Here is a 59,970-nt window from a genome sequence, read left to right on the forward strand (position 1 = left end):
CATTGATCCATGTTTATGTGTGTTTGTGTATATATGTGTGCCTTGGCAGACAGCCTATACACATTAGATGTTGCATCCAATTCCAGTCAATCAACAGCAGATATCATATACTCAGAGCTGGAAGACACCAATTCAAAGGCCAAGTAACATAATCTTTCAAGGTTTGGGCACAAATTATTCAGATGATAACATTTAGTTATTTAAAAAAACAAATTCAGAAAAGGATATTGATTATTACTGTTTTGACTTCTGGTTAAAGATGGTAAGAAAATTCCAAATTTACACCCCTTTTCTTATCTCTTTCAGAACTGTTTTGTGTATATATCCTGTTTTTTAAATAGATATCTTTTCCACATTCATGCTTGATACTTCACATCACTAGGCAAAATCATACTTCAAAAACAAAAACAAAATTTTTAGAGATATCTGGTTCTGTAATGTAGTAGAGAGAAAGATAATAAAGGTCCGTTATTGCTATAAATATCAGACTTTTTAGATAAAAAGCAATTTTAATTGTTAATTATTTAGTTGTGTTTTTAGAATAAGAAAGCTTTACATACTAGATGAAAGAAGAAACCAAAAGCCCAGTGTGGGTAGAGGTAGGGAAAGTACAACCAAAACCAGCAAAAGTCTTGAATTTGACACCTTGGCTGCCAGACACATAGTCATAGTTCTATGCAAGGCAGAGAATTAGAAATAACACTGTTCACGAGAGTGACATGGAGCAGAGTTGTCACCCTGGGGGTGTATAGGATGCTAAGAGAACATTGATAGTCCAGTTGGGAACAACAATGATAGCAGTAGAAGCACGGGAGAGAACGATCCCCTGCTAAGAGAAGATGAGAAGTGCAAAATCACTAAGAGAGTCATGGAGAGCAGAGCCGTGAACAAACAGCAGAGTTGTAAGTAAATTCCAGGCAGTGAACACTGGCCACTTCAAAGGAGAACATACGGGCCATCAAGCAGAACCCAGAAGCCACAGCAGGACCCAGCAGGAGGCAAGAGAGACTTGTGGGCTGTGAGTTTGAAAGTAGAATGTCTGTGGTTCAGAGACAAATTGTTCAATAACTTTCACCCACATACTTTTTATTATGTTTCCACAATTAACTGTGCAACCTGGAGCAGTAGTTTAAAAAACAAGGGTAATAAAGTTTTTAAAATGAAAACCGGAGATTCAGAGATCAAAAGCTTGAAACCACTGCCCAGTAGAATGCCAGGGAAGTATTATGAACAAAACAGCCTTAGATAGCAGCATGAAGGTTGTCTTTCTTTTTTCTTTGAGGTTTGTTGGTGAAGTGTTTCAGCTGTAGTTCTGCTCAATAAACCACAGGTTCAGTGGTCTTCTAAAATTGAGTAAACTAAACTCTGAACCACACAGGTGAACTATAAATATAGATATGTCTTTTATCCAAAAGTCTAGAGGGCTTCATACATATATTTTCATTGTTTCTTGCTTTAAAAAATCTTACTAAACATGGGAATTGTTATTTTAATGTTTTCCTTCTTTTGGGCACACGTAACTGCAAATACCACATTTATTGGAATTTTTCCTTGGAAGTTCATTCTTGAAAGTTTTGTCCAGATTACTGTGTATAATCCAAGGAAATAGTAAAGTAATATGGAATAAAAAATCAAGGATCAATTCAGTAGGACATGGCTAAACTTGTGACGAAGAACATTAAGATTGAAAAGAGTTTGGGTTGTGGCTGGGTAGCTCAGTTGGTTAGAGTGTTTTCCCCATAAACCAGCGGTTCTCAACCTGTGGGTCGCGACCCCTTTGGGGATCGAATGACCCTTTCACAGGGGTCGCCTAAAACCATCGGAAAACACATATATCATTACATATTGTTTTTGTGATTAATCACTATGCTTTAATTATGTTCAATTTGTAACAATGAAATTGGGGGTCACCAAAACATGAGGAACTGTATTAAAGGGTTATGGCATTAGGAAGATTGAGAACCACTGCCATACACCAAGGTTGCTGGTTTGATCCCCGGTCAGATTACATACAAGAATCAACCAATGAATGCACAAATAAGTGGAACAACATCTCTCTCTCTCTCTCTCTCTCTCTCTCTCTCCTTTTTTCTCTCTGTATTAAAAAAGAATCGATTTTTAGAGAAGAAAGAACTTGGAAGAAGTTACTGCTAGCCTTCAGATTATGGGCAAAACAGTAATTTGTTTTGTTTTTATATCTTTATTTTACATAGCTGCTTTATTTTTACTGATAATATATATCTCCTCTTAATACATATTCTTTTAAAATATTTTCCTTTGCATATTATAGGGGAAAAAACATTGAAGAGATTTGTATCTTTTCCTAATTGATTTTTTCTCCCCTTCTGAATTGCTACTCACCTCAGAGACTAGGAGAGAATAACTGAAGAATTTCATTTTCCTCACAATTGTGTAACCAAAACCCATGTTTAAATTCCAGCCCTTTATCCCAACTTTCGCCACAACAAAAGCATACATTGGTAATCGGTGAAAGAATAACTGTTATTGCAACGCTGCACCTATACTAGTAATCTATTGTTAGCACCACGTTCTTGGAGATACTCCTCTTCATATGATGACATGGTGAGAGGACCAATTGGACAACACTGATGCAGTAAATGTGATGTACTCCAGGGCCCCGGTCCTCACAGTGGCCCCCAGGTGATTCACATGCCCATCAGAGTTCAAGAAACAATGTTTTAGCAACACATCAGAGCTGCATCCATCTACTAATCAAAGTGGTTCTTTTCCCTCCCTCCCTCTTCCTCTTTTCTTCTCCTCCTTTCCTTTCTCAAACATTTATATTCATCTCTCAACTAACCTGAAATTTCCTCTGTGGGAGTTCCTGCTTTAATTTTTGGGGCATTAGATGGCAACATTATTGGGAGATGTAGAATGTCTCCTAAAGTGCGCATGTCTCATGAGTTAAAAGAAACACTCTGCTGTAAACTCCCATATGGCACAGTAGGCATATTATCTGATTGTTCCTTAAGAAAGCACAGAGAGTCCAACCCAAGGCTGACAGGAAGCAGGGAGGAGAGGACACACATATCAATGAGTCATAACATCAGGAACAGGCTCTCCTCATTTGGGGTCAGACCTGAGACGTAGGAGTTTAGGCTGGTTCAGTGTAAGAACTAGCAAAATCACGGGGAGAGTAAACAACAAGGAGAACAATCGATAGGCAGCTCAGAGAGACACCTGAGCTAAGTTACTGTCTCTCCCCTCAGAGGCCACTGTAGTAGTCTCTGAAATTACTTTCCTCCAGGACTCTGAACCTCCTACTCGCTTCCAAACAGTCCTACCAGGAGCCAGAGGGAATTCATAAACTCTTAAATAGCTTCCACCGAATATATAATAAAATCCACCACTTCACCATGACATATAAAGCCCAAAGAGGTGGAGCCCCTGCCACACCCTGACCTCTCTCTACCACTGCGTCAGCTCACGGGCCTAGTCTTTGTTCCTTACACACAATTTTGTTCAAGACAGCCATTCCAGGTGATTTGGGTATTTAGCAATAATAGTGGTTAAGAATGTGGGCTCTGACAATAGACCACATTCAATTCCAGTTTTACCACTTAGCAGCTAGCTAGTTGACTTCAGGAAAATTACTTCAATTTCTATCTGTCAGTTTCCTTCTAAGTGAAATGGGGCTCAACATTATACTTACCTCCTAGGGTGTTCATGCAGTTTAAATGTGTAAGTTACATAAGAGCCTTTCACATAATAAGTATTAAATAGGTGTTTTTAAGGTGCAACAGATTAGGCATAAGGGAGAGGCTGAGCCTCTCAGACTCATGGTTTCTAAAAATCCTATATAATAAGAAAGGAATATGCTAATTAGCCATTGCTCTCTGAGGCATAACGACCAAGCATGTCATGACCAGATCACGGATCAGCAGGAGGGTGAGCCAGTGAGGTACAGTGGACTGCGGAGAGCTACAGGAGGGGGCAGGGCAGCAAGCTATGAGGCAGGGGAAAGGAAGGGGGGCGAGGGAACTACAGGCGGGCAGCAACGACCTACTGGTGCATGGATTCGTGCACAGGGCTACTAGTATAAATATATATATGAACCATCAGTAACTATTGGAGTTTGCATGAGAGCTTTTCATAACTGAAAGAAGTAAAAATTTTTGAAGATTCAGCCATTGACATCTATGCAATTTTTGTTTTCTCAGTAACTATATCTTCATTAAAATTTTTTTATGATTCTTATCAATTTCAAAATATCCAAAAGTACCAATTAATCTGTCATAGGTAGGTAATGGATTCTTTAAAAATATTTCTTTAATTTTTTAAAATATATTTTCATTGATATCAGAGAGAAGGAGAGGGAGAGAGAAATAGAGACATCAACAATGAGAGAAAAACATTGATTGGCTGCCTCCTGCATGCCCCCCTCCTGGGGATCAAGCCTGCAACCCTGGCATGTGCCCTGACCAAGAACCGAACCTTGAGCTCCTGGTTCTGGTTCATAGGTCGATGCTCAACCACTGAGCCACACCAGGTAGGCTCATAATGGAGCCTTAATCTTTACATTTAAAGCTTTGCAATCATTAGTAATTGAAATATACAATTTTTTTGAGGGGTGGGCATGAAATAATGCCCAGTGTGTGGTAGAAAAGAGCTAAGAATGGAAATGCATCCTGGTTTTTGCAAGGCAAACAGATCATAATATTGTTTTAGGCTCTTCTTTCTGGAATGTGAAAGCTAAGACCCAGTGCCAGAGCAACAAACCAAGATTTTATGCAGAAAAGTGGCTGAAAGAATCAAGTTTTTATTGAAAATTCTTGTAAGAGAACAGCATTACATTTGATATTTTCTTTTGGCCTTCTCTCTCCTTAGAATCTGATATCACTAGTCCCAATTTCACATTTAAGCTAAGAAGGAAAAGCCTTGTAATTAATGAGTTTAGATGATATTCCAACTTGATAGGAGTGGCTTATTTTAATTTCTTTTAACACTTTAAATGTATTTTAATTGATTTTTTAGAGAGAAAGGAAAAAAGAGGGAGAGAGAGATAGAAACATTGATGAAAGAGAAACATCACCAGCTGTTCCCCGTATACTCCCTAGTGCAGTGGTTCTCAACCTTCTGGCCCTTTAAATATAGTTCTTCATGTTGTGACTCAACCATAAAATTATTTTCTTTGCTACTTCATAACTGTAATGTTGCTACTGTTATGAATTGTAATGTAAATATCTGATATGCAGGATGGTCTTAGGCGACCCCTGTGAAAGGGTCATTCTACCGCCAAAGGGGTCGCGACCCACAGGTTGAGAACCGCTGCCCTAGTGGGATCCAGCCTGCAACTTGGGTATGTGCTGTGACTGGGAATTGAACCAGTAACCTCTTGGTGCATGGAACAATGCTCAACCAACTGAGCCACATTGGCTGGGCAGGAGTGGCTTATTTTAAAGTTGAAATGGACACAATTAAATGAAGCAAAAATGGATAATTTTGTCCTACATCACCTTCTGATCCATGACATGACCATAATAGTGCCCAGCCTTTTACTTTTCTATTTTATTTTTCATACTTGCTGTTTAGCTCTGCAAATGTAAATAGGTCTTATTAAATGTCCAGCAGATTTTCCATGGTTTGGCTATAAATATATAGACAACTTTTGGTAAGGAACGAAGCAGAGAAGTAACAAAAAGATAGATTACTGCTTTTAAAACTCAGACTATAGAATATCCTTATAATTTGTTTGTCCCCAATGACAGAGGGAGTTAGAACATAAATTATTAACTTGTAAAGATACATCTTTTTGGATTTTTCACACTCAGCCTAACTGTTTATGTCTATATGTCAATCACATATCAATTATTTTTCACAAATGTCTACTTATTCCTTACCATAAACTGAATCTTGAGACTCAGCTAGTAAATATCTATCCCAAATATATAGCTACTAAACAGAAGAACCATATCTCAAGTTTCGTTTTCTGCATCTAAATGCAGTGTTCTTTCAGGTTTTAGCACACTGCTTTCCCCTAAGAATGAGGTAATTCTATGACTGATTCATTTCATGGTATGTAAGGAATTATACTGATTATTCTTATAGCATAACCATGATAATTTTTAATATAGCAGTACTAGAACTATGGTCTAGAAATAGGCTTTATCTGTAGAAAAAATTAAATTTCAGTAACAATGTCTGGCTCAGGCCATGTGTAGAGAGAATAACATCGCCTGATGAACACCCATTACTCAGTTGTGAGTGAAGAAGGAGGTTTAGCATATGGACTCTGGCATCACATTGCATTAGAGTCCATCCCAGCTCTACCAATCACTACATAGAGGATTTAAGGCAATTATATAATTCCTCTATGCCACAATTACCTCAACTGAAAAATTTAAAAAAATTCCTATGTTATAGAAATTGTCATGAGGATTAAACTAGTTAACATATGTAAAGTGCTTAGGACACTGCCTGGCCCATAATATATGCTTGAAAAAACATGTCAAAAATGTTAACGATGCTGATTGTGCGCTTTTAGTTAAAGAATTTAGAAAGGCTTTCACCCCACTCTGCTTGCAAATTGAAAATGAGTTCACGTTTGGCTCATTGAGGTCAGAACAGAAGCAAATCTTGTAAACTGCCTGTTGCTATTTCACAATAGTTACCTGAGTTCGTGCTCATTCTTGAAAGGTGACATTAATCAGAATAGTAATTACCCCGAGGAGGCTATAAAAACAAGAGTTCATCTTTCTTTTACCAAAGAATAGCACACCTCTCAGATATTTTGAGCTCTGCCTCAACTTCACTGTAGTAACTTTATCAGCAATGAAGATACTTGGTATTTTCCTGACCTTTGTCTTCACTGTGTCTTGTGGTCCATCAGGTAATGATTATTAACATAGAAAAAGAGGGAAGGGCAAAATTTTTGTTATAACTGCTTTGCTCTAAAAAAATAAAACAAATAAATGATTGTTAGGAAACTGCATATACGTTTATAATAAAGTTCACTGTATTTTGCATGGGAGTAGGAAAGAGTGAAACTGATAGCTGATAATATAATCGGGGGGGGGGGGGGCGGTCCTCCCAAGATATATAATTAAACCTGTTTGCTGTGTTCTTTGATGAGACTATGATTCCTGTGTCTTTCCCACTGCCTTCTCTTTTTAAACACAATATAATGAACTGATACTGATTGTAGCTTTCTATAACTATCTAGCCCCGCAATTTGTACTGGGGAGAAGGATGTTGAAGGTAGATGGCTCTTTAGAGCATAAAACATGCAGACTATTTTTTCCACATCCTTTTTTCTCTTGAGGAAGTATGCACTGATTAGATATTTAAGGCTATTCTATTTACAAAAATAAATTGCTAGTGGCAAAAGAAAAATTGTTAGATAATAAGAATTTATACCAATTTACTGGGGATAAAATCACAAATTTTAATACAGTTGCATGGGCATAATTTCAGAAATTAAATTTTTTAACCTATACTTTAAACAACTTTATTTACTTATCTATTTATCATCTGTCTGTCCATCTATCCATTCAAGTAGATCAAACTTGGATTTGTGACCATGGCTACTTTTTCTTAGTTTCACAGAAGAAAACAAGAGAAAAAACAAGAGAAATTACAGAGAGAAAAACAGAATGTTACCTTGTTCGTGGTGCTTGTAAGACTTCATGCAACACCTGGGAATACATATATAATTACTGCAATAATGAGCCCTGCTGTGTTGTACGGGAATATATAAGGCCAGCCACTGAACCCAGCACTACTACAGCTTATACTTCTGATTCTACTACACCACACAACGCTACTTTGTAACAATATTGTTATTAATAAAGAACTTTGTACTCTCTTTAAATCTATTTTCCCATGGGTGTCCTCTGACCTCTTGGATTGCACAATGATAGCATGGCAAATAATTTGGCAGTTCTCCTCCACGCACTTTTCAAATACCCTCCTCCTTAATATGTCCCTTCATATTTGTTTATTTGCCCTGACAGTAGGCTAATTATTTTCATATGATCGTTTAGGTTATCAACCATCAATCATGGTTTATGCCACCTTTCCATATTTTTAGTAAAAATGTGCATGGGTTTTGGACACAAAGTCATATACATCCTAATCACATAACAGGATAATATTGATAATGTGAGAAAGAATTAATTAAACAAAGCTCAACAAGGAGTAAAATGTGATAAGAAAAAAAGGTAGTTAAAACATTTTAAAGGTATTTTTTTATGATAAAAAAGTAAGAAAATTCAGAATAATACAGAAATGTCCAAAAATAAAAAGAAAAGTCATTTCTAATTCTACTATCCAGAACTTTTATCATAATCAATTCTGAATATAGGCAACCAATCTAAGGGTCTTCTCTCCTGGTCCTTAAGAAATTTATTTAACTCCATCTTATAATTCAGTATTTGATGCTTCTGTTCTTGAACCTGTCTTCAATGAACTCATTGTGTTTCCAGCTTTTCACATTCCACATTAATTCTGTTATAATATTGAATTAATGTTAATATAAAATTTCTTATGAAATGAATTATAAAGATTTCCTTCAGTAAATGCTTGATATTCAGAATTTAAAAAATCCAATGAGTGTTTTGTTGTTGTTTTTTTACCTATAGCTATAGCATAGATCTGGATAATATAAAACTTAGGACCAAATTACAATTTAGAGGAAATGAAAAAAAGTTTAGTGGTTTCAGGGAGAGGGGTGTAAGAGGAAAGAATAATTCCCAATTTAGTTTTCTTACTTGAAAAACATTACTGAACAATGTAATCATTTTTAGAAAATATCACAAAAGGTGCAGATTTGAAAGACACAATAAAATAAAATAAAATAAAATAAAATAAAATAAAATAAAATAAAATTCATTAAATATAAAATGAACAAACAAAAAACAATCAACAAAAAAAGCTGGTTCTTTTAAAAGGTTAAAAAAAATGTTTTTTAGAAATCTCCAAACAGATGGCTAAAAAAAATAATCAGAGAAAGCACAAGCGACCAATATCAGGAATGGAATAAGAGAAAGTACAGATGCCACAGATACTGCAAGAACAAGAAGAGAATATAATAAACAATACTTGATCAGTACTTTGGTTAATTGTTATAAAAGGAACAAACTCCACAAATGATGTAAACTACCAAGATTCACTCAGGAAAACAATTTACAACTTGAATAATTTTATATCTTTATTTTAAAATATCATATGTTTACAAATCTTCCCACATAGAAAATACCAGGTATTGATTGCTAAACTATTGAATTCTTTCAAATATCTATATATATATATATATATATATATATATATATATAAAAGGCTAATATGCTAAGTGTCCGACCAATCAGTCAACCATTTGGTCCACCGCTCAACCAGTCATTATGATGCACACTGACCACCAGGGGGCAGACACTCTGACCAGTAGGTTAGCTTGCTGCTGGGGTCAAGGCGATTGGGACTGGGTGAGATTGGCTGGACACACCCTGGAGCCAACCTCCCTTCTGTGGTCCCTCCCCGGCCTCGAAAATATTTCTTCTAATTATTTTCCTTTCAATGTGCACGAATCCATGCACCAGGTCTATAGTTTAAAAATAAAAGCATACACATTATACATAAATACTTCTGTACAATATAATGAGAGACTATTTCCCAAGTCATATCGGTAAAATAAGTCAGATGGAGAAAGCAAAATAGCATGTGACTTCACTGTATATAAAAATCTAAAAAACAAAGTACATTAACAAACAAAACAGAAACAAACTCATAGATATAGAGAACAAACTGATGATTGCCAGGTGGGAGGGGGTTGAAGGACTGGGGGAAAAAGGTGAAGGGATTAAGAAGTAGAAATTGGTAGTTACAAAGTAGGCATGGATATGTAAAATACAGCATAAGGAATATAGTCAATAATATTGTAATAACTATTTATTGTATCGGGGGTACTAGACTTATCATAGGGATCACTTCCTAAGTTATGTAAATTTCTAAGCACAATGCTGTTCAGCTGAAACTAATATTGAATGTCAACTATAATTTAAAAATTTTAAAAATGTTTTAAAAACAACGTTTGAAGGCAACATGATTGACTATATACTGAATCCAAAATATTTAGAAATTAAGATAATACAACTAATAATTGAATTTAGCAAGGTTGTTGATGCAAGACTGTGGCAACCATGCCAAATGAGAGCACAGAGGCCTTGTTATTCATACACCAGGATGTTCAAGGAGGTTTTGGCATGAGCCTAAATGGGATGTTCAAGGACTCTGAGCCTAAGAATCATAATCAGGCCAAGATACCATGAGCAGGTGCAAGAACACATTTGTCTAAAAGAAATCCCAAGAGAGGAAGCAAATATATAAACAAATAAGGGGGAAAAAGTATAAAAAAAGAAAATTTTCCTGATTTGAAGATACAAAGCTCACCTATGCCAGGCATAACTTATAAAAAAGAAATTCAGACCAGAAAATGTATGACTCCTAATATTCAGGATATGAAACATAAAGAGAATATCCTAAAAGTGTCTGAAGAGAAACATATCAAACTCTTTAAAAGGAGCTTGCCTAGCATTAAGTTTCTCATCATGATGCTAGAAGTTAGTGGAGTAATAACTTCAAATGATTTTACACCTAGAACTTACATCCAAACAATCAAATATGTGGGCACAATAAAAATGTTTTCCAGGAAGGAAATGCCACTTTTAAAAAATCTTTTCTGAGAACAAGAAAAAGAAGGGGGGAGGGGGACAGGGGGGAGGAAAAAACAAACAAACAAAAATACCCGAGATCTAGATAACAGTAGATCTTTGCAGGAAGGCAGGTTCAGAAAAATCTTAGAATTAAATAGGAGTGGGAATAGCCTCTGATACTGAGAGAAGCTAAATAATAAGGAATGACTATTATTTATATTGTTGCCCATTATTATAAGAAAACAACAGGGAAAAAATACTTTTCAAAAATATCATTATCAAAAATAAAACAATTAAAACTAAAAGACTTGAAAACATTTGAGGAAAAAAAAGAGAAGGAAACAATATTAAAAAATAATAATAATAATAAAATAATAGAATAATACACTTGACTTTGAAACCAAGAACATTTATTTGTCTTTGACTAGCACAATGTTGTCATATGAGACATTAAAAGGCAATAGAATTTATACTGCTTATTGTATTACAATCTTTAAATATCAAGCATGAATGTTTCAATTCTGGTTATACAGAGAGTGCAAATATCCTAGGCAAGATGAAAGCAAGTATGAAGCAAGAAGTGAATGAGAAGTGGAAAGGGGGGAGGAATTTTGGAGTGAATGGCAAGGGGAATAATATCTTCATTTTAAATAGAGAAGTACTTAAAAGTTTGATGATAACTTAGAGAAATCTTCAAAAATTAGTATAACTTGCATATATTTAAGAACAGCACAGGAGAGAGTGTAAGTGATCTAAATCTGCATTTTTAATATTGAAAACCAAAAGACATACTCTGTGGTTGCCAAGCAAAAACAAAATATAAGCTAAATTCTAATTCGTATGTTAATAGTAACCAGAAACTTGAAAATAGGGAAATTGAGATGGGAAATTATTTCTATTCATTACAAGTATTTTCCCCCCAATAATTATTGTGTGCATATATTACTATGATAAAATTTAAAATAAATGAAGATTAATTGGGCTTTTCTAGGTTAAAAAGCAGAGCTCCATAAATATTCAAGTTCCATCTGAAAAAAAAATAAGGCTTAATATCTAGACTTTGGTCAATGAGTAATTTGGAGAAATTGACTACATAAGTAAGGATTTTTAGATGAATGGACATACTGGTAAATTTACACACCAAATTAGTAACTAAAATATATTTTGAAAAGTAGCTATAAGTTTAACTGACATGGTAATGTTCAGTTGTTTTGCATCTAAAATGGTAAGTAAATATTTTTCTTAAACCCATTTTATGCAAGACCCTTTGTGTTGATGTTTTATTGATCACCATTGAGAGAAAGATGTCATATTTACAGCTGTTTCTACATAGAGATTTCTCCGTAAAGATTGCAAGTTAATTGCAAGTGTTTTCAATTTGGGTAATTCTGCCCACTGGCCTAGTCAGTGGAGCAGAGACAAGTGCACAAAAAATAAAACAATTTCCGGATAAAGAGAAACTTTCTTTCATTCAAAACTATAAATAGTAAATGTCTCTTACCTTTTTGGAAAGAGCTCCGGTATCTAGATTTTGTTACCAAATCTTTCAGGAGCTTCTTTCTTCAGAATGAAGATCTATTATTACCTCCTCCATTTTCTGTGTTTTGTGAGCTTCATTCTACCAGGTAAAAGGGGCTTTGGTGTTTTCATATGTAGCATTCAGATTCTAGCTGGAAATACTAGATTATGAATTGGAAAAATGCAGGTTCTTAACACAATCTTTTCAATGAAAAACATCTTTTGATTATGTTGAATCTTGGTTTTCTCATTTGGAATAGTGTTATATAAATGTACTTTAATTACTTGATTTTGAAAATTAATATGCAGATAAAATGAGATGATCTTTTGCCTTTCAAAGACCTTAATTTTTTTAGATATTCAAATTATTATGAAAATAATAATTTATTAAATTTATTTTTGAGATTCAGAAGTAAAGTCTTCATAATAAATTTGTCACAGGGAAGATGAATAGACTGAGAACAACAGTATATATGTATTGGAATATCAGTAGTAGAGTGTAAGATGATTTAGGATATAGCCTCAGAATATGTTGGACAATAAGGTACAACAGGAATAAAGTAAAGAAATAATTCCTCAAAAAACCTTGTTGAATTAGTTAATGCATATAGTAATATAGCAATGGTTTTGTCAATCAATCAAAAATAAATTATAGAAAAATATATTGTAATGAAGCCTTTGGTGATGATTATATGATAATATGATATTCTCAATAGCTATAGCCTCTAGGCAGCAGTTCTCAACCTTTGGGTCGCGACCCCTTTGGGGGTGGAATGACCCTTTCACAGGGGTCTCCTGAGACCATCAGAAAACACATATATAATTACTTATTGTTTTTCTGATTAATCACTATGCTTTAAGTATGTTCAATTTGTAACAATGAAAATACATCCTGCATATCAGATATTTACATTACGATTCATAACAGTAGCAAAATTACAGTTATGAAGTAGCAACGAAAATAATTTTATGGTTGGGGGTCACCACAACATGAGGTGCTGTATTAAAGGGTCGCGGCATTAGGAAGGTTGAGAACCACTGCTCTAAGGCAATACAAACATAACAATGGAGATGTAAATGTACATCTGGAGGTGTCCTAATTTGGCCCTAGAGTTGAAAATTCAAGAGATACATTATGTATTAGAAAAAGAGCTGAATTCAAACTTAGAAGATCTACTACTAGCTGCCTACTTAATAGCTTGTGAAACCTGCCACTCAGATTTTAAGTTAATTGTCAATGTCCTTAACAAATGAGAGAGAGAGAGAGAGAGAGAGAGAATGCAGAGTATAAGGAGAATCAACAATAACCACAATTTTAAAAATAAAACATCTAATATAAAATACTGTGCATGTTAATTACACTCACCTCAAACTGCAGTTAAGATTTAGTAAAACAATGTATTGGAAAGTAGCCCAACAAACTGCAAATGAGACTATCGACTTAGATAGTATTATTGTTATCACAGTCATTGCTATTATTAATAATGAAAGGGACCTGATTAAGTGAGGAACTCAAATCTGACTAGGGAAGGTGTTGGGGCCCATGTGGTAGTGTGTCAAGCGATCAATAACCCTCTAACATAGAGTGCCTACTGACCTCCTGAGCAAAATGCTAGACACTGAGAAAACAGAAATAAAAGGCAGTAATGCTTTGGGCATACTTATAAGCTCCTTGAAAAAATCAAGTAAATTAATGGATTTGCTTTATTTCAAACGTTTATATAAGTGTCCTTTAAGTAGTAGGAATGGTGAAATTATGACAATTGTGGAGGTTTGGGAAAATGTCCTAAATTTTCTGATGAAAAGCTTTAAAATTGGGAATAAGTCACTTGTATTTAGAACTTGGAAAGTGAAGGAAAAAAATAAAAGAAGTAAATATTAGTGTCCAGTATGTGCCAAACACTATGTTATAACTTTTCATGTAGACATCTCATTGGACCTTCTAGATAATATTCTCAAGTGACTGCTATCGCCTCTTTTTTTAGAAGAGAAAAATGACATCCCAGGGGATAATTTTTCAAGGTCACACCTAGATGACTGTGTGTGATATGTTTAATAAGAATTCAAGCTTTTCAGATCCCAGCATATTTGTTCTTTCTTCTTCATCATACTTTCTATAAAAGGCACTGAGATTAAAGAAAAGACTGACTAAATAATTTGGTCAAAGGCAGCGAGGTCACGTGGGAAGAGAGCTGCACGTCAGAGTCTCAGGTCTGTACCATCAAACTCTTTTTCCTCAGTATTGCAGAAACTTATGAAATAAGAAACTAAAACATGAGCACAAGCTTCCCTTTACCTTTTGATCATTCAAACAGATATAAGTTATAATGCCTACTGGAATGGATAGAATGCTCCTATTTGGTCTAGAGCAAGTTGTTATAGAACAATTTATAACATTCATGACCTTTACATGATGGTACTAATTGATATAAAATTTCTTCAATACTAGAGATCCAGTTACCCAGGCAAAGGATAAGAGACAAGTATAACCTTTGACAAATTCATGATGATGCGTCAGGAATAGAAAAAAAAGGCTTAATTCTAAGATAAGAATAAGAGGTGGATAAAAGATGGGAAACTGAATGTGACATTTAATTCTCAGTTATCATCCAACTTTAAGACATATCCAAGTCAAGAAAATTGACAAATAATTCCAAATAGAGGGAATAGAATTATGTTATTTAAATTTTCCCAAAGTAAATTATTTCTTACATTCAGGTTGCAGCTTGGAACATCATTTATTAAACATATAGAGATTACGTTATCAAAATGGTATTACTAATAATTCTTTATCTATGTAAACATATTCATTTTAATAGAATTCTATCTTAAAAATTGCCACTCAACTTTCAATTTTCACATTACTCTGTAGTCACAAAATAATTAAGGTTCCTAGACACACCTAGATGTACCGTAAGCAGCATCTAATTTGAGCTAATATTCAGATACCTATTGAGTACTTTTCATGTCTCACTGTCCAACTTTTTCATTGTAGAGACCATAGATTAAATATTTAAAGTGTGGATTCTGTACTTGGAAAATGTAAGATTAAATCCTGAATTAAGCATGTATTAGTTTTGCAAACTTGGGCAAATTATTTGGTCAATTAAAGCCTCATATTTTTATTTGAACAACATCTAACTCAAAGTTTTATAATAGTTAAATGAGATTTATGCACAATATTTACAATACTTGACATATAGGTTTGCAACAAATGAAAACTATTTTCATTAGTATTTGTTTTTTAAACTAGACTATCAGGTTCTATTTCTACTCAAGGATGAAACTCATACAACATTTTTTTGCCGGGTTCGTGTTCTTTTTGCATAATTACAATGAATGCAATGAAAAAAATTAAGAAAATGGAGAGAAATTTTATGTCCATGAATAGGAAAACAATATTTTCAAGAGGTTGATTTTTCTTATCTTTATCTATAAATTCAATGCAACCTCTAAAAACAATAGTAATTTCTTTGGTGGGTATTGACAAACTTACTCTACAATTTATATGGAGAGGCAAAAGACACAGAATAGCAAACTCATTATGAATGAAGAACAGCCCTGGCCATGTGGCTCAGGGGATAGAGTGTCAGCCCATGTTGTTCAGTGAATAGAGTATCTTGGTGGTAGGTGACCTCGACCTACCTAGGTTGCAGGTTCAATCCCCAGCCCAGTCAGGGTACGTGTGGGAAGCAACCAATTAATGTGTCTCTCTCACATCAATGTTTCTCTCTCTCTCTCTCTCTCTCTCTCTCTCTCTCTCTCTCTCTCTCTCTCTCTCTCCTTCTCTCCTCACTCCCTTTCACTATCTCTAAAAATAAATATCCTCTGGTAAGGAATAACGAAAAATAAAATAAAATAAAATAAAATAAAATGGTAAGAAAAAAAAAAGAGAGAAGAACAAATTTGGGGTACTGATATTACCTGACTTCTAAACTTATTATAAAGCTACAGTAATCAAGACAGTGTGGTATTGATAAAAGAATAAACAAATAGATCACTGGAACAGGTTAGAGAAATCAGAAATAGACCCTCATAAATATATTCAACTGATCTTTGACAAAAGAGCAAAGGTAATACAGTGTAGGAAAGGCAGTCTCTTCAACAAGTGAAGTTGAAACAAGTAGACATCCACATGCAAAAAAAAAAAAAAAAATCTAGGCACAGACATTGTATTCTTCACCAAAAAATGACTCAAAATCAATTATAGCCCTAAATGTAAAATGTAAAACTCTAAAACTCCTGGATGATAACAGGAGAAACTTAGATGTCCTTGGATATAGCAGTGGCTTTCTAGGTACAACACCAAAGGCATAAGTCATGAAAGAAAAAATTAATAAATTGGACTTCATAAAAATTAAAAACTTCTGCTCTGCAAAAGACAGTGACAAGATGATGAAATGACAATTATAAACTGGGAGAAATAGTTGCAATAGACACATGATAAAGGACTATCATTCAAAATATATAAAAGACTCTTAAAATTCAACAATAAGAAAATGGAAAACCCACTTTTTAAAAAAATGGACCAAAATTCTTGAAAGTCACCTCACAAACAAGTTATACAAATGGTAAGTAGGCATATAAAAGGATGATCCACATATATGTCATCAGGAAAATGCAAATTAAAACCACAGTAAGGCATCATTTCACACATATTAGCATGGCCAAAATCCAGAATACTGATAATACCAAATAATGTTGAGGCTATGGAGCAACAGGAATTCTCATGCACTGCTGGTGGAATGGCAAAATGGTACAGCCAATGCAGTTTGGTAGCTTCTTACAAAAGTAACTGTTACCATATGATCCAGCAATTGTGCTTCTTGGTATTTACCCAAAAGGGTTGAAAACTTATGTCTGGACAAAAACCTACAAATGGGTGTTTACAGAAGCTTTATTTATAGTTTCCAAAACTTAGAAGCATCTAAGATGTCCTTTAGTAGGTGAATGGATAAATAATATTCCATCTAGACAATGGAATATTATTCATTGTCAAAAAGAAAGGAGTTAAGAAGCCATGAAAGACACATGGAAACCTTAAATGCATATAACTAAGTGAGAAAAATTCAATCTGTAAAGGCTATGTACTGTATGATTCCAACTACATGACATTCTAGAGAAGGCAAAACTATGAAGGTAATTTTAAAAAGTCAATGATTGCCAGACTGTTTGGGGAAGAGAAGAAGTAGAGCCCAGAGATTTTTAGAGAAGCACAAGTACTTTGTATTAGATATATAATCAATTTGCCTGAACCCATAGAATGTAAACTATGGACTTTAGATAATTATAATCTGTGAATGTAGGTTCATCCTTGGTACCTGGGTAAAAAAAACAAAAAGTGTGATGTTGGTGAATAATGTTGATAATGGGGAAAGCTATGTATGTGTGGACATAGGGGCTATATAGGGAATCTCTGCATCTTCCTCTCATATTTTTGTAAACCTAAAACTACTCAAAAAAGGAAAATCTTTAAAAAATAAAAAACATACAAGAGCTATTAATTAATGAACAATAAAAACATATACTAATAACATAATAAGCAAACTATGTGAACAATTAAATAGAGAAATAAATGAGAAAAAACTGTTCAAAACAGAAACCAAAGGCATAAAAATTAAAATTGCAATTATTTAGGGGCAAAAGTTACATACATTGTTAGTGATAATATATAAGTAAAAAACTCTGAACTCTCTCTCTTTTACAGCTATCTCAATATGTGTCATGTAAATATTAAAATATGCAATGCCAATTTGTTTATCACAATGCTAAAATGTTAAAACTTTCAGTATGACCCAGTTGAAAGATTGAATAAATTCTCTTGTAATTAATTTCAAGGGAGTGTATTTTGAAGCTCTAAAACATCTTTTTTTTTTAAATATATTTTATTGATTTTTCACAGAGAAGAAGGGAGAGAGAGAGAGAGTCAGAAACATCGATGAGAGAGAAACATCGATCAGCTGCCTCCTGCACATCTCCTACTGGGGATGTGCCCGCAACCCAGGTACATGCCCTTGACCGGAATCGAACCTGGGACCTTTCAGTCCGCAGGCCGACGCTCTATCCACTGAGCCAAACCGGTTTCGGCTCTAAAACATCTTTAATCTTTGTTAAGAAGAGTGATATATGACAAAATTGAATTATGTGTTAATTAAAACAAATTTCAACTTTATGGGGATATGTAATATTTTAATGTCTTCTTATTTTTTGATATTTTCCAAATTTGTTACAATGTACACATAGTATTTTTGGTAATCAGAAATAATATATTTGAAATAAGAGATCAGTAATTTCGGTTATTCTTCTTTTACTATAGCTACATGTACCTTGGTGGATCCTGAGAAGTGTTCAAAATCTTTTGGTTTCTGTAGGAGACGCTGTTTTAAAACAGAAAAGCAAATTGATATATGTTTGTCACCAAGTAAGATTTGCTGCTTTGAGAGGGATTTTGAAGACGATTAATCTGGAAAGGAAGATGTACCTCTAACCAAAGAAATCATGTGTTCACCAATGCAGAGAGAGATAGAAACATAATTAAATAAACACATAAACCAATGTTGATATCTTCCTTTGTAGGCACTATATATGTCTTCAATGAAATGAGATAGCATCTTTTTTATTGTGTCTACACGAGAGGTTTTGGTAGAGGCATATTATGGATAACATGTTTGCTTCAATTTAGGACCACTTTTGACATGTTATGGTTCAACTAAACTTAAACAATTAAACATTTCCCAACTTAACTATGATCTCATTAGAAATTTGATTCATAAAAATTACCAACCATAGGCTTATCAATTATCTAGCTGTCATCAACCTGTTAGTGATGTTAAATGACAGGACACCTAAGTAATGTTATGAATACATAAGTAACAGCAGAGCATAGAGATACCCATTGGTCTTTCCTCTCTTCTCTCAAGTTTCTGCTCATTCAAAAAGGCATGTTAATTGAACACTATCTGATTCTAGTATTATTAATCTGGGTTTAAATACAATCTGAACTTTGGCTAAAGAATTTAGACTCAAAATATTAGCTCAGAATTTTCTTAATTAGTTCTGGATAGCATAGCAAATGCATAAGGTCTGTTATTTCAGCCTCAATATAAGCAATAGACAACCTAAATAGCTCTGTAATGCTGAAGTTAGGGAAGAAACATGAAGACTGAAATTTTTCCAGCTAAAAACAAGGGCTGAAACAGCCCTTTATTAATAGTCTACCAGCTTCCCAAAAATATTTGTTAATTATCATGTCCTTTTAAACGATCTGAACTACTGGTCCAAGATTATTGCTTTTTTTTTTTTTTTTTAAATTAGAAATCTGGTGAAACTAGTGGGAATGTCCAACTTAAACAGTTTGTAACTGGTCAGGCATCATTTTTAGCCACCAGGAATTTAGATGATGTGTATCTTTAAAAAAATGTTTAATTCATGTAGAATGTACAAGTTAGAGGCAAGGAGGATAACCCAAACCTACACAATCACAAATCAGATACTAGGAGGATTAAATTTAAGTGTTTCTGAAGAGAATAAAGAAAAAGCTCTAGGGGCAAGGAACAAGTTAAAAAAGTTAAGTGCAATAACACATAAGGCAAAAATAATTCAAAATTTACATTAAAACTGTGAAGAAAGAGATTTTGGATAGTGGTGATGCCATCATAGTAGTTTAAAATAGAGCAACTAAATGGTGAACTCAAAATTCATGAAAAAAATTTACAACAAACTAGGTGACAAGATATGAGAACTTACATTATCATATAGATAGGAAGAGAAAAAAAAAATCAAGAGCTTAAAGGCCTTTGTGGAATCTATATCTGTGTGGGAGAAGTTCGATGAAGAAAAGCAACCTTTTGATTGTTCTGAGAATGGAAGATCTCCAGAGTGCCAACAACATTCACAGGAAGGATAGCACGCCAATTTGATCCCAGCAGCTGTAACTGGGAGGAATTTTCCAGTCTAATGGTGGGTAAGTGAAGCAATAATAGGCAATGACTGCCAGGGCTGGAGAAATCTATTCCTCTGAACTGAAACTGACAAGACAGGACTTCTATTAGAAAAACAAAACAAACAAATAAACAACAACAACAAAACTCCTGGGAGTGTGTGTGTGGGGGGGGGGGGGGGGAGGGGGGGGGGAGGAAGTGTCCAGGACTAGGAAAATCGCAAAGGGAAACTGAATTTTTGCCCATGCCTACTGTCAGTGGCAGATCCATGTCCAGAATGAGCATTTCTCAATATCCCAATTTAGGGTGTCAATGACGGACAAAGAATGATATAAAAAATACAGTCCTAAAGCTCTAACCGAGGTATGGGCTGCATCATGTACTTGCTCAATATATTATATTTCATTGTGTTGTAACATTTGTAGATGCTCCTTCCACAATTAGCTTTCAAGTAAATTATAAGCTTTTAGGAAATATTAGATCATTTTCCTTTAGCTCTCCTTAAATCTATAATAGGCTATAACCATAATAGATATTAATCAATAAATGTGAGAAATTAATAAAACATGTATTCAAGATATTATGTCTAAAGTAGACAACATTTTTTATTTGAAATTTTATGGTTTTGGATTCATTTTAATGTTGAGCTGTAAAACTCTGAGATTTCTGGAAGAAGGCATTACTGGTATCAATACAAGAGGATTTACTATTGACTTAGCATTTTCTTAACTCCTGGACAAGTCACTACACTAGTTGTCAGTTTGGTCATCTAAAAATAGTAATACAAATATATTATCTACACTAATAAAAGAGAAAAATGGTAATTGGTGTACGACGCTACCCTTTTCATTGGCTAATCAGGGCTATATGCAAATTAACTGCCAACTAAGATTGGCAGTTAACTGCCAACTAAGATTGGCAGTTAACTGCCAACAAGATGGTAGTTAATTTGCATATGTAGGCACAATGCAGGGAGGCGAAAGGGAAAGCAGGAAGAAGCCCCCTGCCACTGACAGTGATCGGAAACCCAGGGGGGAGCTAAGAGCTGGGGGGCAGGGCATGATCGAAGAATCAGGTGCCTTTTCTGCCCTGGCCAGTGATAGCAGGAAGTAGGGGTGGAGCCAGCGATGGGAGCTGGGCACGGTCGAAGCTGGCAGTCCCAGGAGCTAGGGGTCCCTTGCCTGGGCCTAAAGCGGAGCCCACGATCGTGGGGCCGCTGTAGCTGCGGGTCCCCGCTGCCTGGGCTGGACGCCTCAGCCAGAGGCGTCCTGCAGGGGCAGGGGCGGAGCCGGCGCGATCACGGCGCCCCCCGCTGCCACTGCAGGTCCCCGCTGCCCGGGCCGGACGCCTAGGCCAGAGGCGTTAGGCCTGGGCAGGGGCGGAGCCTGCAACCACGGTGAGCTGGGGGTCCCCTGCCCAGGCCTGACACCTCTGCCGGAGGCCTCAGGCCTGGTCCAGGGGCCGATCCAGTGATTGGTGATCGGAGGGTGATGAGGGTCAACTCCTCTGGCTGAGGCATCAGGCCTGGGCAGGGGGCTGGGGGTCCCCTGCCCAGGCCTGATGCCTGGGCCAGAGGCATCAGGCCTGGGTGGGGGGCGGAGCCGGGGATTGGGGGGATATGATGGTCCCCTTGCCCAGGCCTGAAGCCTGGGTCAGAGGCGTCAGGCTTGGGCGGGGGGTGGAGCAAGTGATCAGAGGGAGATGGGGGTCTCCTGCCCAGGCATGATTCCTGGGCCAGAGGCCTCAGGCCTGGGCGGGGGCCAGAGCCAGTGATCGGGGGAATATGGGGGTCCCCTGTCCAAGCCTGACACCTCTGGCGGAGGCATCAGGCCTAGGCAAGGGGCCGATCCTGCGATTGGAGGGTGATGGGGGTCTACGCCTCTGGCTGAGGCATCAGGCCTGGGTAAGGGGCAGAGCCAGCAATCGGAGGGGTCTGGGGGTCCCCTGCCCAGGCCTGATGCCTGGGTCAGAGGCATCATGCCTGGGCTGGGGGCAGAACCAGTGATGGGGGGAAATGAGGGTCCCCTGCATCAGGCCTGGGCAAGGGGCCAATCCTGCGATTGGAGGGTGATGGGGGTCAACGCCTGAGGGCTCCCAGTATGTGAGAGGGGGCAGGCTGGGCTGAGGGACACACTCCCCCCCCCGCCATACACACACACCCAGTGCATGAATTTCGTGCACCGGGCCCCTAGTCATTAAATAAGTACAAAATAAGCTATGTACCTATATTATTTCAGTCCTCCAAATGGGAATTTTATTCTTTATCTATATACCTGCCAAATATTTAAGATGGTCCTTATATGCACATCCTACACAACATTACAATTTTTTTCTTAGTTTCTATCATTCTGATACCCCAAGATGACTCCCCGTCCATTGTAGTAAGAGTGGGTATGATGAAAATTAATTAAATTTTTGATTCATTTTGAAGGTAGAGCCAAAGGAATTGCTGGGGACAGAATGTAAGAATGTGACTTGCAACCTTGCAAGCCAAGGATGATCTTAGTTGTGTGTTGTTTTTTTTGTTCAGGTAATTGTAAAAATAGAGTTGCCATTAAATGAGTAGAGAAACTGTGGGAAGTATAAGTTTAGCAAGAGTGTGCATGTCAGGAGTTCACTTTGGGCATGTTAGGTTAGATATTTAATAGGAAATGTCAAATAGGCAGTTGGATATTTGTCTAAAGTTTAAACGAAAGGCTTCAGGATGGTGATTAAAAGCTTAGAATTGCCAATGTCTAGATGGCATTTAAAGTCATGAGATTGACCTGAGATTTCATGGGAATGAGTACAGATAAAATTTCCGAAATTAAATCCTATATTTTTGGTGTATAAAAATTCAAAGATTGATGGGATGAGAAATCAATATAAAAGACTAATATGAAGTAACCAGAAAATTAGGAGACAACTAAGTAATGTGATATCCTGAAACTCCACTTAAAAGCATGTATCTATTATTGATAATTAGCCAATTAAAAGAAAGACAATAAAATGACCAATAAATTAGTATTTGAAAGTGTTAGAAGACCATTACTAGAACAATTTCAGAGGCGTGAAAGAGGCAAAAACCCTGTTCATGGGAAATTGAGAAGATGGAAATTTAATGAAAACTATAGAAAACTATTTTGGAGAGGTTGGCAATAAATGGAACAAAAGAAATGATGTAGTAGCTTGAGGTCAAAATGATGTCGAGAAAATTTTTTTCAACACTTATAACTGGAAAATTTAAAACATTAAAAGATTTGTGGAGAAGAGAAAATAGACCATTAACTGGGCAAAAATTTGGATCCAAATAAAAAACAAAGATGTCATCCTTTGCTGGACTCATGGGATTTCAGAGAATTCATCCAGAGCATAGAACTGAGGTAAGTCCCATAGAACTGGCAAAACTGGGGAACAGTAATTTTGGAAGTTGATAAAGTTTTCTAATGATTGCCAAAATCTCTCAGCAATGTAGAAAGCCAGGTCTTGAGCTAAAACTTAGAAAATGGGAGAAGGCTCTGGTAGCTTCAGAGGTAAGGAGAGAGTATAAAGTAATTTTCTAAAAGAGAAGTGTGACAGGAACCAGGAAATGTAATATGACTGCCAGAGAGCACTAATTAATTACTGGCAGTAAATTTATTGTGAAAATAGTCAGTGTGTTTTTCTCTCATCATGTGGGAGTACAGACATGGTGTAAACTGAAAAAGGACTTGTTCATTAGATCTGGAAGTTGGTCACTGATTGTTGGATCTCTTGACTCAGCAGAAAAAAAAAAATACTGATACTAGAGGCCCAGTGCATGAAAATTTGTGCCCTCAGGAAGGGGGGTCCCTCAGCCCGGCCTGCGCTTTCTCGCAGTCCAGGACCCCTCAGGGGATGTCCACCTGCCAGCTTAGGCCCACTCCCTGGGGGATTGGGCCTAAGCTGGCAGTCAGACATCCCTCTGACAGCCCCGGGAATCGACAGTCGGACATCCTTAGCACTGCCAAGGAGGTGGGAGAGGCTCTTGCCACTGCTGCTGCACTTGTAGCCATTAGCCTGGCTTGTGGCTGAGTGGAGCGTCCCCTGTGGGAGCGCACTGACCACCAGAGTGAAGCTCCTGCATTGAGTTTTTGCCCCCTGGTGGTCAGTGTGCATCATAGTGACCAGTCGTTCCCAGTTGTTCTGTCCTTAGGGTCAATTTACATATTACCCTTTTATTATATAGGATTGGGATATAAGTATCTGGAAAGGGTTCTCTAATGAAGTACAGCTGTAGATATTCAGCTATAATAACTATAGAAATTAAAAATTAATCATTTAATCTTTTGCTAGTTTATCACTCCATTCATTCAAACATTGTTAAGTACCTAGTATGTACTTTAGTATACAGAATACTGGTGAGTTGCCTCCTTGCTGTATCCTCACAAGGCCTTTTCTCTGTGCATGCACATCTCTGGTGTCCCTTTTTCTTTTATAATAACACAAGTCCTGTTGGGGTAGGGTTCCACATTTTTTTACCTCATTTAAATTTATTTAACTCTTTAAAGGCCCAATGTTCAAATAGAGTCATACTGAGAGTTTGAGCTTGAACAGAAGAAATTTAGAGGACCACAAATCAGTGCATAATAAAAACTGATAAAATATGGAAAGAAAATAAGTTCCATAAAATGAGGATATAATTTTCTAAAGAAATAAAGTTTAAGCTATGCACTAAAGATGGAGCTAGAATACAAAATGTCCCATTCCTGATGCAAAATTAGGGGGCAGTTCCCAACACCATCTTCAATTATGACACCAATTGTAAGTTCAGGCACCCCAAGACCACCTACAGTTTTTATTATTCTCTAGGAGGATTCACTGGACACACTGAAAGCTGTTATATTCATAATTATGATTTATTAGGGTGACAAATATAGCTTAAAATCAGCCAATCGAAGAGGTAAATGAGACAGAGTCCAGGAAAGGTTCCAGTATGGAGATTCCAGTTATTTTTCTCAATGCAGTCAGGAACGTTGTTACTTTCCTTCAATAGCAATGCATGACGATATGTATGGAGTATTGTCAACAAGGAAGGTTTACCTGAGTTCTAGTGACCAGGGATTTTATTGGGGGTTCATCAAATAGGCTTAGTGGCTTTCCACCTGGCTGATCTGTCCTCAGTCCATCTGATGTTTGAGTTTATACTACATAACCCAAAGCCCTCAACTGAAATCACATTCTTAGGCTGTCCTGTGTAACTCAAGATGCCATGTGAAACTAGACACTGCTCTCAGGCATGACATTTTAAAGGGTTAGAAGAGCTAGAATACAGGCAAGGCTTCTCTTAAAGCATTGTTAAGTTCTTTACCACACAACTTCTAAAGCATCGCTGAGTTCCAAATTTCTTATTTTATACTAAGGATACTGAGGAACAGAGAGTTATGAAACAGTACAGCCTGGTTGTGATAAAATTTGGAAAAGAATCAAAGATCTTGAACCATTCTTCTGTACTTTTCTTTTATCACAGCTTTATCTTTCTAAAGTAATAAGAAGGCACATTTAAAAGAAGGAATATACCAAGAAGAACCAGGCCAAGCTAACAAATTATAATGATTATGAACAGATGCATATTTAAAAGAGAGATAAAAAATTACATAGATTCATTATACAGTTCCTTCAAATAGCTTCAAACTGTTAATGAACTGTATTTATTGGGTTCATTGAGGTTTTTAAAAATTATTGATGCATGGAAGGAGGTGAAAATAAGTGCCATTATGTTTCATTGTGAGGTCATGAAAATGAGAACTTAAAATGTCAAGAAAACATGACACTACTAAAGGAATACAATAATTTCTCAGTACCTGACTCCAAAGACACAAAGATTAGTAGTTTACCTGGTAAAAAATTTCAAATTGCTGTTTTAAAAACAATCAGTTGACTACAAAAAACACAGAAAGATGATTCAACAAAATCAGAAAGTAATACGTGAACAGTTTAATAGAGAAGGAATAATCAAAAGAACCAGACAAATTGTGGAGCTGAAAAAATACAATGACTTAAATGAAAATGCAATAGAGAGCATCATAAACAACATAATGAATCAAATATAATTGTTGGGGTCCAGCCCCAGAAGGTCCAGGGGTTCCCAAAGGTGTGGATGGAGTCGGCAATGAAGGAATGTCACGGAGACAGTGTTCAGTTGATCAGCATACCCAGGTTCTCTCTTTATTCTCCTGTTACATTTGGTTTCTTACCATTTTATCCTATAAGCATGCCTCTAAAGTCACATCATGGTATGTTTTGGGTCCTCCCTTAACCTTCTACAGTTCCTTGTTTCATGTCCATAGTTTCTTATCTGACCTTTGCCAAAAATCCTGTCTCTATCTAATTCTGTTGATTTTAATCTTGTCTAGGTTAATCTCTGTGTTCCATTATAAAGGCTATTCCAAAGTCACTATTCTACTGCTCTACTGATAAGCTACAAGGAAGTGACTGAAGGAGGTTATTTTACCCAGTAAAGGTTATGTCCTCCCAGCCCCGCTGGCTGCTTGTCTTCCCTGGGACTGCCCTGTGTCGGTGGGTCTCCAGGGGTATAGGCTTTGGTGCTTTCCTTGGTGGGCAGACCCCCGGGGATGTGGGCCCAACAAGTCCCAAATTTATTGCCAACAGTCTTAGTCCAAGTTCTTCATAAGTCCTTTCTAGGGAAAGTGGCCCTGGCTAGAATACATAGCGCTAAGAAGGGGAGCAAACGTATTAAGAACAGGTCCCTTGAAACATATACTGTGCAGATGTTTCTTCCCTGCAGTGACTGTGTCAAGCAGCAAGGATGGACCGGCCTCTGGCAAGAAATATTCTATGATGTAGAAAACAGGACCTTTAAAATTATCCAGCTTTAAACTGTCCAAGGGACTCAGAAGAATTCTAGGAAGGTACTCAAAAGTACAAAGGTGGTGAGGGAGTACCCTGTATTACTCTTTAAAGAACAACAGCAAAAAAATATGTAAAATAATTATGAAAAAAATCAAAGTTATATTCACTTATATTTTCCTAATTCCTAGTGAATTAAATATTTTGGATAAGTATATTAAACTTTTGCATTTCTTCCCTCATGACTTTCTTTTTCATTACTATCTCAATTTTCTTTAGGACTTTGTATTTTAAAAATAATTTTGTTATATATATATATATATATATATATATATATATATATATATATATATAAAATAAAAGAGAAAGATGCTAATTAACCATACCTTCGCTACACCCAAGCCACGCCCATCAGCCAATCAGAGCGATTATATGCAAATTAAACCAACCAAGATGGCGGCCCACAGCCATGGAGCTGGAGCAATCAGGAGGCTTGGTTGCCATGGAGATGGAGGAAGCCAAGCTTCCCGCCTGCTCTGGCCGGCTTTTGCCTCCGCAAAAGGCAACAAAGTTTCAATTATAAGAGCTAAATAAATCCCAGATACCTGCTTCCAGCCAGCCTCCAATGGGAGCTTGGGTAGCTGGGGGCTGTGGCCAGCCTACAAAGAGCCAGCAGCCCCTCACCCAGACTGGCCAGGGACCCCAGCAGGACCCTTCACCCTGAAGGTGTGTGGCCAGCCTGAAAACGACTCTCAGCCCCTCACCCAGGCTGGCCAGTCACCCCAGTGGGGACATCATTGATGTTTCTATCTCTATATCACTTCCTCTCTCTGAAAGCAATAAAAACATATTTTTTAAAAAATCCCAGTACTAAAAAAAAAAAAAAAAATCCCAGTACTATGGAATTTCTTAGACAACTAGTTATAAAAAATCATAATAACCCACTGGGGATGTCATAAGCCCTTTACATTCTCATGTTAAAGAAAAGCAATGTCCAACACTTTTGCATCAGGCACTGCTAAACAGGATTGTTATCTTTTGATAAACATGAATTACCAAATTCATATCACTGCAAGGAAAGGAATATAAAAAGGTACACTTTCTACCGCCCTCTTACTAAAAGACGCCAGCTGCTGATTTGACTCTCTTCAACCATGAAAATTGTGGTTTCTCTCTTCATTTTATTTTTCTTACTGGTCCCATTGCCACCAGGTAAAAATGGAAATATTATTTGAGTAGGTGAAATATCTTTCTGGAGAGAGAAGTCATGTTTGATGTTAACTGGGGAAAAAGAGTGACTGGATTGCCAAAGGAGTGGTTTGTGATGGTCGCAGGAATGAATTTCAAAGGGACTTGTGATCTTCCTAAAAAGTAAGGCTCCTTGTTAGTTATATCATTGAGTGGGAGACAGTTTAAGGACTTGAGCAAATGCTTTGTTCTCAGTATGGGCTGGCTGGTGAAAAAGATGAGTTAGGTAAAGTATCAAAGTATAATCATTTGAATCCCTGGAAAATAATGGGGCATTGTGTGTAGTACAGCAACAGTGGGTTTTCCACTAACAAGAATGATAGATTTGGCTAAATTCTGTTGCATAATTTACTTTAAGAATTCTCATTTTTAAAAGTTTGGTGTTTTCACTGATTTAGTCTAAAAACATCTTATTTTATTTTGTTTTATTATATATACTAGAGGCCAGGTGCACAAAAATTTGGGCACTCAGGCATCCCTCAGCCCAGTCTGTGAACCCTCAGGGGATGACCACCTGCTGGCTTAGGCCCGCTCCCCGGGGGATTGGGCCTAAGCTGGCAATCAGACATTCCTCTGGCAGCCTGGGAGCCCTCTGGAGATGTCCACTTGCCAGCGGGAAGCAGGCCTAAGCTGCAGTCGGACATCCTAGCACTTCTGAGGAGACGGGAGAGGCTCCCACCACTACCCTGTACTGGCAGCTGGCATCCTGGCTTGTGCCTGAGCACAGCTTCCTCTGTGGGAATGCTCTGACCACCAGGGGGCAGCTCCTGTATTGACTGTCTGCCCCCTGGTGGTCAGTGTGTGTCATAGTGACCAGTCATTCCCAGTTGTTCTGCTGTTAGGGTCAATTTGCATATTACCCTTTTATTATATAGGATAGAGGCCTGGTGCCTGGGTGGGGGCTGGCCTGTTTGCACTGAAGTGTGTCTCGGATCAGGGTGGGGATCCCACTGGGGTGCCTGGCCAGCCTGGGTGAGGGGCTGAGGGCCGTTTTCAGACTGGCCACACCCTCTTTAGGGTGGGGGTCCCCACTGGAGTGCCTGGCCAGCCTGGGTGAGGGGCTGATGGCTGTTTGCAGGCTGGCCACAGCCCCTTCAGTGTGGGGGTCCCCACTGGGGTGCCTGAACAGCCTGGGTGAGGGGCTGAGGGACATTCAGGCTGGCCACCCACCTTCAGGGTGGGGGATCCTGCTGGGGTGCCTGGCCAATCTTGGTGAGTGGCTGATGGCTGTTTGCAGGCTGGCCAAGCCCCTCAGCAGGGACCCTCACCCCATGAGAGTGTGGCCAGCCTGGGTGAGGGGCTGATGGCTGTTTGCAAGCTGGCCACAGCCCCCAGCCACCCAAGCTCCCAGTGGAGGCTGGCTGGAAGCTGGTATCTGGGATTCATTTATCTTCTATAATTGAAACTTTATTGCCTTGAGTGGAGGCCACAGCCAGCCAGGGCAGGCGGGAAGCTTGGCTTCCTCCAATGCTGGGGCAACCAAGCCTCCTGTTTGCTCCAGCTCCGTGGCTGCCGGCCACCATATTGGTTGGGTTAATTTGCATATAGTCACTCTGATTGGCTGGTGGGCATGGCTTGGGGTGTAGTAGAGGTGCAGTCAATTTGCATGTTTCTCTTTTACATTATTATTTAAAGTATTACATATGTCTCCTTTTTCCCTGATTGACCCCCACCTGACCACTCCCACCCCTGAGGGCAAGCCACCACTGCCCCAGTGTCTGTGTCTATTGGTTATGTTAATATGCATGCATATAAGTCCTTTGGTTGATCTCCAACCCCCCCTCCCACAACCACCCCCTCCCTCCCCCTGCCTGCCTTCTCTCTGAGGTTGGATGGTCTGTTCAGTGCTACCTTGACTCTGGATCTATTTTTGTTCATCAGTTTATGCTGATCATTATATCCCACAAATGAGTGAGATCATGTGATATTTATCTTTCTCTGACTGGCTTGTTTCGCTTAGCATAATGCTCTCCAGTTCCATTCATGCTGTTGCAAAGAATTCCTTCTCTTTCTTTATTTTATAACTCTATATAGTTTCATTAAAACAAAAACTTAGAGTGTTGTATGAAGTTTACATTTAGACAAAGTTTCCACAGAAATCTAACACATGCCTAAAAGGATTTTACAATGAAGGTCTAGATGTAGGTCTGGATGTCAAGAACTGACAGATTTCATGAGTCAAGACAGCATTTTGGGTATTAGTTAATTCTTGGGATGAATAAAAAAGAATTTTTGTTTTGTGTCTTAAAGTGAACCACTGCCCCCCATCTGAAAGTGAAAGTTTAATCTTCTCCTGAGACCAGGGCTTTTGAAATAATCCAACTCTTGAAGTGATTCAATATATTTCTGCTGTCAGTGACTGAACCCTGCCAGTCACTGATGAGGCTGACCTGGTCCCAGCCAAGGAAGCCAATGTCAAGTGCCCCCAGGTCGTCATATCCTTCTATGAGGAAAGGCTGACGTGGCATTCCTATCCCTCAGAGGATGATGACAAAAAAGATGACAAGAATGAACTCTCCTGAGCACCAGCCCCTGTCCAATGGTTTCAGAGTTCAAAGTTCAAAAAGCAGAGAGGCTCCAAGAGTTTTTCTCTCCTAAAAACATGGGCCCCTCTCTTCACTCTCACACCTCCTATACCATCCTCTTCTTCTTCCCCCAAATACCTCAGCCAGGAGGTTGGATGGACAAGCTAATATCTATGGCTTCATAATTAGAAAAGAAAGGGTCTTGTCAATTTCAAGAATTAGCACCTCTAAGACAGAATTATCTGCCTATATATATGCTCCAATAAAAGACTTTCCCTTCTCAACTAATTTCCAACCCCCCAATCCCTCGCCCCAAATGGCAGCTTTGGTAACTTATCAACTGGCTTAGTCCTTTGTTGGGAACAGAATTAATCTCAGACAGGGAACACCTTGGCCTGTAAGTTTCAGGCACTTACCGCTTTTAAACAGTCTCTCAGAGTCCTCAATTAGATTGCCAATTACATTTTTTAAAAAGAAAATATTCTGGACACAAAAGCAATTCATTAGTTGTTTCTTCTTTTCATTGTTTCGCCCTTTCCCCAACCAGCCCCCAAATTGTAATAAAAACAATCCTACTCATCTCCCTTCCTGCCCCATCCCTCCCACCCCCAAATAATACAGCAGTAATAGCCAGAAACTACACACATGCTACGCTGTACAAATGCAGCTCACACTATTGGGAAGAAGGCTGTGGGTTGTGGAGATGATCTTTGAAGATCTGCAGTATCTTTCTGCTCACACGTACCCTTCTGCGAGTTTTGTCCTTCATAGAAGGCCCTTCGCTTTTCTCAGCAAAGTGCTAAATGAATTGCCTTGAAACACTTCCCCTCCTTCCCCTCCACATGGATGGGTGTGCAAACTATACAGCATGGAACGGCTTCAAAGCACTTGGGCTGCTGTAGGGCACAGAACTATACTGGCTCTTCAAAGGACATCTTCTCAAGCCACTTCAATGATATCAAGACAAGTAGAACTCCCTCCCCTCCCCACTTGAAACCCACAGTCAGATGTGACAGCGGCTGGTACTCAGGAGAGTTAATTCTTGTCATCTTTTTTGTCATCATCCTCTGAGGGATAGGAATGCCACGTCAGCCTTTCCTCATAGAAGGATATGACGACCTGGGGGCACTTGACATTGGCTTCCTTGGCTGGGACCAGGTCAGCCTCATCAGAGTTTTTCCATTTCATCAGGAACATGATCTCTGCACTGGAGTCTGTAGCTCTGATAATCCGTTCCGGCTCCAAACCCTGGGCAAAGCTTCAAGGATTTTCTGGCTCTTCTTTCTTCTTCTTTGGTTTGCTCTCCTCTCCTCACCCTTATCTTCAGAATCAGAGTCAGCTTTGCGCTTGCCTCCTTCTGATTTATGTCTCATGTGCTGTTTTCTGTGACTGTAAAAACTCAGCAATGAGGTCGGGCAATCCAAGTTCTCTTCTGGCGCCACGTGTTGTCCTCATCTGAGAACTCCATCCACTTGAGGAGGTACTCCACTTTGCCCTTTACTTCTCGATGGTCGAGAACTTTTTCCACCACATATTCCGCTTCCTCCTCTTCTAGCACCTCCTCCACTTTCTTCTTGCTTTTTTTCTTCCCCATAGTTCCTGCCAGTTTTCTGGTATAATGGGTAACGCTGCTTAGAGCAGCTCTCAAGAGCACGAGAGGAATCGGTGCTGCCCTACTGGCGCGTCAGTCGCGGGGCCAGAGGAGTGGCGCCCAGAAAAACAACAGGCCGGGTGGCCCCGTTCAGCCCCTCACTGAAGCAGCATACTGCAGGCCCAAGCCAATGGCCCTCTCCTTAGCCCAACAAAAGAGCTTCTCCAAATTTTTTCTTTTTTATAGCAGCGTAATATTCCATTTTGTAGATGTACCACAGGTTTTTTTTTTTTATTTTATTTTTGTGGCTCTACTACTTCAGGTCCAATTATGTAGCATTTCATATTACTCAGATAATGAAATGAACATGACCATTGAAGTTACTGATACCTGGGTTCAGACTGGTTTTCACTACCTATTGACTGTGTAAATCTATCAGGTTATTTAAACTCCTTTGGCATCAATTTCCACATCTGTGAATTAAGTGTAGTAATTAAGTTTACCTCACAGAATGATCATGAGGATTAACAACATGTAAATACGCAGAGTGTCTAATAGAGACTATGGGATATATGAGGTTCTTCCTAAATATTATAATTATTTTTGCATTGTATTGAAATATCTTAGAGAGAAAACTTAAGCATTTAGTGCCTCATTTTACAGGGAGAAACTATTCTTTGACAACTATTATAGGAGACAGTGGAGGCAATATTTTCCCAGTTGAATTTTCTGTGGTTGGGTTGTGTACCCTGTTTTGTAAATTATTTGTACTAATGGCTTGAGTTGGATTAGCAGCCAAAAGAGTGTGTCCTGATGAAGATTATTAAATGAGCTATTTTGACACATTTCAGCTACTTGAAATAGGAAAAGTATTTTTCTTGTGTACACAAATACACTGTATAAACACATACACAAGGAAATAATTTCACTATCCTTAAAAACAAACAAAAGAAAGAACCAAAACAAAAACTCTAGGGGCTTCCAGTTTAGGAGTGGCCTAAACTTTGATGCTTTAATATATGAACACCAATTTCATGTCTTAGCAGCACAGATGAAAATCTAGCTTTGAGTGAATTTTAAAAATCAAGTACTTAAGAATTTTGGATAAAAGATTCGAATGGTTTGTACTATTTTATAATTAAAATAAATTGAAAATTATGAGGAATACTAGTATTATTATACTAGAGGCCCAGTGCACAAAATTCATGCACTGGTGGGGTCCCTAGCAGCTGCCGGCTGCCAGCCAGATACTCCCTCTCTTTCCTCAGCCTCCTGCTGCCACTGGGGCCTACCACCCTTCCCCAGCCCCCTGCTGTAGCCTCCAGCTAGCACCTCCCTCTCTTCCTCCAGATGGCCCTGCCCCCTGGTTAACTCCCAGACGAACTCCTAGTTGAGGGGACAATTTGCAAACTTTGCTTTTATTATATAGGATTATATTCTTTCAAATTCAGGACAAATTGAATTAAAAACAGGTTTTGTTTTTATTAACCCCAAACAATATTTTTTTTTCTTAAATAGAGAAGGCTAGTATATAAAGCAACCATATTTGGATAATAAAATATTAACTCCAATTATGCTATATGATAAAGAAGTAATATGCAAATTAACCCTCATGCCCTCATAAGATGGCTGCCTATGACCAGGCTGACAGGGCAATTAGTGAGGGACAACCAAATGACTGAACAAGCAGGCTGTGTGGGGCAACCAGGCCAACAGGGGGTTAGTGAGGGATGACCAAACGACTGAACAGCAGGCTGCATGGGGCAACCAGGCCAACAGGGGGCAATCAGTCTAGCAGGGGGGGACAATTAGGGGCAACCAGGCTGGCAGAGGGGGGCAGTAAGAGCCAACCAGCCTGACAGAGGGAGTATAGTTGGGGGCGACCAGGCCGGCAGGGGGGGCAGTTAGGGGCAATCAAGCTGGCACGCAGAAGTAGTGAGGGGCAATCAGACCATCAGGGCGGGGCAGTTAGAGGCGACCAGGCAGGCAGGAAGGTGAGCGGTTAAGAGCCAGCAGTCCAGAATTGGGAGAGGGATGTCCCCCAAGGAGTCCTGGGTTGGAGAGGGTGCAGGCTGGCCTGAGCCCCCTCCCGCAACCCCACATGAATTTCATGCACAGGACCTCCAGTATTGTCATGATTTGCATGTGTCCCTCATGCCTTGGTTTTAAAAAATATGAAAACCTTCATGACATTTTAAGTATCTTCAGAGACCCAAGAAACTTGAGTGTATGCATGGTCTTATCTAAAAGTTGAAAAATTTACAATTCCTTCTTATGAATAAATATGAATTTTTATATGATTCAATAGCTGTTATCTAGAGGGAAGGTATTTATTATTTTTGTTAGTAATGGAAAAATGCTAATTTATAATTCCACTTAAATACTGCTATTCTTTCTCTATACTGGTGCTTGACAGCTGTCATCTTCTGTTATTTGTATATTCTAATAAGTGAACATACATGTTTCACACTCCTGGTGTAGGACAGTGTAATTTTAGGATGCATTTTTGATCTGGTGAGATAATGTCTTTCCCCTCTAGCATTAAAGGCAATAAATAGCATCTTTCTAGATAATACAAATAAGGAAACATCGTTAATTTATACAGTGGAATGGCGATATCACATGGTCTAAATTATTTGGCAAGAAAATTCATATTATATGGGTTTAACTTTTTTTTCTTATAAATTCTAGTTACCCAAAGTAACAGAAATTTTATGCTAACATAACTTCACTGAAATCAGAGGGGATCAATATATTGGGTTATCAGTATTATTTACCATTGTGTCCTATATGTTAAGATTGCTTTTACTTTGAGGGTCTCCCTCCCTGAGTGGCCCATTTAAAAATGCAAATAATTCTTGAAAAGGTAAAAGATTAACTCTTCTATCCATGATATATATGAGTGCATTAGTTGGTTTATTTTGTGTTAATGTGGACTTGAGGACTTTATAGAGGAAAGGACTCAGAAAAGGAGACATGAGGAGATGCTGAGCAAGTTAACCCCCTCTTCACTGTGTGTCTAAGGCTGGTGGTGAATGGCATAGCTAGTACTCCCAACAACCCCTTCTTTCCTGACTAGCCTCAGGTCATTGTGTGTGTTCAAATAATCCCTCTTACCCTAGTGTCTGCTGGGATTCTCTCCATCTTTCCTGTAAGAAAGAGTTCTAAAGATAAAAGCAATATAACAATTTAAACAACTAATTTTTCCATGTTTTAATTCTAAAGTCCAGAATATGTGTGTTTGATTTCTTTTGAATTAAGGAAAAAAAAATTAGTTTGGTAGGTAGCCACAGGGATATATGATGTCTGTTTCAAAACCACTCTGGTCTAACAATATCTATTTAGAAATTTTTATGAAAAACTAAGCTTTAGCCACTAGTTGGTCCAGCTAAAAGCTGGAGAAGAAAAACAGACAACGAAGCTAAAAATATCACAAAACAATCATTGCCAGCAAAATAAATCACTTCTTCAATCTCTACAACAGGGGAGAAAACTTAACATATGCAGATGCTATAATAATTTTCACGTCAATGATTGCTTAATAATTAATCAGCTAATTATTAATTACTAGAGGCCCGTTGCACGAAGAGATTCATGCAATAGGCCTTCCCTTCCCTTGGCTGCTGGCACTGGTTTTCCTCTGGCACCCGTGACCCAGGCCTTCGCTCCGGCCAGAGTCTTCAGTCTTCGCAGCTCCGGATGGAGCCTTCAGCCTTTGCTCCACCACTTCGCCCCTACATATGCAAATTAACTGCCATCTTTGTTGGGTTAATTTGCATACTCTCCTGATTGGATGGTGAGGGTAGCAGAGGGATGGTTAATTTACATCTTTGTCTATTATTAGGTAAGACCATCTCAACAAGCTTGGGACCCGAAGACACATATAATAATGCAATGATTTCTATGCTTTTCTTTCCTTTCACAGTGAAATGCGCCATGAAAGACACCGCTAAGTGTTTTATCACGTATGGCAAGTGTAGAGCTCAGTGCCATGTAAAAGAACAAAAAATTGGTCTCTGCTTACAAGGAACAGCCTCCTGTTGTAAATAGATGTCTGAAATTAAAATCAGCTTCCCTGAAAAATAAAGCACAGTGAATGTGACTAATAAATGGAACTGAATTATCATCTACTCTTAACATGGTGCGTGGTGCTTTCCTGGTCACACCGCATCACTTGAGGAACTAGGTTCTTTCCTAAGGATCTAGCAATAGCTGAAGATATTCAACATATAGGGTTGTTCTGTGGAAACATGCCATCATTTTGGATGTAAGTTCTTTATTAATTGGCAGGAAAATGCTAAATGATACAAAAAAAACCCTATTATTATCAGGATTCTTCAATTCAAAGGTATTTCAACTTATCAGAACATTTCTCCAAGTGAGGGAGGAGTTGAAAGACACCAAAGAAATGAAACAAATAGGATCTTCAGCGTGTTATGGATCGGGGGACCTGATTCAATGTGAGCAGGAAGTCCTAACATCAGTTTCATCCTTCAGTTTTTTGCATTTGTTTTCTAAAATAGGGAACTTAAAAAAAGAGACCATATTTAAAACTAAGCATAGATGTATGGCAATGAAAACAGGCAACAGGGAGCTCTAATAAAAGTTGAAAGAGTTCCACAGCTAACACCTAGAAAGCAGGGGACAAAAATTCAGTCGATCACTACAAACGATAATTCTTGCTCACTAAAAAACATTCGAAACTTTATTTACAGTCATATTTCTATTTTGTATATTAATGTGTGGTTTTGAAACACTTTGTGATGCAGAAATGTTTTTGACTGGCACAAAATGTCTAGGAGGTAATGCAGTGTTCATGGCATATATCAGGCAACTAACAAGAGAATTGTACTTAACAGCACAAATACTGGAACCAAATTACCAAGGTTCTAATTTGGGGGAGTGATCACTGTGGGATTTCTTAAGTAAATCTGATTTGTTAAGTAATGTTTTGAGAGTTTGTTTGGCCATATAGTTAATTACACAGTTATTCACGACTGAAAAATAAGCTCTGTTGTACAATGAATACAATAAATTTAAACACAGATTTGAATACATTGCAACAGCTGGAGAAAGAGGGCAAAGTAAATGCAGAGTTGAAAAAAGAAGCCATATTGGATAAGGAGCAGCCATAGACAATGAAAACAGGCAATTAGGGAGGTCTGATGACCATATGTTTATGTTTAGCTGCTAGCACTGTAAATAAGCTCAGGAGATGGACTTTTAATTAGATTGACCTGGTAGCCAAGTAATAAATGCTTAAACTTTTATTTCTTTTTATCTCTCTTTTCTTACACATAAAACTTTCCAGATTCTCTTTAGCAACTGAAACTTTTATAAAGAGAAAAGAAAAACCAATTCCATAATTCCTCAAGGTTGTATAATTTACTTCCAAACCAATTTTCCTTTGAGTACATAATCCATATAAAGAAAAAGTCACTCTCTTATAACCTAGACTATTAATTTCAAAAATTTTCACAAATAAAAACCCATTTTACACAAAACTTCATAGTTCTTTCATAGGCAAACGATTACAATTTAGGGCAGTGGTTCTCAACCTTCCTAATGCCATGACCCTTTAATACAGCTCCTCATGTTGTGGTGACCCCCAACCATAAAATTATTTTTGTTGCTACTATAATTTTGCTACTGTTATGAATCGTAATGTAAATATCTGATATGCAGGATATATTTTCATTGTTACAAATTGAACATAATTAAAGCATATTGATTAATCACAAAAACAACATGTAATTATATATGTGTTTTCCAATGGTCTTAGGTGACCCCTGTGAAAGGGTCATTCGACCCCCAAAGGGGTTGAGACCCACAGGTTGAGAACCGCTGATTTAGGGAGTTTAAGAAACTACAGTATGATATGAAATTAATCTGCACATGCACACACACACACATGCACACATATTTATATGTGCATAAAGATAAGTAGTTAGGAAAGCAGATAGATAGATGATAGATAGATAGATGATAGATAGATAGATAGATAGATAGATAGATAGATAGATAGATAGATAGATTAGATAGATTTATTATTCTATAGGCAACGTTTGTATGCATTTGTATTCACCAACCACTTTCAATCAGTTTCCTACTGGATTCCTACCCAAATAAAACTGGGTAACATTGGCATAGACAGTTTTACAAAATGTTCATAAACTGAATACCTCTCAATATCACAGTGATGGGGCACATAAGTAAGTAAGTATGCAAGTGAATTAATAAATAAAACATTGCTTGTCTAATCTGCATTTTCAAGTAAGTCATATGCACCAAGGTCCACCCACAGAGCGGTCTAGTCAGCCAAGCTTGCTCTATTCCAGCTCTGATTTCAGAACATTGCTCGTTACTGCAAGTTTGGAGGAAGCCACAGGCATCACAGAAAACCACTTGCTGTGAAGCCAGAAATATGTTGTCATAGTAACTATTATTGATACCTCATAAAGAGATCATCTACTTAACCCTACAGCAGCCACTGAAGAATTTAGTAGTGTCAGTTATAATAAAAAAGAGATAAATCAATAGGCGGTTGGAACAATACAGATGAGAGACAATGATGACGCAGAGAAGATTCCTGCAGTGAAGATAATTGAATGAAAATTAGTTATACCTGGATGGTAGAATCTGCAGGAGTTGAAGATTGATTTTATGTGGAAATAAAATAGTCCAGGAGGTACTCACAGACAGTGCAGTAGACCCTCCTGCTCTCTACTAGGTAACAGCCTAACTTGCTCACACCAGGCAGGACTCTAAGTTTTGCTCAGGGATCTATTTACAATTCCATAAACCAATGTAAATATCAGATTGGAGATTGACTATCAAACTTAACTTTCTGTGGAAAGTTCATTTAAAGTGACTTTGTAATGAAGTCATGAATATCATTTTAACTGGATTCCCAAGGGATAATTCCTAATCACAGCCCCTGGCTACTTCTCTCACAAAATTTCTGCCAGGGTTATAAATCCAGGTTTGGACATTCCTTTTGCTATTTCTAAAATCACCTTACATGAACCTCGATAATTAACTACCAACACTCATCAGTTTCTTAAAATTACTGCTGAATTGGAGTTTCCATGTCCTGGAATTTTAGAACAATGTTTCTTTCCTTTATGTCAACTTTGGTCTCTGATTTAGAAATACAGATGGACTCTGGACTTATCATACTCCTTGGTTTTCATGTTTGGACCATGGAGGCCCATAGGTTCTAAACACCAAGATAAATTGTCTGCAGCCCCCATTTCTCTCCGTGTGCTTTGAGCAGTACTAAAGAATTTACGACATTTTTCATCTTGATTGGTTATATTGTAATTGCCTCTTATTTTTGCTTCTTGTTCTAATAGTTTCCTACAATAGTGTCACTCCAGTTTCACCAGACTAATTTTTAGAAAAGAAATTTTCTAAAGTCACTCCCATGCTTAAGCGTACTAATGATTCCTCGTTTCTATATAATAGTCAGTTTCACAATGGCCTATTCTTCCTAATCTTACTGTCAATTCTTCACATCTAGTGACATTCACAAATCCAAGACTGTCCTTGCATTTTTAAAAATACTCTTCCTTACTTTCAGTGTACAAAATTCCTCATTCTTCAAAATATATTATGATTGTTGTCTCCTATGATACTCTTCCTGCTTCTCCATCATTGGATTAGGCAAATACTTTAAACCAGTTTTTGTTATTGTTGTTTTAGATTTTCTGGATAAAATAATATTGGTGTTATGATTTCTATTATTGTATCATAAAAATATACTTCTCATCATGTCTTTCATCCTAAAATTAAAAGTTTCTGATTATGGCATTAAAAATACTACATCCCTATGAGAAATCTTTTTAGAAAATCTTTCATGTTTAAAAAATCAGGTTTTGGTATCCTCAGAAAATTTTGACTAACTAGAATTCTATAATATAAAACCTTAGAAAATTTATATACATATATATTTATTTTATAGCTGAGTTATACACTGCCTTATATGTGCTACCCTGACAACATGTACGTACAGCATTTCTGACCCCCCAGAAAACTTTTCAGAGTTATTTCCTTATGTGTTTTTCTCTGGTACAAGATTATCATCTCTTTTGGAATAGAGATCATGTCTAGATCATTTTACTATTCCTCCATATTTGGATATCAATTAGTTAGTTGAGTAAGTTAATAAATCCATTGCAATATTTATCATAAGGCTATATTCTAAATAAAAGAAGCATTTTATATGTCTATATTTTTGATTGATTTATAAAATCTCTTTGGTTGGAATACTTCTAATAGTATAGTTATATCTAGTAGGCTATATCTTTACATCAATTTTTGAAAAATTGTTTCTGCAAGTATCTAGTATTGATATTTTTGAGAAATATCACTCTTCCCACATTTGGGTTGGAAAGGAGGATTGTAGAAAAATGGGTGACATCTCTAGAACACATATTCTTTTCAACCAACAAATTTCATCAATTTTGATGGAAAAGATACCCTTTATAACCTATCATTTCAGAATCTCTTTAGAGACAATTCTCTGACTCCACTCTAGGTTCCAAATCCTACTAGCACATATCAAATAGAAAGAAGTCATAGTTACCAGGTTTCTGGATGGTGGCTAAGCCCATGAAGACTCATTAGACTTTCCATTCTAAACAAAAATTGAGGAAAATCACAATTAAAATTTTATGATTTCACCTCATTATGTGCATTCTCATTAGGTCTCCAAGAATTGCAATACTTCCACCTAAGTATTTCCAATTCTTTTAATACATGCACTTTTCATTAAAAATGAGGGATGGATTAAATACAAATAACTAGAACTTTACCAGATTGTGGGTATATGTGTGAAAATATTGTATTAATTGCCAAATATCACTGGTTCATGTCTCTCAATGGCTTTCGAGTAGAACTTTAGTAGTTACAACCAAGACTCCACAGAAATACTTAGAAATCTCAGAATGACATGAGACTTATTCATGGAAACAGCGTCCTCCGATTCTTCTTCCAAGTCAGGCTATCACTCTTCGTCCTTACTTCTATGCTGCCTGTGCTGACGACCAGGCCTCGCCAACATCAGTTCTATTATCTTACAAAGGTCAGATCCTGGCTTTGTTATCCCAGGTTTCTCATCTCTACAATGAGTGGGTTGACTGGACAAGCTCTAGTACTTATCAGACCTAAAATTCTGTGACTATAGATTTTCCCATCTTCCCATGTAAGGGCAAGAGATGAGAGTAGGAGTATGAATGTGTAGAGCTTTGAACTGAAATGGGAAGCCCATCCTTTTCCAAAACAAGGTAGGATAACCATAAAACAGAATGGATAGTGGCAGTGTGGTGGAGTAGCAGTTTGATAGGGGTTCTAATGGACCCAGAGTAAGAAGAGTTTAATGAGAGATTACAAGGGTAGATACGACAGTGAGTTGGAACAATAATATAATACTAGTACTGAATGAATGAACACTTTTTATATACTGTGAGCTATGTCCATATTTCAGTCTTTACCATGAAGTTGGTTCTATTATTATCTTCTACAAAGATGGAAACGAAAACTTTAAGAGATTAGTAATTTAGTCATACAGCTAATAAATTAAAAAGCTTGGACTGGAACCTATGTCTAGTGTGTAGTTAAAATCCAAAATACTTGGAGTATGGAAATATGTAGAAAGAGAAAAGGGAAAGAAAATGGGGAGGGGGTAGAATAAGATAAATCTTTTTAGTTAAGAAACTGTATCTATAAATCTCTATATACCCAAAATATCCAATAAAATAGGCTGTAGATTAGGCACTCAGAAAATAGTGTTGACTAGCTGTTCCTGCTACACACACAACACACAAAGATATGCACACACATGCAGTTGCACATATGCACACTAGCTCAGAAAGAAGAGTCAAATAAAATTTAAATTTATTCATTATAATGATTCTAATACTAATCATAGAATTTATTTTAGCAAACCAAAGTTTTTAATATGCTTAATTCAGCAGCCGTACAAAATGCATCTTTTGTGTTCTTTGGGCTTCACACAAATAGACTAATCAGGCACAAACAGTTATCTGTGGGTGGTCATGGTCCAGGTTTCATACTTGTTCATTTTCCAAATAATACTTAAGATTAAAAGATATCATGTGGTGTTTTCAGTTCCTGCCCCATTTGATGCTTGAATTCTTTCTAACATGTTCCCACCAAGTAGTTACCCCACTGGTTCTTGAATAACAGCACATTTACAACTTCCCAGAGTAACTGATTCCACTTTTAGTTGATCAAAAAGTTCTAAAAATCATCTTCCCCATGATGGGCCTCAAACACTTTCCCTGTATCTTTGATATCTTGCTTCTATACTTTGAGGTTATATTTAAGAAGTTTAAATGCCTTCCCATGTCCAACTTTCAAATATCTGAAGACATCTTGATAGTCTCTTTGTATTTTATGTGTGTGTTTTTTCTGATAAACATTACTTTTTCTTGTACATGTAATAGGGTTTTACATCTTCATACAATTTTGACAGGATTTCCATTGCCTTCTATTCTCTTTATTAAAATCAAATGCAAGATTCTACTTGCATTTGACTAGTGACAAAGCACCTTCCCTGTTTGGTATTCTCTTTATCTACTCTTACAGTCTAACTTAATTATCACAATCAAACACATGTCTCTATCTAGGGACAGTTAACAACTCTTGCACTAGGTTAGCAAAGCTAACATCTCTCTTCCAGACACCATTTAACATACAGATCAGAGAGCTAAAGCAAACCGATAGTACCTCTTCTCAAAACTACATCCATTTCAGAAATAAATTTTGCTATTTTGCTATCATCTATATTTTGTGATGATTTTCCTGAAATTACATAGATTTAATATGTTATATACATATTATACTAGTATATAACATATGTTTTATGTGTAAATACAGTGTGCAGTACAGTATTAGTCAGGCATATTTTGGAATTGTACATGTCTTCTAATGTCATGTTGTTCCATATGTCTGATAAAGCCTATTAACTCAGATCCACTCCCCTACCACAAACTGGAGTTGCACCATTCCAAGAAGTTTAATGTTATCTGTCCTCTACTGATGTGAATTCTCTACATTTAATGACTTCTTTGGGCACGGTTGCATTACTGGGATATCTTTCTTCTACCATATGGAGCTTCCTCTCTTTATCACTTCCTGTGCTTCCTCTTCTTTCCTGGATAGTTATAATTATCAATATTGTTCAAGACAGAAAATAAGTGAAGCTGCTATGGTGCAGGGGTGTCTTGTATATAAAGCTGATTTACAGCAGAGAAGGCTGGAGGGCAACTCACTCCTCTTGGCTTAGACTTGGTGACAAACTGGAATGAGTGGGTTTGAAGGAGTCATCCCTAATCTACATACTGGTAAAAGGTTTAACTGTGCTTATTTATCACATTGCACTATAGTAGACACGAGATTATAAAGTTTTCAATGATTTTACTAATGACAGTCTTTACTTTAAAAATTTTTTATACCTGAATAATTTAGGGATACAACCTCTAAATTATCTTTATATTTTTCCTTGTGCATTATTCTCTATGCCTACCAGCATTATATTTCCCTACCTCTCCGAAGACACAAACTTGTCATAGCTTCAACATCACACGGAAGCTTAATCAGAGTGAAGAGTAATGTCAGAAAAATATAAAATGGCATCTGGTGTAAGGAGCCACAGAAAGGATAAAAGGGAGAATTAGAAAAGTTTAAATACTGATTGGATGATCTAATGTATTTGTAAAAGAAAGGGTTGCTTAAGCATTAGGGTTCGTTTTAGGTAATTTCCTGTGATTTTTTCAACTCTTCAGATTGGGGAAATGAAGTAGAAAAGAAAGAAAAATAAAGTTAAGTCAGAACCTGGCCTTTAAGGAGTTTTTCTCTCTCACAAACCATGTGGCTAATCATAGGCAAGGGGTTAGCCATTTAGCAATTCTGGTTCTCAGCCTCCCCACCTATGAACCAAAGAGTTAGAACGAATGACCTTAGGTAGTTGTTTTCTAATTCTAAAATCTATATTTCTAAGAAAGTCATTTTGGGACACAACTCTGTAACAACTCTGCCATAGGCATTTTTTCTCTCTGAAGATACTGAGATGTGTGTTTTTATAGATGCCTGGCTTGAGTTAGCTCTAGATACTGGCCCACGTGCTGAATGTGAGTTTGCTGCTAGAAAACTGCTGTAAGGGATTGTTTTCTAGGGAAGAGGAAATAATATGAAAAGTAAATTGAATTTTCCCCTGAAATTGGCCTCCCTTTCACCTCAATTACAGCCAGAGGAAGTGGACAAGTGAACAAAGGTTCAAGGAGACCTGGGTTTCAATGGTGTTTTGAAGGATCCTGGGTATGTGCGTACTCTGTCAAATATTGGCACACATTTTAGGGCCAGCATGCCGTTCCTGTAATCTCATCTGTGCTGAGAAAGTGACAGTAATGCACTGGCCACCAAGCTGCCAGGAGTGCCCAGTTGTACTCTGGGGAAGTCGTTATCATAAGCATTTCTTAGATCTCAAATAAATCTTGTCTAAGCATATTAAAAAGTCATGAACACTATCCAATAATATCATAGCAGTTATTAAACCATGTCAATCTTTCAGATGAAGTAACTGAGGTCTGAACATATTATATCATTTATTCAAGTCCATAGTTAGTGGGAGAGCTGAGACTATAAACCAGAGCTGAAACTAGGTCAAGGATTCTTCCCTGCTCTGTTTTGATTTTGTTTTTCTGAACAAAAGAAATCAGGTCATATGAGCATTAAAAATATTTTTTCTGATCTTCCTGATCTAATAATTTACTGATAGAAACTTCACATATATGGGAGTCAAATAACTTTTTTTAATGTCTTTGCTATCTCAAGTGCAAAGCAGAAATTATTTTGCAGATGAAATGTATAGAAATGAATTAAGAAGAAAACTGGTTTGGTTTCCTTTCTTACTGTAAAGTTTGTGGGTATTATTTTTACTATTGCTCTTAAAATTCAATCTCATAAAACCTAAGCTGTTTTACTACAAAGAACCTATACGTTAGAAGAACAAGTTACAGGTTTTAATAATTCTTTGTATTTAAAAAGAACTGATACCTTTTATCCTATCATTTTTATCCTGCTTTTTAATCACTTACATTTTAAAGAGATTTTACTGAAATTATTTTCATTACTTCAAAAAGATTAAAACAAACATGTTTCTCTATGATGTATATAATAAAAGTCATTTATAAGACCTCCTCTTTTTATTATATACATTTTAACAGAAAAGAAAATTTAACTCAAAACAAATTACCAAAGAATAAATAATTCTGTATTATTTCCAATGATAAGAAGATTGTCGTTGATGTTCAACACAGCAACTTATTAAATGGTCTATGAAACTGAAGAGATAACTTTATAGAATCCAATCTTAAAGATTAGAGTCCAGAAGCATCGGCTGATACTATAAACAAGATTCCAGCTGTGGAGCATTTGGAGTGAGCAACTCCTCTTGCCTCAGCTACTGGCACAGATGTAACTAGAGCTCCGTCTGGTGTCACAGGGACATCTTATAGCCACAGCTTGCCTTTCCCCAATCCAGCAGGCTAGGAACCTGTGATGCATTAGTAAGTCATAACTGGTCTTCACATCACAGTTATAATATCTGCACATGGATATGTATGCATTCAAGCTCACACACACATGCACATATTCTCACTATAATCAAAGAGACTGCAAGAAAAATTTATTTATTTGCATACATAAAATTAGATGAAAAAGCACACACATATATTTATAAATATATACGTGTGTGTGTGTGTGTGTGTGTGTATTTTTTGTTAATCCTCACCGAGGGTAATTTTTCCATTGATTTTTAGAAAGAGTGAAAGAGAGGAAGGGAGGGAGAGACAGGAAGAGAGAGAGAGAGAGAGAGAGAGAGAGAGAGAGAGAGAGAGAGAGAGAGAGAGATTGCCAGGGATTGAACCTGAAGCCTAGGTACATGCCCTTGACCGGGAATCAAACCTACAACCCTTTGGTGCACGGACCAACATTCTAACCACTGAGCAACACAGGCCAGGGTGAAATATATTTTTAATAGTAGAAAATTTCCTAGATGGTTCTTATTACATCTTGCTTTAAAATAATTTTATAGAAAAAGACATATATTATAGAGAAAGGAATGGTTATGATTTTCTTTATATTGTCTATATTCTATGATTACCTATAACTCTAGGTGTCACATCAAACAATGTCAATTACATCTGCATTCAAAATAGACCTAAATTGCTTCTTTCAACAAAGGAAAGATAACCATAAATATTCTATCTTAATTTATTTTCACTGCAACACTATTCCCACTGATGACACATTTTAAGTACTTTTTTTACCAGCATTTTAACTCCTTTGCTCACTGACCCTGAAAACCTCTCAATCTTGGATTGATTCAACCCGGCCTTCTAGACCCTATGGCTGCATGCTGATGCAGAAAATGCATGGTCCTTACCAGGTAATTACCCTCTAGCCATCATTCAAATGTTCACTCCTATCCTCACTGTTCAAAACCAGACCTGCTACCTTCCCCACACTTCTCAAGGCCTCTAACCTCTTCCACCAGCACCACTACTTGTCTACCACTTGGCAAGGAAAAGTAAAAAGTCTACCAAGCCTGAGCTCTTCTAACAGTTCTCCATGTTGATCTCCGGCTTCTTAGCATTGTCTTCCTTCCTGTCTCAGACAGTGAAGTGTCCTCCTTCCTGAAGCTAATCAACCTCTAAGAAAAGTCCACCCTCTAGCTTTCCTCTAACACCTCAACAATCATTTTCCTCTCTCTACTATGTTCCTGCCCTTTATTGAATGAACCTATTTAAATTTCCCCTGTTTTCTATAAACTCTCCCTTAATCCTGTTTCCATCTAACTCTTCTCTTTTCCATCATTTGTGGTTTCTCCAGGTGAGAAATTCACTTCCTTAACTTTCTCTTAGATTCCTTTCTAGGTGCTATTATCACCTGGTTCTCTACCTGGTGCTGATGTTGTTGATTCCTTTGCTGAATTCTTTTCCTCCACATATTGCTAAAAATTAATTCTTTATAAACCTTTTGTTCTAGGTCCTTAAGAGACAATATAAGAATTCTTTACTGAGCAGGATATTGCTAAATAGTCTTACTTGTCTATCTCATGAGACCTTTGGGCAACCATGCTTATTGGGTCTCCGGACCGCTTTACAGAAAAGAAAGAGTAATGCATTTATTCATCCATACCCATCTCATATTGGTCAAAGGTTTTGCCTGTAACTCTCCCACATTTTTAGCTAACATGTTTATGATGATTAATAAGGGTCCTGTTGCAGCCTACATCTCTTGTCAGGGGATTCTCTGGAACACGAGGCAAAGGGTTCAACAACAAGATTCCTAGGTGCGGGGATGTGGTACTTTCTTCTTAGCACATATCACAGTTGTAATTACATAAGGTAATAATTCCTTTAACTCCCCTCTTAGCTAAGAACTCATATATATCCTATGCTCAACTCAGTGCTTAGAACACAGTAAGTATCCAAGTACATATTTATCTATTTTTTTAAATTATGGTTTACATTCAATATTATTTTGTATTAGTTTGAGGTATACAGCATAGTGGTTAGACAATCGCATACTTTACAAAATGTTCCTCCTGATATTTCAAGTACATATTTATTAGGTGAATTAATGAGATGGACAAGTAGCATTTGTACTTATTCAAAGAGTTGGTTTAGAAATCTGACAACTATGACTTTTCAGTAATATTGTGTGATCTTGAATTTTCAAGGCTCTCTTTTGTCATAAATAATATGTTGCTAATATGCCCTGGCTGGTGTGACTCAGTTGGCTGAAGTGTCATTTCATGCACAGAGGGGTCACAGGTTCGATTCCCAGTCAAGGCACACACCCAGGTTGCAGATTTGATCCCCAGTTCTAGGCAGGGTCCGGGAGCAACAGATTGATATTTCTCTCTGAACTGGTGTTTCTCTCTCTCCCTTTCCCTTCATCTACATCTAAAATCAATCAATCAATCAAACAATAATAATATGTAGATAATATGGTTGCTTGGGTTTTTAGATGAGATAATGCAAACCTCCTTGTTCTGGACTTTGTAAATAATAAATCCATTGTTTTAAATATTTATTTTTGTTATAATTTTTTTGTGATTATTGCATTTAATTTTAATTTTTAGTATTTTTCCAAATAATAGATGTACATGTTCCTAAAAGATAAAATAATACTTTCAATTTTTAATAAAAAATAGCACCTCTTATCCCACTATTCCCCACTTGTAAATTCCATTCCTTAGTGCATTTCACTATTTAATCTATTATTACCTCTATATTTCTATATAATTCATTAATACTAACACTTTTAATTTTTTAATTTTCTATAATAAATAAGGGCATAAAACTCAAAAAATCTTTCAACATTCAAAAATTCTCCTCTTCTTATTCTCTCAAGAGTTATATAATAATTTTTTAAAATCTCCTCTGCTGATTATGTTATAATTAAATAATGCTCTCAGATGTTAATAGCATACTGTAATTAATAACATACTGAGAAAAAATGTGATTATATATTAATTCTTTGTGTTTAATTTAGAATAACAAACGTTGATATTCATTCAGAAATTTCTTATTTACATACTGTAATATCTCAGACAACAGCGAAAACTCATTCAATGTCCTCAAACATATGAAATAATCTATCATTCCAACTTACTTTTTTGAGTCATTTCTCTTGGATGTTCTTATTCCAATTCTCCTTTCTTAAATGACTACACACCAATATTCCTAGGAATCCTAGGTTTTCCTTTTAATATCATATTGGGAAATTTCTTTATCTCTCCCCTCTTTTGAATTTCTTGATTCTTGGTCTCACTCATTCCTTCTCTTTTATGTTTATGTGTTATTCTTTTTCAGTGATGGATTATGCCTTCTGTTAGCCTCCTGAATGGGTAAATAGCAAATAGATATTTTGAAACTTTATATGCTGGCAAACATTTTTTTATTTTAACATCATCTTTAATCTATAACTTGGATGGGTATAAAATTCTTACTAAGAAATTATTTTCAATCTTTTCCAGTATCCTTTCAAATATTTTAGTCCTCTGATTTTATGTAAGTAAAAAGGGAAAAGATCTTCAGTATGTGAGAATACTAAATTATAAGATTATTAAAGATATAATTCTATTTTCAAAAGTTAAACCTAATTGAGTTTTGAGTGTGTTTAAAAATGTAAACCAATCAAAAATTTGCTATTTAGGATGAATACCATTTATTATATTATCTGATGTGAATTCACATATTTATTTATCTTTCACTTTTTATTTTGAAAAGAATGAAGCCTACATAAAATTGCAGAGTCCAATAAATTTCCAGATGCTCTGCTTTAGAGGTACTAACTGTGAACTCACTACATACACTTTCCCTCTCTTTCACTTTCTGTTAATAAATGTACAATATGTACATATATATATTGCTTATTTATTTCATTATATTTTGAAACCCCTAAATCTGAATTTTTAAAGTATATTTTTATTGATTTCAGGGAGGAAGGAAGAGGGAGAGAGAGATAGAAACATCAATGATGAGAGAAAATCATTGATCAGCTGCCTCTTGCACGCCCCACACTGGGAATGGAGCACGCAATCCCGGGCATGTGCCCTGACTGGGAATCAAACTGTGACCTCCTGGTTCATAGGTCAATGCTCAATCACCAAGCTATGCTGGCCAGACGGAATCCAAATGTTTAATTAATTCAAGCAGTGTTAAGATTATTCAAAGGAAACTGTCAATATATCTAGAATTCTAGAATGAATCACAAATGCAGAAATAGCTGTAACTTATTGACTTGGCTGTTCTGGAAGATATATGCTCTGGGTAAATTCTAAATGGAATAGCAGTTCCAAAGTCCTCTCTTTAACATTATAAAAATAATAAAAAATAAACAAATGGCTTAGATTTTAGGATTGAGGTAACTAAAATCAGATTGGTTATCTAAAATGTTTATCTTACCCATAAAATTGAATGTAATGATATGCTGACCCTTTTATAATAATAAAATGGGTCGTTTTAAGAATTATCAAAGCTACATTTAAGGAAGAGAACACAAAAGGAATGTAAAAAAATAACCTTTTCTTCCTAGGATTTTCTAGGCAATTAACACAGAAAGGAGGAAAGAACAGCCTGAACTTTAAATTGAGATTGGCCACATGAGATCAGGTTTCCACAGTTGCAAAACACAACCCATATCATCCCTAATGAATGTTACTAAAATTGAAAACATGGAACAATATAGTTGTAGAAAACTCTTTCAGAGAATCATATGTATTAACTATATTTCATTTAATATATTCCTGATTCATTAATGCCTTCGTGCGTGTTTATATTTTAAAGTAAGGAGTCTTCCTACTATTTGTATACATTGCATCTTACAGACTGGTCTTTGGTTTCCTGTTCTTCTTCTGATTCCTGTGACCATTTCTGGGAATTCAATGAACATTGTATTTGAAATGAACATGAAGTAGGAACAACAGCATTTCTAAATCCCTGAGGTGTGATTGAATAACAGTGTGGTGATTGCTGGAGGGGGAGGTTGAGGGGAGTAGAGGAAGAGGAGAGTAAAAGAGGGAATAAATGGTGATTAAAAAAATTTAAAAAATAAATAAATAAGGAAAAAACAGTCCTGTAAGTTCCTTCTGGCTTGGTATTTGTACAACGTTGCCAACCTTTGCTTTTGATCCCATTAAAAGTTAACTGTATTGCACCAGTTTGACCCCAACTTTCTCCCAATGCTGGTATCAGCAAAGCATAATTTCTCTTTTTTTTTAAAGCCTGAATTCTATCAATCTTTATTGTCATCTGATTGGTTAAAATCACAGCTAATCTGTGATTATCTGCAAGGCTGATCATTTACTGCGGAAGGCCAGTTAGTAATTGAGTATAAAGGGATAGGCCATCGAGGTCGTGATGAAGAGGAAAAGCAGCACCACCACTACCACTAATCGGACCTTTGAGTGTTCTGAAAGGAAGTGTGGAAGGAGATAAACTTGTGCTACCAGCTCGGTGTAGTCACGACAATAAAAATATTGCAAAGAATTCTTTCAGGAGTGAAGCTCCCCAAAGCCTTTGGGTGTGCCTCCCCCCTAGGAGTTGTGGTATAAACTGAAGGTGCTGAATGCAGGCAGTAGCAAGGTCTACCACTCAACCATAAAATTTTCCTCTGCACCAATAAAAACTGCTTCACCTTCCACTCGAAAACATTCCCATATCTGCCATCCACTCCCAGCTGCATACTGACTCAGCTGTACCAGCAGGTCTTGGCTTATTTGTGAGACATTCTCTTCTTAAAATTTGCAGTTTCTAAGGCTTCCTCTTTAGCTACTGCGACCTCTGTGCTGAGCTGGGAGGGTTTCACTTCCAGGACTTCCTCAGCCCTCTAGAAACCTGCAGGCACCAGCTTTAATCTGCACCCCTGGGGACAGGGCAAACCCGCTGCATTTCAAAGCTGGCCCCTCCATGTGCAACCGCACAGCTTACTTAGGTACTTATTGACTTAATAATTTCAGAAGAAGTTGCAGGTCTAATGATCCCGCACCTCTAAGTATTTCAACATATATCCTCATAGAACACATTATTATAAATAGTCATAGCATGTTTATAAAGTTAAAGAAATGTAAAATGATGAGATATTATTGTCTAATACAAAATTGATATTCAAATTTTATATTGTCTTCTTTATTAAAGAAACACTTTTATTACTACTATCTAATACATAGACAGAAAAGCTTTTCTTTTAGGTATTTCTACTTAATCCATCCATGTACACATTGGTTATTGTGCATATTTGAAAATTAATTTACATTGACTTAAAAATACATTTTACAGCAATTTACCATAACAAGGATCCAATACCAAATCACACATTGTGTTCATTTTCATAGCTCTTTAGTTTTCTTTAATCTGATACCATTTCTAAGCCATTCTTTGTCTTTCCTGGCGCTGATCTTTTCAAATAATACTTCAAAATTATTTAGGAAAAGTTATTTGGTAGCGTATTCATCCTGATGAGCATCTGATATGAGTCTTTAATTTTGCCTAAGTATACTACCTGAAGTGTTTTCTCTAAAGCATCTTAACGAGAGGCACATAATGTCAGTTTTCCCCATCATCGATGATGTTCTATAATTACTTGGCTATAGGGATGTCCTCCAAATTTCTGCTGGATTAAAAATCTTAAAAAAACAAAAACAAAACTTATTCTTTTGAAAACTTATGATAAGTAGGGTAAAACAACAGATATAACTCAGGGTTGCCAGAAACATTACTTCCAGTAGAGACTAGATTTCTTGATTGACTATAAAGTCTCAGACTAAACATTAAAGACTTATGCTTAAATTGGAAACAAGTTAAGGGCATCATTACAGTAAATCTAATCGTATATGTGCCCAATCGGTCAATTGAAAATTTCCTAAAGAAGTGTGCTCCCTGTGTTGTTAAAAGCTATATCTTACAGCTTGCTTAGGAAAAGGCCCTTCATATCAGTATGGTGTCTTCTTCTATTTGCTGCTTAAAACACAGGTGTGACTCTTCCTCTTTTAGGCCCCAGTGACACTGTGACTGACGGCTACTCTTAAAAGATGAGTGCATATCTCTTTCTTAAAAATCTCTTTTCAAGGAGCTGCCACGTCATTTTAATACAATTTTATCAGAAAGGGGCTATCTCATGAAATAGCCTTCATTATACATTCACACATTCAATCACACCAACATCACTTTTCAAATACCACCTCTTACGAATGGACACTGTTCACTTTCTCAATAGCAAAGGCATGACATGTGATTTCCACCCATCAGTGGAGATTTCAATCACCCAGCATACTACAATTTCACGCCAAGTTAGCACCTTCATCGGGGAATGAAATTAACAGAACAAATCCTGGCTAATTGTAAAAGATGCTAATTACCCGCTCACCCTGTAAAATAGGGCATGAGTGATGTGTGTCGAGCCCTGCACGAAGTCATGAGCACTTGGAAATGCAACACTTAAGTAAAGCCTAAAACTGCTTATGCAGAGTGAAATGGAGACCAGACAGACAGAGAGCAAAAATATACACACGGTCAAGGACATAAGAATGTGCAGAGATTTTTAAAATCCCATTTTAGAACGCTAGCCAGACTAGTGGGGACTTGGATGACTCCAGGAATTCATTATGAAGCCTTCACTCTCATCCCCAATGCATATCTCCATCTGATCATGGTGAGAACCAGTCTTCACTGGTTAATCGCTGTTCACAGCTGGGACAGGAGTTAGCTGTGAAAGAGATGACCCCCCCCCACCCCGTTCAGCTACTCCTGGGGAGGGGGGGTCCACGTTACAGACTGGCAGTAATTAACTCCCCTGCTGGTGGTGGGCTCTGCAGAGAGGCCAGGAGCTGAGCAGGTCACAGGACATGAATCCTGAGCAGGCATTTCAGAAGCTGCCAAGCCTCTCCTTCTTGCGTGGTGCCCACCAGCTGGTGGAGGTGAGAGAGGAGTTAGCCCTGTCACTGTCAATCTGCTACCCCTCTCTGGATGGGAGACTCTTTTTCCCAATGTTGTCAAATTGTCACCTCTCGCCAGCACAAGGCTCACGTTAGGAAGGGAAACGTGTTCATTCATAATAATGCTGTTTAAGTGTGTGTGTGTGTGTGTGTGTGTGTGTGTACGCACAAGTTTAACATGCAACATGTATTACCTTTTCCTACTCCTCTTAGCTCTTCTGAAGATCTGAGCAATCACTTAAGATTCTATACGATTAAACCCAAATTTAAAAATCCAATGGTTCAATTTTTTCAGTTTGTCTGATAGGTCCCCCACACTAAATTTGCTATGAAAGGCAATTACCACATCACGTTTAATTAAAATGTCCCTGACTAATGGCTTGTGCAAACCACAAAGAAATTATGCCATTTACAATTGCAAAGGTAACCCAGAGAAAGAGATTGTTTGTGGTTAATTTGTGTAATGATGCAAAGGTGATAAAATATTAAGTCCTCAAAGAGGCAACATGAGAATTTTCCAAAAGATAGCTTTGTGACACCATTTAAATCTTCAATCTGACAAAAAGGAAAAGGAAAGAGAGAGGAATAAGAAAAATAGAAACACAAAGAAAATAAAAAGGACAAATGAAATTCCCAACTTTCAAATTATCTTTCAACAAAAAAGAATGAATTAATAATAAAATGTGTTTATATCATCATTAAAGGAATTTTATATAATCTTTTTAACTACAGAAAAACCATAAAAAGGAAATATTATGTTTTTAGAGTTTTATTTTTATTTATCACAAATAATAAATTCATAAGATAATGGTGACTGCTCACTTCATTCCATGACCATTGTTCCCAGAATGGTTTACATGTTCTGACATATTTTATATCAATATCAATTGCTTGATTTCATTCCCCGATGAAGGTGCTAACTTGGCGTGAAACTGTAATATGTTGGGTGATTTAAATCATATATATAATCATATATATATATATATATATATATATATATATATATATATAATGTAGAACAGAATATTGTAAAAGTTAAGTTACAAAATTTTTATTAAAACATTTCTTACATACCGTTATGTTGGCTGGGCCACAAAAATATTCCTTGTGGGCCGCATGTAGCCTTGGGCTGCAAGTTTGACATGCTTGTTGTAGAATAAACATATCTCTGTTCTCTGTGAATTAGTTGAGACTAATCTTATCCCAAGAAATCATTCAGCTGGTCTTACAGATAGGTGACGTACTGTTGATTGCAGAAACTGAGTAACAACAACAGAACTTAGAAACTAAGAATCACAGAATCATGGATTTCAGTTCAAGAAGATAGTTTGATCATCTATTACAGAGTAACATTATTTTGTAAATGGAAAAACAAGGTTCAAAGAAAGATAAAAGATTACACAGGTGGCAAATGGCAAATCCAGGGCTTGAACTTGAGTCTACATTTAATTCAGAATTTCTTTTGATTACTCTCAAATTAAAAATTATGTATTATTTCAGAATATGAGAGATGCTAGAGAAAAAAACATACTATCAAAAGTTGATGGTCATGGAATCTTGATTTTCAATGGGAGTATTTGTGACAGTTTTATAAGGCCAACCCACATACACACTGACCCAACAGGCAGCACCCCTCACCGCCCCGGCACAAGACCATCAGAATTCAGTGTGAGTGACAGGCTTCTTTCTCAATGAATTGAGAGGTATTATCAGTACCTGGGTATTGTTTAAATGGAAATTTTCATTCTACAGGGTTTTGTGTGTGTGTGTTTTAATACAATCTCTAGGAAACTTGCTAACCAAACTTTGTTCTCAGCCCCTATCTGGCAAGGTCCGGTAAAGTTTGATCTCTCATTCTCCATTTATCATTCAAGGTCCGCCTGGGATAAAGCGCCCTTTGCCTTCGGGGCCGTTACATGTACAGAAGACACAGGTAACAAGCTGGCAATTCCTCAGCCAACTTTGTCTAAAGGTAAATAAATGTAAATACAGGTTCTCAAATAATTGAATAAACCATTTCTTCCTCTCTTTTTTTCACTTCCTGCTAGGCTTTATGAGTTTTCAGTCATGTATGAACTAAATTTATTGATGCTCTCTAAAAAAAGAAATAATAATGTTTTTATGGTTTACTCTACAGTACATGACAAAAACTGATAGCATTTGGACTCTCAGAGCTTCACACAGAGTCTCAGTCACCTGAAGATACAGGAAGAAAAACCAATATCATGATTTGTGTTCCCTATAATGAGTTTTATTTTGTGGTTAATTTGTAAGCAAATAAATATTATCTAATCCACAGTCTTGATAAGGAAAACAAATTGTAAAATATTAACATATCCTTGTAATATGTATAAATTAAATCATATTAAAATTGATAGCAATTACATTCAGTAATAACTTTATAATTGATTGATTGCTGAATAATTATTTATAATGTTCTTGTTGCTGAATGCCTGTTTGACAGAATGTTGTCAATTCTAATATAGCAGATTGGGTCAGACTTGATTGGTGCCTTAATTATTCTTTACTCACATGTTAGGGGGTTGTTTGTTTTTCTGCATTGGCTATACACACTGACTACTTGCATAAATCCCAGAGCTATCTGACTTTGATTTGCTCTGGGTAGCTATGGAAAAAAAACTTAATGGTAGAATGGAACATATAATTTGGGGAATTGGGTAAAAAGTTGAACTTCTTCTTAAATTCCCATTAATTTTACTTACTATTAGAAAGAATACTCTCTGTAGAAGGTAAAGCACTGTGTCTGCTATCCTTAGCTTCAGCCTGCCTCTGATCTCCCGCTCCCCACACCAACTAAGAATAGTTTGTGTTTGTTTCCTCGAAGATACTGAAGGGCTGTTTCAAGCAAACCTACTTGTGATTTCTTTTTCTGACAGGGACCAGGACAACAGCCGTGGTGTCCATCTCATCATCAGTATTTCTGTCGGGGAAGGAAGAGTGCCAACGCTGAGCAGTCTGCTCAGACCTCTCTTGGCACCGGCAAGCGTGGTGCTGACAGCTTCTTGGCTCATGAACATTTCCAACATGGCACACAACCCACGCCCCGAGGGCCTACATGGGCTGCACCTACGTGTTTCTTCTTGCGTAGCATTAAGTAGAGTCATGTATGCATAAAATGCTTTAACAAATGTTCGGTAGCCAGTTCAGCTGTTGCAATAACTGCATTCTTCAATGTAAAAAGTGTACGTCAATGGCCAGTTGAGAGATGACTTTTTCTTTTTTCCTAGATGAAATACTAGTGGCCCATTTAACCTGGAGGACCCTGCAAGTGATAATAGATGGTCAGAGCTGGGTAGAAGGCTATGATTCATGGCTATTTCAAGTAGATGAGAGTTGGGACCTTAGGTATTAAAGACTCTAAGGCATAGGCATTTTACTTGACATTGGCTTAAATGCATGACATACACGCTGCGCTTTTTTCCTGCTAGCTCTGTTCCTCACAGGGAAGTCATACCAATTCAGACTTTTCCAAACATTGGTAGGTTTGGGACTGTTAGACTGGATGAGGGGGAAGATACTTCATTTACTCAGCAAACTGCCATCTAATTTCAATGTGTTTTTTTTTTCCTACCAGGAAGATTCAAGGCTTTGTTGAGAGTGATCCTAACTAGAGATCAATTAGTGAGTGTGAAATCCCAGACTCTTTCAGGACAAAATAATCTGCACCTGTTCAATTTTGAAATAGCCAAATATTCCTTTTGCAAAGGAGGGATCTATCTTTGAGTAACTGTATTTTCTTGTTGCTGAGATTACTAATGTGTTCTTTTTCCATATCCAACTTGATACATATCCAACTGTTTTTGCTTCATAGCCTTCCATTTATTTTTAGAATGCTAGTTATTTTTTGAGAAGCTAATTCAGTTTTGTTTTAATTTCTTCTTAGATTACGCTTTTTATTTGTTGCTTTGGGGGTGATCTCTTATTGGGATCTTTCCATTAAATTAATTCTTTTTTTTTTTTTTATGGAAGCCTTATTTGGGGAAGGAATCTCTTGGCTAATTTGTGGTTTTCTCTCCATGCCTACTCCTCACTGTTTGTTTGCTTTGCACCTCAGGATTCTCAAGTGAAAACCAGCTCTTACATTTCTAATACTGAATTGTTGGCTTAAGAAAAAATAACCAGCCTGGCAAGGTGACTCAGTTGGTTGGAGCATCATCCCATACACCAAAAAGATTGTGGGTTAGATTCCCAGCCAGGGCACATGCCTAGGTTTTGGGTTCGTTCCCTGGTTGAGGCATGTATAGGAAACAACTGATTAATATTTCTCTCTCATGTGGATGTTTCGCTGTCTCTCTCTTTCTCTCTTTCTCCCTTCCTCTCTCTCCAAAATCAATGAACATGTCCTTGGGTGAGGATGAAAAAAAAAAGATGTAACCAATCCATTTCCAGAGTCAGTTCTTGGTGGAGGGATATTCACGGTCCTTCCTTGACCCTCCAGAGATATTTTTCGTTATAAGCTACAGATCCTAACCCTAGACAAAGCTATCTCCAGCCTCCATTTGCAGACCTAGTGCTCTGTTCCCTCACAGTGAGTGGAATATTGTTAGAGCAGCTTCTTGTAGGAATTAAATAAAAGATGCTAAGAATCATTTCCAGGAGAGCAGCCCTATAGGCTTCCTCTTCCAGTTGCTCTTCTGGAAGGTCATTTCATTTCTGCTCCTCAGATAAAGATATTCTGCTCATAAGCTCGGGTATGTCTTTTTAAACATGTACTAATAATGTTTTGTCTGTCGTGTGTGTTCTGAGTATGGAAATTCAGTGTGAATTATCTATAACATATTTATCAAAAGAAAAGCATTTTTAAATATATTTTTATAACTTGGTACATTACAATAATTTTTTTCTACTGCAAAATCCAAAGATCAGAAGGAATACAATATAATACAATATAAGCATATTTATCTGAGCATAGGGTTTCTAAATAAAAGTGTAGAGAGACATGGAAAATAATTGGTAAAGTTGGTACACAGAATATTTTACAGTTCTAAGATATTTAACTCAGCCTTAGCTGGTTTGGTTCAGTAAATAGAGCATCGGCTGCCGGGGGGGGGGGGGGGGGGGGGCGGCGGGGGCAGCCTGGGCTGCCCTAGCTCGCTGGGAAGTCAGAGAAAAGAGAGCCTTGGGATCAGGTTCAGGGGTTGGCCTGGGAGGAGCTGTCACTGCCCAGTGCCCATGGCTTCCTGGTTGCAAGCCTCATGGGGTCCTTTAGGATTTAGGACACACATGCCTGTGGGGGAAGAAGACGGGAAAGGGAACAGCAGGGGCTGCTTCCTAGAGGAAGAGCACACCTGGGCCCTTTGTCTTGAGGCTCTATCTATTTCTCACAGGCAGGCGCCTTAGGGGAGGTCTCCAGGGAGGGTTCCAACAGAATATTCATCAGTTTTGTAGGTGTGCTCCTTCAGGGTCTTGGTCAGGGTCAGGGCAGGGGGTCGATAGTCATTGCAGCTGGTCCTGGTATAGCCCACCTGTTTTTGCTGCTTTTCTGTGTCTGTAGCTGAAATTCAACTGAGGCCTAGATGTTATTTCTAAGGCGGTGACCTTCGTATCTGCTGTAATTGTTCTGTCATTTTGGTTAGCTATCTATCTCAGTTTCTCTATTTCAGTTGTCCTGGCTCACTGTTCTGTCTCATTTCCATGTCTTGCTTCTTCTACCTCTGTGTCTTTCTTTTTATTTTTTTAATTTTTTTGAAATTTTTATTGATTTCAGAGAAAGGAAAGGAGAGGGAGAGAGAGTTAGAAACATTAATGATAAGACAGAATCATCGATCCACTGCCTCCTACATGCCGCCTACCAGGGATTGAGTAGCAACCTGTTCATGTGCCCTGACCAGGAATCAAACCGTGACCTCCTGACTCATGGGTCAATACTCAACCACTGAGCCATGCTGGCCAGGCCTACCTCTGTGACTTTCTTAATAAACTTTTATTTGTATTTGATTCTTGGCTCTGATTTTTTTCTGAGCCAGAGCTCAAGTACCAAGGTTTGCTACCTAGAGGTCAAATTGCCAGTAACATTCTGATACTGTTTTTGCCACCAACAGTATGAATCAAATTTCTTGCTGGTTTGTTCAATTTAAAGTTGCAGAAACCAAAATAGGAAGAATAATTTTTTCTTCATTGGAAA

General features: G+C 37.2%; 2 protein-coding genes and 2 pseudogenes across 2 annotated transcripts; 2 read left to right on the forward strand and 2 right to left on the reverse strand.

Moving 5' to 3' along the window:
* The first annotated feature begins 6,792 nt into the window (after positions 1–6,792).
* Positions 6,793–7,791, forward strand: DEFB113 (defensin beta 113). Its single transcript, XM_059702247.1, has 2 exons — positions 6,793–6,850; positions 7,559–7,791. The coding sequence occupies exons 1-2, from the start codon at positions 6,793–6,795 to the stop codon at positions 7,789–7,791; spliced, it is 291 nt and encodes a 96-aa protein (XP_059558230.1).
* Positions 7,792–12,234: 4,443 nt separating this feature from the next.
* DEFB114 (defensin beta 114) lies at positions 12,235–18,647 on the forward strand. Its single transcript, XM_059699652.1, has 2 exons — positions 12,235–12,292; positions 18,502–18,647. The coding sequence occupies exons 1-2, from the start codon at positions 12,235–12,237 to the stop codon at positions 18,645–18,647; spliced, it is 204 nt and encodes a 67-aa protein (XP_059555635.1).
* Positions 18,648–31,312: 12,665 nt separating this feature from the next.
* LOC132236531 (chromobox protein homolog 1-like) lies at positions 31,313–32,381 on the reverse strand (annotated as a pseudogene).
* An 18,313-nt stretch (positions 32,382–50,694) lies between these two features.
* On the reverse strand, positions 50,695–56,872 carry LOC132237615 (DNA repair protein RAD51 homolog 3-like; annotated as a pseudogene).
* Positions 56,873–59,970: the final 3,098 nt, after the last annotated feature.

Source organism: Myotis daubentonii, chromosome 6, assembly GCF_963259705.1.
Source record: "Myotis daubentonii chromosome 6, mMyoDau2.1, whole genome shotgun sequence".
Lineage (NCBI taxonomy): Eukaryota > Metazoa > Chordata > Mammalia > Chiroptera > Vespertilionidae > Myotis > Myotis daubentonii.

Coding starts and splice junctions, on each gene's coding strand:
- DEFB114 (XM_059699652.1), top strand. CDS start 12,235: ATGAAGATCTATTATTACCTCCTCCATTTTCTGTGTTTTGTGAGCTTC. Junction 12,293..18,501: donor TGTGAGCTTCATTCTACCAG/GTAAAAGGGGCT, acceptor CTTTTACTATAG/CTACATGTACCTTGGTGGAT.
- DEFB113 (XM_059702247.1), top strand. CDS start 6,793: ATGAAGATACTTGGTATTTTCCTGACCTTTGTCTTCACTGTGTCTTGT. Junction 6,851..7,558: donor TGTGTCTTGTGGTCCATCAG/GTAATGATTATT, acceptor ACTTTTTCTTAG/TTTCACAGAAGAAAACAAGA.